The sequence below is a fragment of the Arvicanthis niloticus genome, chromosome 8 (genome assembly GCF_011762505.2).
Source record: "Arvicanthis niloticus isolate mArvNil1 chromosome 8, mArvNil1.pat.X, whole genome shotgun sequence".
NCBI lineage: Eukaryota > Metazoa > Chordata > Mammalia > Rodentia > Muridae > Arvicanthis > Arvicanthis niloticus.
In genome coordinates, this window is record NC_047665.1 from 39,780,514 (window position 1) to 39,851,305 (window position 70,792).

Genomic DNA, 70,792 nt, shown 5'->3' on the forward strand with positions numbered 1-70,792 from the left:
TGAAGTGGAAATGTCTGGTTTCTTTGGAGACTCAGTTGTGTCATGTGATGTTTTCCTGGAAGCTGTCTTATAAGACGTTTTGCTGAGGCAAACATGTGAGAGTGTGTTTTACTGAGGCAGACACTTGAGAGGATAAATGATGTTTGAAAAGAGTGTAAGTAGAACCCAACAGACAATAAATTTGCATTGGTTCACCTTGTTAACACTTCGCTGGTCTTCACTGTTTGCATTGCTTTGTCTTGCAATGCTGCTTCTTCACTAATCTTTGCTTGTCATGATATTGTAGAGAGAAAAGCAGCAACTCATGGCATTCTGGTTACTTCTTGAAGCTTTTGTGACTCGTGCCAGTTAGGAAGAGCCTTGCAGTTTCTTCTTGATTAAGCTGCTGCTACTGATTTATTTGATGTTTGACAGTTGGACTGGACTAATGCTCTGACTTATGTTTGATGTTTTGGACTGGATTGCTGATATCCTGATAATGAAGATTGGAATTTCCCCAAAGTACTACTTCTAAACAGGTCCACATCCCCTTTGTCCTATTAACCATCTTTCTCCCCTACCTTTGGTCAGTGGGCTAGAAGGGAGACTCAAGCATTTAAGAAACTTTATTAAAGTAAGTTTTGAAAAATCTAATTCCTACATGTTAGGTCCTATTTGGGATGTGTCTTCCCAAGTTTTCCCTGGCCTATTGCAAATTCACAGGAGTTTTCCAAGGAGCTAGCCATTTCAATATTAGCTCTTTTGGTACCTGTCTAGTGATAAAGGAACATGGCTGGATAACCTTTCATGTCCTATCTAGAAACCAGTAAATGCATCACGAGAAATAATGTGGCAAAACGGAAACAAAACAAAGAAAACCTACCATGGAGGCCTGGTGTTACCTCTGTGTCTGATATTTAAAGAAGTGTGGTGATCCCCCTGGGGGATCAGTTGTACTGGAAAGTTTTATGGCTGCTGGCATTTTTGGTTCATATCGTAGAGTTGTCTTAATCAATGTGTCAACGAAGTCTCATGACCTTCGGCGTCTTCATGATGTCACTAAACAAGATGGTACCATGTCATGTGACTGTCTCAATACTGATGGCAAGAGGGTGGCCCAATCATATGGTTCCCTTCATCTTGACAAGGTAGCCAGCCAAGATGACCAAAGGAAACACATGGTTCCTTTTTTCTTATGGAGAGCTCAGCTCCAAGATAAAATGAGCCCATCCCCTTAAGGTTCCAAGTCCCTGTGGGATTCATGGATCTCACAGATTAAATGTCGACAATCATTTTTGTCTTAAAAAAACACAAGTTATCTTGTAGGCTTGAAAGAGCAAAGACACATGATGAAACTTAATAGTCTCAACATAAGAAAGATGAGTACGCATGTCTTGCCACACATGTTAACTGCAGTCACCAAAGAGATGTCACCTGGAGCTTGATGTGACTTCCCCCAGCTCTTAGGCACAAGCTGCTGTTGAGAAAGGAATCATGTCATTTCCTCCCACTTGAGCATGGCCTACGCTTTTTTCTCAATACATAGTTAATAAACTCATTCATTCAAAACCCAAAGTGCTCTTTCCATGGTTCATTCCTGGCTCTGTACGAAAAGCAGTCCACTATTTTAATGGGTAACTTATACTCCAGGGGTGGAAGGTTACTCCAGCTCTCCTCTCTCATCAATGGTAGGTGCTGAATGAATGAAGCCAAACAACAAAAACAGACTTTTAAAAGTAAAATCAGTGCTATATTACTCAGTGGCATTTGCGATGAACTCATTGGTAAAATGTGTACTAAACAACAGATGAGTGGACACAACCATACATCCTTCAGCAAAATATCACACAAGCCACTATGTGCCATGAGCCATAATGTCAAATGGTGTGACGATACATTAAAGAAGAAAAGCAAACAAACTTTAATAAACTTTAATATTTAATGATATTCATTCTTTAATTCAACATATCTTTAAAAAATTATCATTTCAACATTAAGTAGTCATATTTCCTGGGCTCAACAGTCACTACAATTGATGGATACACTGATGGTGTAGGTCTAAAATGTTCTAGAGCTACTTCCTGCTGCTGCATCCACATGCCCTAAAACAGTAGATTTCATAGTCTGCTCCGTTCGTTGCACACCAGGTTCAGTTTCCAAAAACATCTGTGTGTAGCAATTGTGTTACAAGTATCCTTCTCGCACTCATTATAAAAGAACAAAATTCCCTTTGAATGCTTCTATATTAAATGAGCCTTTTAACTTGTAGCTAGATTCTTACAAAAGAAAGGAAAGAGCTAAAATATAGTATTTTTGTCCTTTTGTTTGTTTTTATTTTTAAAATGTTTTTTCCTATGTAGCCTTGGATATCCTGGAACTCTCTATGAAGACCAGGTTAGCCTTAAACTCACAGAGCTCCACCTGCTCCTGCCCACAGAGTGCTAAGATTAAAGGTATATATTACCATGCCCAGCTTTAAAAATATGAAATTTAATGAACATTTAAAGAGTAAAAAAAGTTATAAAGCACTTATCACTCATAAGTTTTTAATTCAATGCTTAACAACACATAAAAAGAGAGAGAGAGAGAGTTTAATTCCTGTTTGTTTCTTCATATTTGTGTATTTGTAAATGGATATCATTTACCCTGAATATGCTGATTTCCCAACTAAAAGTCTTAACTACCCTCCCTACCCCATTAATGTCCCAGAAATAGCCTGACTCTTTTTATTCACCATCCAAGGATTCCTAGATTCTGGTAGTATCAGACTTGTCCACCTACTCAAGATAACACATGAAAGGAAGTTGAATAGATAATAGAAAAGCATGTATCTTCTCGGAGTCACTGCAGAGAGTCACAGAAGAGACTTGTCCCCACTCAAGACATCTTTCTTGGCCTCTGAGGTCCAGCTCCATCTTCCAAACAGACACTTTTCCCTAAATATCAAATGGATTAAGACCTCAGTTAAACAAGAACATTCCTTAGTTTTCTGAAGCTCAATTAATTTCTACTTTTAGAAATTGGGAAAAATCAAACCACGTACTCTTCACAGATGATGTTAGTGATCAAGAAACTGAACTTTACACTATAGGACTGCAAGGATTGCTTAATACTTGTCTTTCTCTGAAGACACTGAAGTGATACAAAATTTCTCATGGGCTGGCTCAGGTCCTTTGCACCCTAATTTCTGTCTTAGAGACTTGCTGATTCCTTGGGATCCATCTCCTTTTCTTTTTTCTTTTTAAATTTTATTGTATTTAATCATTTTGTATGTAGTACTGTGGGCATATATTGGACAATTATTGCTCTCTCTCTCCCTCTCCCTCTCCACCTCTTCCTCCTCTACCTCCACCTCCTCTACCTCCATCTCCACACCTCTACACCTCCACACCTCCACATGACCACCTCCACATGACCACCTCCACATGACCACCTCCACCTCCACCTCCACCTCCACCTCCACCTCCACCTCCACCTCCACCTCCACCTCCACCTCCACCTCCACCTCCCCCTCTAACTCTCTAACAAGGTCTCATTATGTAGCTGTCCTAGAACTCATTCTGTAGATCAGCCTGCCTCTCTGTGTGCTGGGCTTCTGACACTATAACTCAATAGTTTTCTCCTTTTAACAAGTGGGTCTTGGGGATCGAATTACAGTTGTCAGGCTTAGCAGTCAGTGCCTTTACCCACTGAGACATCCTGCCAGCCCCTGACCACTTTTAATTGCTTGCTCCTCCAGAATCTTTTTCATTTCCTGGATATCTCACTGTCTCCAAACTTTATGCTTTTCTGCAACTCAATTTAAGCCTTTGGGAAATCAAATCCAGAAAATTCAAGAGCCAATTCTTTTTACCTTATTGTGTTTTCTTAAGGTAACCCAGGATACCCCAGCTGTCTTCTGGCTACAGGCACTGTCATGTAAGAGGGTTGGTTGAACCCTGAGAGGTGAGGATGAGCTTTGCAATTCTAATTGCATCTAATACAATTCAAGCATTAGAAAGGAAACAGCCTATACTCTAGGGACCAACTGAGGAAATCCCAGTCAGAGCCTTTTCCCAAATTTGGCTGCATAACCTATCCTCACTTTGGATTTTCTCTTCCTTCTTTTCTTTCTTTCTATTTCTTCCTTTCTTTCTTCCTTCCTTCCTTCCTTTCTTCCTTTCAACAAAGTTCTGAATATCGCAACCCTAGGGGAATGAATGGCCTTGAACTTCTGCTCTCCTCTGCAGTGCTGGGGTTATAGATGTATGCTACTGCAAGTAGTTCTTCAGTGCTGGGGATAAAATCCATGGCTTCATGCATTCTAGGAAGACATTCTACTACCACTCCCCACCCCTCCCCATCTTACAGTTTTTAGTGTTTCTGCTACCCCAAAAGTCTCTTACAAACACCCTTAAGTACCCAGTCTTTTCCTATTTTATTTTCTCCTCACAGAACAGCCAGAGTAATTTAAAATTCAAGTATAGACCTGCTTCTATGCTGCTCAGTCTATTTTCACAGCTACCTATTGTATTCAGGATGCTGTCTGCATTATATATCGTACGGGTTACAGTCATGTCCACTTTTTTCTGCTCACCATGGCTATCTAAACATGACTGTTTTGGAAGATATCTAAATACATCTTAATGACCTTCCTTTCCTGTCTGAGCACATGGTTTGTGGTTAGCCTGCAATAAGATTATCCATCTTGTTACAATGCAGACAGGCAGAGTTCAAGTTTAGTGTCAGCCATGGTCAAGATAATCCTCTGTCCACTCTCATTTCTAGGCCCTTGTCCCTTGTGTTAGAATCATCAGCTGTTTAGCAATTCTATACTAAATTCCTATTGCCCTAAATAGGAATTGTTCTTGACCACTGAATGACCAGGACCAAGAACTATGCAAGTCATACACTATCTCTATACAATGTAAAGAGCAGAGGGTAGTGTCTAGTTTTCTTTCTGTCCTCTTTCAGCAAGATATCAACCATGGGAGTGTCTTTAAAAGTTGAAACTGGACTCCATGGGTTAAGGCACTTGCCACACAAGTCTGGTGATAGGAGCTCAGTCCCTAAAACCTGGACCCCACATGGGAGAGGGAGAGAAGCTCATCAAGGCAATCCCCTGACCTTGATCGTGTGACACCGACACATGTGGCAGTGCACACATTATGCAGCCATAATATGGAAACCCCTTAAAGTTGAAACAGGACTAAGAATGTAACTAAATGGTCAAGTACTTGCGTTTGTGAGGTCCTAGATTCAAGCTCCAATAGCTCACATAGACACAAATAAACAAACAGACAGATGAATGCCAACTACCATAGATATTTGGAGTCAGGCAGTTCTAACTTTGGTGATTAGAGAGTGAGAAATAGTCACATCTGCAATCACTAGAGTTCAAATCTAGTCTTTTCTAAGTGGCTTCAGGCATATTTGTTAATATTTTTTTTCTGCTCTGTTACCTATATGAGCTTGACAGTAATTCCTGTATCATAGACTTTTTTTTCCAACAATATATTTTTATTTCATCATTCAATTTAAGGCCGATTACTTTTTCAATTAGATTTTCTTCAAGGTACCCATAAAATAAAATAAAATAAAATAAAAAAATATGTAATAAATGTACCCAAAGAAGCATGTATGCCTTCGTGTGTGGAGGTGCTAAGAAGTGCCAAGGAAGATATCCAGCTTACACATGCACTTCCTACTGGCCTGAGAGCTGGAGTCAGCTTAGATGCCTGGTGTTTTCACCTTTCCATGCTTTGTTGCTTGGCCTAAGGGTTTCATGCCCTGCTGATCCTCTAGGAGAAAGATGTGAATATTGAAAGGGTTGATTTGATGAAGCACCAATAAAAAGAAAGTAAAAATGAAATGTAAGTTTTGTTTTCTCAACTTGGGCATTTGCAGTTCCTAGTATGGTTTATGGTGTAGAAAACAAGAAAGAAGGTTTCAGCATCCTGGCCATCTTTCTCCCCTGCCTTTCGGCTCCCTGATAATCCATCCTTTAAGGTCACACTGCAGCTGTGCACCTAGAGTGAGTCAGCCTTGCAACCTGAAGCAGTGCTAGTCAGTCCCATCAGTCAAGCTGCAGGTGGACTTTTATGCAATTGAAGTTTTGCTTTGCCAACTTCACACCACTCCTACAGATCATTCTTCCTCCAAACCCAACAACCACATACACCAGAAACCAAGAGTGAGAAGATGAAGTCTCCCGTGAAGGCCAAGTGGAGGGCAGCAAGTGGAGAAACTAGTGGATAGAAAAGAGGGATGGGCCTGCTTTGATCCTGGAGGGAACTCGCCAAGAGCCTTCCCTTCCTGTACTGAGGGATGACCTTTCTTTCAGATCTGACAGGCTGAATCTTCATTAGTTAGTCTTGTACATTAAATTGACCTAAAGAAGGATGGGACTAAGCCACTACCTTTTTGGGAAAAGATTGGAGCAACTTTATAGAGAAGGTGGAGCAAAGAGGGAAATCCTCAGAGATAGCCTTGATCCTCAAGAATAGAATGGAGACAGATCAGATCACACCCAAACACTCCCAGGAAGCCCCGGAGGAACAAGCACTGAGAACTGAGAACTTGGTGTCTCTGTAAGGTTAAAGGTAGGCAAGCACTTCTTAGAGCCCAATACAGAGAGGCTAAGATGTAGAATCAACCTATCTATCCCCCCCCCCCCCAAAAAAAAAAGATGCTTGTTATCTTTCTGCCATGGCCATTATTCAAATGGGAGGCTGAGCCCCTGTGGAGCTCACAGAGAGGAGTGGGTGGAAAGGAAGTCAAAGTTTCTACTCTGCTCCTGTGGTTTTAGTCTTGTGCAGCCCCATTCTCTGCCAGCGCTTGATGACACATTGGTGGTCTGCCTTCTTGGAAGACTTAGATTATGACACACAGAGGGAACACCTACAGCTTTCACTTTGGGTCTTGGACATGTTTGTTACAGAGAGAGAGTTGGAAGAGAGCGAGGCTCTTTGTTGCAGTGTGACAGAGAGAGTGGCTACTTCTTGTAAGTGTGATGCTTTCGGGAGCGCCCTGGCTCCCGGTTCCTAAGGGTCTTTGATTTTGTACCAATACAGAAGGAAGGTTCCAGTGATCTGAACAGATCTCTCCCCACAGAACCCTGCACAGTTGGAGAGGACATCCCAGAGCCAAGACTGCTACCTGCCTTAATTGCTCCAGGTACAGGGGTACTCTGAGCAAAGGGGACAAGGGAGGGAGCCCCAGCCATGGTCTTTCTTGCAGGAATGCCAGCCAAAGGTGTGATCTGGTTAGGGGGGCCCTGCATGCTCTGGTTCCAGCATTGCACAAAGGGAGCTAGGGTGCTTGGGGTCACATTCTGTCTTGCTCCAGAAATGTTCCTTTGTGGGGCAGCTACAATGACCTCAGGCTCCCCACAATCCATAGGGGTCACTAATCCTCCAAATGCAAAAGGTCTCGGGGCTGTGCTGCCAAATGCTGAACTATAGGTCCCACTCTGATGGTTCTGCCTGACAACCCTAAGGGCAGTAGAACTAGCTTTGCTGAATGGAAACCCAGCCAGAGTGTTGCCACAGCCTGGCTGGCTGGTGGCAGGAGTGTGGATGATGGGAGCTGAAGATGTTAGCCCCCCACAAGCTGGCTGTGTGGTCTTGCTAAAGACCAGTTGAGCAGGTGGTAACATCTGGGCTGGGGACACACCTGAGTTCTCTGAAAGGAAAGAGGTACTGAAGCTTTGGGCAGGGGCTAGTTGGAGAGAAGATTGCTTTAGCCCATCTATGGCCCCTGGTGAAGGTTGAGAAGTATTTCTTTGGGATGGTGGAAAAAGTCGCTTTGGGCTTGACCCCAAAGATGCTGTGAGTGCTGAAGTCACATTGGAGACGCTTGAGGTCACTGGAGGCTGGTTTGTGGATGATAAGCCCAAAGTTGCCAGAGGGCTGCTCACCCCCTTCCGTTTATCAGTGCTTCTAAGAGGGGATATCTTGATGGCACTAGTAAGAACCTGGCTAAAGATAGTGACCGTGTGTACAGAGGGAATCGTGGGCTCTTGGGAAGGGAAAATCAAATCAGTGGCTGAAGGAAAGTCCTGGGAAGCTCCAAGCAGGAAAGTCTCGCAAGAAGGGACAGAGCGAGAGGTGCCCATGGTGCTGGTCACTATGTTCAAATCCACACCAGGGTCTTTGGATGTGCTGGCTGGAATGGCAGATGTCACCACACAGGGGGCTGTGCTAACTAGGCTGTGGAAAAGATGGGTAGAATCAGAACTCAGTGAAGGTGAGGGCTGACTGGCAGACACAGGAACTGTCTCGGACATAGATTTAAGCGGTTCTATACTGCCAAAGATGGGCTTGAAGGTGGGCCTTAAGATACCTGGAGTTGTGGAGAGAGAAGAGCTTGAAGATGCCTTAGCCATGACAGAAATTCTGGAGTATGAGGAGGCAGTTCTAACCTCAGTACTGTGCACAGGCCCCCAAACAGGTCTTAATGCCAAGTGAGGAGAAGTCTCCATAGGAAGGGCAGATGCAGGAAGATGGAGAATTGGGTTACTCACCACCCCAACCAAAGCGCTTTGTGTGGTAGGTGCTGAGGGGATAATGACAGATGAGTGTGGGGGCACAGCAGACCTGTGAGCCTGAGGGATTGAAGATGGCCAGGTAGAATCAGTGACTGGTGTGGTGGGAGAGCTTGGAGACGCCTGGATGGAAGCAACTGAGGGCTTTGAGTCTGAAGAGATGCCTTGAATGTGCTCTAACTGTGAGCACCCACGTGAGTCAGGCATATTCTTTAAGTTTTCCAGCTGAGGGTTCTCGTGGGTACTAAGTACTGTTTCAGAAGAAGACCGACTGAGAGACAAGGAAGGCTGAATACCAGCCCTGATCTCTGAAACAGGGTCTATAGCTGCCCCAGTTGTAGCTTCTGTGGTTTGGTTGCTCTGCACAGCTTGCCCCTCTAATGGTGGGTCCTCTTCCGTGACAACAGGACCTTGCTGGTAAGGTAGAGTCAGCAGGTCCCTAGGACTAGATTGCAGTAGAGGAATCTTTTCATTTAGCTGTCCAGAGCTGCTGGGTGTCACTAAGAGGTGAGAATTAGGACTCTTTCCTGTCGTTTTCAATGGCCATTCTGGAGTCTGGACTGTTGTCCTGGAAAAATGTCTCTTCCAAGATTCTGAGAGATCTCTAGAAGAACTGTAAGAGCTGGTAATAGCATTTCTTTTCGTGCTGGGGGGGCCTCGGGTGTGTATGCTGGCCAAGAGGGCCACGGAGGAGCAACTGGACCTCTTACATATATGATCTGAGCTCTGGGCATGGAGGCTCCTTTTCAGAGACCCAGGCCTGGCCACAAACGAAACAGTGGCTCCACTTTTCAACAGGGGCCTAAAGGCAGACCAAACGGTGGCCGAATTCCTTTGACTGTCGGAGCTGTCAGGGAACAGTGGCTCTTCCCACCTGACTCTGCCCTTCCTGCACTCGAGGAGGGCCCTCAGCACCGGGTCCTTCCCACAGGGGCCTGGTGGCTCCTCGGAAGGTCCCGCGGAGTTCACCACTCTTGAGGCTGGGAACAAAGGCCGTGGTCTCCGCTCTGGAGGCGAGATCTTGACTGTCACCGGACTCCATGTGGCCCGAGGGTGACGAAGGGACCAAATATTACGCTTCAGGTAACTTTCCCACCAGTCTGAAGGAAGAGAGCCCATGATGGGATTCTGTGGTCTCTTCATGGGGAAGCGCCTCCAGGCCTCACTGACGAAAGCCGCAGGGTTGGCAGGATCCCAGTTGGGCGGCCTCCGAGCCGGCCTGTGTCTCCGGGCGGGCTGGGCGCGGTGGACATGCTGCACACGGTGGACCTGGTAGAGGGGCCTAGCGGGTCGGTGGGTCGCAGGCTTCTCCCGTGCGTCTGCGCGTCCCTGAGCTGGGGACCGCGGCGAGGATCCCGCTTTGCCCAGGTAGCTGCCCATGCTGAGAGGCACGGGCGGGAGGTGACTTCTCGCCCCGTTTCAACTTCTGATGTTTCAGACCTCGGCGGAGGTGGCCAAATCCAAGCATCCGCTGCTCGAGTGACGGTTGGGCCACGAGCGCCTGGAAAGCGCGAGGGAACCGGGGAGCTGGTGACACGCGGGCCTCGGCAAGCACGTCAGCCCGCTCTGGGGTCTGCGGTCTGAACGCCACACCAGCAGAGCTCAAGGGGGATCGGTGTCCAGCATCCAGGCAGGACCCGGCCTTGGACCTGGATGCTCATCGGTGTGCGTCCCAGTTCCCCAAACTCTGAGCTGGGAGCGACCCTGGGTGATTTGATTCCCTTCACCGTACTTTGGTGAGGGGACGAATGGATGTGCTCGAGAGAGCACAGAACAAGAGAGCACGACGACGGAACTGTTTAGGCCAGGCTATAGGGCATTGTATCATGTCAATGGGGAAGGCAGCAGCCTACTGAGGTAACTTCTGTGAGTTCTATCAAGGCCTCTTCGTGGCCAAACCCAGGATCGTACTTTCAGGGGGTAAAGCCAGGATTTGTAACCTGTTTGACTTGCACCATGGCAGGAAAAGGAAAAGCTTGTGGAAGGAGCAAACTAACTCCCACAAGCTGTCTGCTGAGCTCCAAACACACAATATAGCAATAGCATACACACACACACACACACACACACACACACACTGTATACATGAAATGTAATTTTTAACAAGCGGAGAACCTCTACGTGAACACACGAATGTACCCCACACATACACAAAACTACTAGAAGATATTCAGAAAATATAGAAATTATGAACATCTATGTATCAACAATAGAACATCTACAAACATTAAACAGTTCTAGAAGATCACACTGCGATTCCCCTAGCATGTAAACGGTACAAATAAAGAGAGATGTATCCAACTCTGAAGTGTCCCCAAGAGACCATTGTATAGAGGAACTGGGGATGAAGGTGAACTAAAACTTGAATGAGGGTGACTGAATGAGACATAAGATGTATTTACAATGTATGTATTGACAATGAACAACTGTAGGAGTTCTCCACACATGTAATGAAACAGAATATGCAAATCCACCAGAATGATTGCTGGTTGCTTAAGACTGGGGCAGAAGAAAGAATAAAGGAGAGAACAGAAAAGTAACAGCTAAATGGTGTGTGTGTGTGTGTGTGTGTGTGTGTGTGTGTGTGTTATTGTTATCTTTTTTTTAATAGAGTTTCTCTATGTAGCCCTGGATGTCCTGGAACTCAGTGTAGACTACACTACTGTGTAGCTCAGAGTGGTCTCAAGCTTGTAATGATCTTGCCTCAGCCTCACAAATCATGGGATAATAAGTGTGTACCACTATGTCCAGCTGCACTGAAATTTCTTTAACACCTTATAAAAGGGGTTTAGAACTACATTGTTTAACTTAAAAAGATGCAGCAATTTTATAGTATTCATTTTGTCATCAATTTCTATATCCATTCTGGCTTAAAAGAAGTAATTAAGAGACCATGAAACATGAATATATATATCAACCACACTAATCAAGCCAAGTGCACAGAAACAGAATGAAAAATTGTGGAGACAATTTTTGAAAAAAGATGGTACCAGACAACAATGAGAACCCAGGCAATCTTTCCAATAAATATTATTGTATTCTTTGAACACTTCTCAGGAGAAAAATAAATCAAGTCCTTTATTTTACATAAATAAAAATCAATGTGTAAAAGATGGAACAATAAAACTTGCAGAAATTAGCATGAAAGAATATCTTCCCATCACAATTTAGGCAAAATTTCTTAAACAGGATACTAAGTATGCTAACTATTAAGGAAAATCCTGATACTTTGAAAATATTTCTATTTTTGGTTATGTTTTAAAATAATATTCTGTTTCATAAGACATTAAAGAGAATTGCAAGTCAAACTACAGAGTGGGTTAAGTTTTAGCTGCTACAAGTTTCTTATTAAGGATCTTAACATATGGAAGTTTTTTTACAATTGGCACTAGTAGAAAAGGCACAGCAATTTGAAAGAAAACTGTCCAGACGTCGGTAAACAAGAAAAGATACTCAGTTTCATTGTTAATTAAGGATATGCATATTAAAACACACTGTACCACCACCACATATCTTGGGAAATGTCAAAATTAAAACAAGTATAGGTTAAACTTATTGGCACATCCCTGCAGTCACAGAATAGGCAGAAAAGTCAGACATTTAAGACATTCTGGGGCCTGCTGAGATAGCCCAGTTGCAAAGAGCACCAGCTTCTCTTCCAGAAGATGTAGGTTTACAATCATCTCTAACTCTAGTTTCCAGGGGGGTCTGATGTCCTCTTCTGGCTTCTGAGGGCACCAGGCTCATGTGAGATGATGCACAGATATAGATACAAAATCATTTAGGCAAGACACCCATACATCGAAAAAATAATTTATTTTTAAGATCATTCATGGTGCACTAGCCTGGGCTACATTCTACCTGTCTTAAAAGAATCAAACTGAGCAACAATGGCAAGGAAAAGGTTGAAGTCATGAGAGCCATTTTGGAAGTCTGTGTAATATCTGAACTCAGGGTCTATTTCCAGCAGAGACAGGGGCAAAAACCCAAAACAAAACAAAACAAAGCCAAGTCAACAGTTCCCTTTCAGAGACCTCCATCCAGGTAAGGCTGGATCTTTGACTTCACCACAGAAAAGAATTTCCGGCCAGGCCAGTATGAAGCAAAGTTAGAGTTGAAAGGTCTTGGGTATAGGATTCAAGGGGACACTGAGGTAGATTGTTGGGGCTAAGAAGTTTAGCTGAGGAGCTATTAATTCTACAGGTAGAGAAGAACATAGCAGGGACAATCCCACCAGGCAGAACCAGGATCCCTTCTTATAATAAAAAGGCTCGGTAGCAGATACTATGAAGGAAGAGCTAAAGTGGGCAAGTGAGCTCCCCAGAGACTGCCCGTCACCCACGGTCCTGCTCGGCTGTGATGCGGCATGAACCCAGAGACTTTGTCCCAGGACTGCTTCTTCCTTCTGCTGTGCCTGCTCGGGTTTGTTATTGTTCCTTTATTTGGCTTGGTGTGAGTGGACACTGGGAGACCCTCACTGCTTATAACTTGGTATGATTACTTCCTGGGTGACAGCCCACTCTGTTGGGCAAGTTTCCTGCAGATCAATATAAAGATGAAAGTTCTTGAGATAAAGCTGTCTAGATGAATTAATGATTGTGTGGAATTCCTGAATTGATTTAAGTTGTATTAGGAAGTTAGCTTGATTAAATAATTTTGGGAAGCTAGGATAATTGATAGGAAGTCAAAGTTTGAAAGTTAAGGCAGTTGATAGAAAGTTTTCAGTTAGAATCAAGAATAAAGTGTGCCCTTTCCTGACAGTTGCTGAGTTAGAGAAACGACTACAGTGAGCATTCATGCATTCCAAGTACTTAATTGTAGAGGAGGGAAGAATAGGCTTGGGTCGAGCTAACAAACAAAGTAAGCATATACGCGAACAGGCCTGAGTTCCTTCATCTTTGATCTAGAGACGAGGTAACAGGTTTTCGGTGTGCGCCAGGAAATAATGTTATAATAAAGAGCAATAATTCTATTATGAATATAAGAACAGAAAACAGATAATTAGCCAGCCTAGCTGATCCAACTTCAAAAATAAGATGTAAGATAGATGCTGATAAATATGTGTCATACAAGAAATACATAATAACCTGTTCTAATTTCCTCGTGTAATGATTTTAACTTGTTTTTGAAGAATATGGTTTTGTGGGAACTGTCTCTAGAAAATGTGTAACTTGTGGCTATGAGGTAATGTTCTTTCTAAAAGGAAAACTTTGTCTTAAGAGGTATAAAAGAGGGTTAAGAGAAAAAAATAAAGCACTGGAGCTTGTTTTCTGCTTCAACCATTGTGTGTGTGTGTGTGTGTGTGTGTGTGTGTGTGTGTGTGTGTGTGATTTCCCTCCTTTATCTTCTTGCTGGCTGCATAGGCAGCAGCCCCTGCCCCCACTTCCACCCCCATTACTGTCTAGTCTGGCCCCCAGCTAGCTGCTCTGAGAACTGACCACCCTCCCACTCCCCACCCCCCACCCCCACCAACACAACTCCTTGCTATCTGCCTTGATTTAACCCTATGGAGTCAAAGCTGGTCTTTGGCAGCTAGGAATGTGACATTAGATCAGAATGCTGCTCAGCCACAATATCTGTATGAGTTCTCTCACGGAGACCAACAGACACACCATCCTCAGGTGATCCCTGGTCTGATAGTGAGTTCTAGCCATTAACTATCTCTGAGACTTTGTCTATCAATCTCTAGCTAATAGAAGGGATGTTAGTGGCAACACATTCTCACTCCCCTTCTCCTTCCCTGTCTCCTACTAGGGAATCCTAGAACCTGAATGCACAGTGTTAATAGCTCTTAAATTTCTTACACCCAATCATCCATTTCAGTGTGTCTTTGAGCCACATATATGAGACCTGTCAGGAGCCTGTTGAAAGACATTTTCAGCACAGAGGTTTTTTGTTTGTTTTTAAACTTTGACAGGTTTTTATTCTTATTGGCTCCAAATGCTGTGAATATGAAACAGTGTTTGGAGATTCTTAGTGGCCTAATATATGTGAACCTCCCTCCCTGAGAACCTGGCTAAGGAACAGAAGTTTAGCAACTTTGTCTCAGCTTTTTGGGAATACCTACAATATTCCCTCCACCGTATAAGTGTGTATGTGTTGGGGGTGGGGAGGGCAGGTGCATGTGCATATTGGCATTCAGGTCAAATATAGGGTGGTTCATTTATTTGAGGTTTATTGCTAACTCTTCTTTTATCTTTTTTTTCTCCGTTTATTTATTCACTCACTTTTCATCCCAACTGCTCCCAGCCCACACCCCACCTTGTACGGCCCCTTCACGTCCCCCTTCTTCTCTGAGAAGAGGGAGGCCTCCCTGGTACCAACCCACTCTGGCACATCAAGACACTACAGAACTTTAAACAAAGTGATTAAGATAATGAGAGACTTTGTATGTGGGTCAGGGGCGGGGGGGAGAGGCTAGCAAGGCAGATGAGAGCTATGAGCTTCTCTGAATTGCACCTCCTTGTCCTTTATGGGCATTCATAAATATGATTCAGATGAGTTATAAAGTTATCTTTAAAAAGTTACTAAGGAATTTAAATAAAATCATGAGGCGGTTCCTGGGAGGCAACTAACAAGATTGCCATTGATAAGGAACAATAGGCGACAGGAATCCATGATATTAGGTTACTGACTCTGTGAACTTAGTGGTTTTATTTGTGAAATTCCTGGAAAACGTCAGGAGATGGCGGAGCCACTCCTCAAGTCATATATATTCAAGCCTTCAGTCTGGCCTATTGCTATCTAAGTTTCTTTCGTTTTTCAGAAGTGTCATTATGCAGCCCTTGCTGGCCTCCAACTTCCTGTGGAGACCAGTCTGTCCTCAAGTCAGAGATCCACCTGCCTCTGTCTCTTAATAGAATTAATGGCGTACAGCAGCCACCATGCCTGTTTACTTCCACATTTTATTTGAAAATATTTCTACATAAAATTAATTTTGTCTCTGTGTTGGCAACCATCAAAACAAATGTCAATTGTGCTGGAAAGCATGATTCTAAGCTGTCTGATGCTTCAAACAGACTCCAGAATGAGGGGTTCTCTTGCCACGCTACTGTTCATTCCCACATTAAGTAGAAAAGTGAGCAGGGGCAGGAGCACCAGCAGGTACAGATCGGCCATTGCGCACAGTCTTAGAGACCATCTTCCAGATCTAGCCCCTGGCCACCAGTGTTCCACATCTCTTCCACAAGCAAAACACCATCTTCCAGGAGGACTCTAGATTTCAGAAACAACCTTTTAAGTCACATTCAAGAGTTCATGGGACATTTAATGTATAGTTTCTTGAATATTTATTGTCAGGTATATAAACGTGACAGACAACTTATAAGGAAATTCAGTACATCTGGGTGTGAGTTTGAACCTCTGAATCCCAAATTCAGTTTAGAACGCTACCAAGCAAACCATAAAGTCCCTATAAGAGACCCAGAAATGTGTGTAACAAATACCACGATTGCCATGTAATAATACTACAAATGCACTCATTTTGGATTCTGGAAAAATAGCTAAAGAGGTGCCTAAAATTCCAAAGGATTTGGTGCTCATTTTTGTGGGATGTCATTCTGTTTTCAGGAAGTCTGAAAGTTTGTAAGACATTTACAATAACTGTAAATGTCAACACAAAGTTTTTTATTTACCTACAGTTTTGTATCATGTTTATGAGGAGGAGGCAAGTGACTGTCCTCAGTAAATACCTAAAAATCCTCAATATGTGCCTGTCCACTTAGCACCTACAAAGAACTGTGTGTGTGTGTGTGTGTGTGTGTGTGTGTGTGAGAGAGAGAGAGAGAGAGAGAGAGAGAGAGAGAGAGAGAGAGAGAGAGAGAGAGAACAAACGGATGGGAAGTGGAAAGCAACTAGTTGAGAACAGTAAAGTTGTGTTTTTTATTTTCAGATAAAATTTAAGAAAAAGCAAACCATTAATAAGAGTTGTATCAAAAATACACAGAATGTGTTATCTCCTGGGTGAACATGGTTGAGTGAATGTTTGGGATCTAGTTTGCTGGGCAGTAGAAAGGAAAGAAACTACATACACGGTATACAAGAGCAGATCAGAAGACTTCTGAAAGTATCTACCGTAGGTGAATGTTGCTAGGAAACTGAGAGGAGAGCCTATAAAATCGGAAGAGTTCAATGTTATTTAATATAGCTTTGTTTAAATAAAATCTAGTCTGACTTCCCAGTGTCGCCAGTTATGACTGGTACTTCGCAAAATATCTGATAGCAGAGGATGGTTTCGATCCATCGACCTCTGGGTTATGGGCCCAGCACGCTTCCGCTGCGCCACTCTGCTAACACATTTGGTCTGTTGCTCTTTTATTCTCTAATGGTGAACATTATCCTTTTTGCGTTCCTATTCTTTTTTTTTTTTTTTTTTTTTTTTTTTTATATTTGTGATGGTTTTTTGTTTGGTTTAGTTTGGTTTTCCCCGACTCTCTCCACTATACAAATTGGAGTTTCACTACTAACTTACTCCCAGCCTCCTCCCTGTCTGCGCGCCAGGGTACAGAACCATACAGCCTCCTCACTAGTTTCTGCTCAAGTCTCGTAGGCGAATGCTATGCTTAAAAAAGTTTTCATTTGGTCTCACGGGCACAGAGTTTACAAACAAACAAACCCAAAAAACCAAAAATCAAATTCCCGATTCAAATGGGTGCATAGCTAGGGCAATTTCGATCGGATTGCCTGTGGAATAGTTTCGACAAAGACAAAGAAATAGAAGATAAGCTAACAGATAGGTCCTTCCTCTTGCTTTGGCTTCTGTTTGGGGCCAGGGCTTTCAGGAAGTCTGTGGATAACAGTCCCTGCCTGCCCGCCACGCGCCTCTAGAAGCGTGAGAGCCTCGATCTCTAGCGGTGGGAGACGGGAGGTCACTTTTAAGCTACTATTTTATTTCATCTTATTTTTATTTGTTGTTTTAGTTTATTTTACTCACCATTGCTTTTCCACGCACCCAATAAAATCGGATTCTGCTTCACGGGTAATGGAAAACAGGACAAAATCCTCCGACTCCGCCCTGCGAGGCCTCCCCACTGCGGGGAACGAGCGCCCCCTGGTGGAACCAAGTAAACACCCTGGTCTTTTTGAAGCCACTTTGAGGTTCTCCTTTAGTAGACAGTCTCTGCTGGAAACCTCCGGGCCTTGAGGTTTTCTGTCTGGGAAGATTTCCTCAAGCCAGCACTAGATATCATGTGCTTGACTTCTGCTATGTCTGTCAAAAATGGGAAGGAGAAGCCAGAGACAGAATCAGACAGGCAAACAGGTAAGCAGTCTGTGTCTCTAGAGTTGTTCTGAACCCAAAGATAGCAAAATTTGGTTGTCACATCTGTCCTATCCCCTCAGGTCTCTGACATCTCAAGAGAATTCTTCAGATTTATTTACTCAAAGGCAAATCTTGGGACTGAAAAGATGGCTGAGCCGTTAATAGCACTAGTTCTTAGTTTAATTGCCAGTAACCACATGGTAGTTTACAAACATTTATAATGGATCTGATGCCCTCTTTAGGTGTGCAGGCATACATGCAGGCAAAGTACTCATACATAACCGAACCTACTTTCAAGTTTTTCTGACTGCAACAGTCACAAAGACATTAAATCACAATACACAAATATTTATCTGCATGTATATGAAAGTCAGAGATGCCAAGCCCATCAAGTAATATTTTCTTCTAAATGTTTTTGATTTCTTTATGTATGTATGTATGTGAATCATATTCATGCCTGGTGCTGGTCAGAAGAGGTTTTTGACCACAGGAAGTTGTGAGACACCGTGTGGTTGGTGAAATCCAAAAGCCGTTATAGCCAACAAGCCTTCTCCCAGCGCCTTCAACAAGTAATATTTTACAAATGGAGTTTACTCTCTTCCCTATTAGTATTTTTAATTTGTTTTTGTTTCGTTTGTTGGTTTTTCGAGACAAGGTTTCCATGTGCAGCCCTGGCTGTCCTGGAAATCTGAGAGGCAGTTCCTGTGAGGACTGAAGGCTTGCACCACCACCAACACCGGGCATCCTATTACTAGTATATTCCATTTCTTTTATTAACATATCAGTTGTGAAGGTTAAAGAGAAAGCACCACAGTAACAGCCCTTGTGGCCCTTGCAAAAGACCCTGATTGAGTTTCTAGCACCTATATCCTCAGGCTCACAACCGCCTTACAACTCCAGCTTCAGAAGATAATATACTACAGTTCGAATTTCAAGGACACTGGGACATGTGTAGACACAAACACACACACACATAATTTTAAATTATTTTTCAAATAATTTATTTGAAATAGGACCTCATGTAATCTCAGGTGGTGTAGTACTCACTCTGTACACCAAGCTCATCTCCAATTCCCAGAGCTCTACATGTCTCTGCCTCCTTAGTGCTGGGATTAAAGGCGTGCACCATCACTGCTCTGCAAAGATTTTTAAAAAGTTTTTTTAATATAAATATATCCGTTATGACCATTACAATATTATTTTATGTCATTTACTTTGGAGGTACAAGATGGTTCGAAAGATACTGTCACATATAGAATGATAATTGAAACAGAAGGTCTTCCTAGAGTCAGATGATGCATGAAACATACTAACCTTCCCAAAACAGAGGACCGGTGGTCATTATGGATGGGCTGTGTTCATACCACCAGGCATTGTTAATTCCCTCAGAGACTCCTAATCTGTTTTTAAATCTGTTTTGTTTTGAGATATTTTTATTACTTTCAATTTTCTATGTGCAGGTATGTTGCCTGCATGCATATGTGTGATCATGCGCATGCCTGGTGCCTCCATACTCAGCATCAGATCTAAAACTAGACTTGCCTATGATTATGAGCCATGGTATGGGTAGCTCCAGTTCCATGAGAATTGAAGTCCTTTTAAGGTCTTTTTGATAACACACACAGAGAGAGAGAGAGAGAGAGAGAGAGAGAGAGAGAGAGAGAGAGAGAGAGAGAGAGAGAGAGAGAGAAAGCATAGCATTCAGGCAAACTTTTTATTTTTTTAAGATTTATTGATTTTATCTGTATGAGTGACTATCTGCATGTACACCTGCATGCCAGAAGAGGGTCTCAGATTATAGATAATTGAACTCAGGACCTCTGGAAGTGCAGCCAGTGCTCTTAACCGCTGAGTCGGCTCTCCAGCACCCCCACCCCAAGGTAAGCACTCTTAAACACAAGATTAAAATAAAAAAATTTTTTAAAAAGACACCATCAGTGTTTTTTTTTTAAATGCCTATACCATTTTACATTTTAAATGAGTACCATATAAGAGACCCAGGTCTCTGTGTTTTTACAGCCTACCATTTGTTATTTTATGGACAGTTCTCAAACTGGTGATGTTGGGCCTCTTCTGACTTCCCCCTTGTGTTTCCTAGTCAGTGAGTCTTTTGCCTGTTCTAACTGGGTTGTTGTTTTAACAGTAAGGGTTCTTTGGGTGTTCTCAGTATGAATCTGCTGTTATATAATGGCTTGTCATTCTTTCTCCAACTTGTATCCTGCCTTTTGATGTATTTAACAGTCTCTAGAGTACGTCTTTAATTTTGATGACCTACAGTTAATCATTTTTCACTTATGTTCTGCCTTTGATGCTAAGCCTGAGAACTCTTTACTTTGTAGAACTATTCTTTTTTACTTTTTTTCTTTCACTCTTTGTTTTTTCCTAAAATTTTTACAATTTTGTATTTTTACTTTAAACCTATGATCAATTTTGAATTTATTTTTAAACAGCAGTCTAAAATTTAGGTAAATAATCACTTTCATACCTATGAAGAATCAATATCTTTGGCATCACTAATTTTATTTTTATTTTTCATTTAAATTATTGTTACCCATACAATGTAATGGTTTCATTGTGATATTTCATTTTCTTCTGCATATATTTAATTTCCTATCTCTATGAAGAGACACCATGACCACGGCAACTTATAAAAGAAAGCATTTAATTGGGGGTTGCCTACAGTTTTGGAGGAAAAATTCATGAGCATCATGTAGGAACAAGGCAGCAGGCAGGCAGACATGGCACTGGGACACACCTACCAGCTTGCATCTTGATCCTCAGCTTGATGTATCAGAGAGAGACCTGGTGTGGGCTTTTTAAAACCTAAAAACCCACCCCTAGTGACACACCTCATCCAGCAAGGACCACATTTTCTAATCCTTCCCAAAGGAGTTCTACCAACTAGGAATGAAGCATATGAGCCTATGGGGGCCACTCTTACTCAAACCCCCACAATGTGTATCATATTTTTTTTCTAACTGACCCATCATCCTATTCCCCACACATTGCCTTTAAATAGTCCATGAACTACTATTGTCCATCATTATTTAAGACAGACAGACAAACAAACAAGGGGCTGGAAAGATGCATCAGTGGTTAAGAGCACTTGTTGCTCTTGCAGAGGATCCAAGCTTGGCTCCCTGTATACTCCAGTTCCAGGGGGTCCAACATCCTCTTCTGATTTCTGTAGGCACCAGGCACACATGTGGTACACGCTTGCAAAGTCTCATACATATAAATTTTAAAAACAAAGTTTGTCCTTGACCCTTGATTTGGCTGAGCATATTCATTCTAGAGGTTGTTTTGGGGTTTTTTATTTTATTTTCTCCTTAGAATTGTTTATAGAGACTTTATTATCTATAATTTATAATCTTCTGACTAGTAGGGAAAATTAACATTTTTTAAAAACAAAATCAAACAAAACCCCAATAGTCTATTCTTCTGTCAGTCACACTGTTAATACCAGTTGGCCTAAACTGCAAGGGTTGCTGGTAGCGACGTACACTATTTCTAGTAGGCTGAGTGTTTGGTCACAGCACAGAGTTTGCTAGTAAGCCCTGACGTTTGTGCTTATCATTACACTTAAGACATGGCCACAGTTTCTCAGAGAGCTCCCCATCTGCCAAAGAGCTCAGCTGTAAGATGGAAAGACAGAAAATCTAAATCTTGCACTTTAACATAGTGAATATTTCAATATTTTAAAACCAGTCTACCCTGGAACTGAAGCTTTTCTATGATCTGTAAGCTTTCCATACCAAGTTCCTCAGGAAGTGTAATTTTAAAACTGTTACCTTAACTGCTATCTGGCTGGCGCATAATAAAAGCTCACCACATCAAGTTGAACATTCAAAGTCTTAATAGTAACACCTGAACAGGGACTTGAACCCTGAACCCTCAGATTAAAAGTCTGATGCTCTACCAATTGAGCTATCCAGGCTCTCATACTATAAGTTTCTTCACATAGAGAAACAAAATAGATAGCTACCATTTTCACGGCTAGAACAGGCTAATTCTTGCACTGGAAAGGTAATGGAGACCACCTGTAACAGTGAGGCATGGTTCACTCAGCATTTGTTCACAAGTTCCGCAGCAGGAATGTGAGTAACATGAAAAAAACTAATCCTTACCTGGAAACAGTCTGTGGAAGATGGAAATAAACAGAAGAAAATATGAACTGCTTCTAGTAAATATTGCTAGTTAATCTTGCCACCATCAACCTAATTACTGAACACCAAGAAACAGACAAAAAGATACAAAGATAAGCAAGGAAAAAACTAACAGAAGCAAGAAGCAAACTAGTGGAGGACAATGGTTTCTGACAAGCTTGAAAAAGGTTCTTTTGGAAAAGAACATTTAACGTAGCCTCTCCGGGCTCTCTGCTGCCCTGGTGCTCCTCTCCTTCTAGATAACTGGGATGCATGCGGTATATTCAGTGAGCATCTGTCATCCCTTCTCATAAAGATGAATTGTGAAGGATAGAGAGACCCCCGTCACAAAAATTTAAAAGCAATAGAAGTGCTTTCCAACCTCCTTTCAAAAAAGAGAAGGTCACTGTGGCTGTAACAGTGGTAAAATGCTAGCCTAGGACTTGTAAGACTTTGTGGTTGATCCTCTAGGGATTACAAACCCCCCCCCCCACACACACACACACTTTTTTTTTAATTGTGAAAGATTGTTAACTGATCCTTCATCTATGTGCATTCAAAGTGCTGTTGTTCTCTGCTTCCAATAGCATTTTATAAAGTATGTCACTGTATTTTTTCCCTACTATACTCTGCTGTATCAAATGTATAGTCAGTTCTCACATCCACAGACAGATCCAGCAACCAAAGTCAAATAAACATAGATGGATGGATTTCTGAAAGATGAGTGTGCTGAGTATATAAAGTGTTTGTATTTAATTTCTAACAGCACAGTATCCAACTCCCTACAAAGGTTTATATAGGGTGAAATTACAAAATGTATAGGAAACTGCATGAATTCATCCCAAGAGACATGTAAAGTGTCTACTCACTCCTTATAAGGTCCTAATGACAAAGCAAATATAGTTCCCCTATTTGGGAATCCATGCGTTTACTGGGTTACTTACAGAGCAGGGGCTGCCCACAGATACATGGGCACCAAAGCAAGTGGACTGGAAAAGTCTTCACTCAGCATGCAGGATGGCTTCCCTATGATTGTATAGATGGAACCCTTTCCTCATCAGTCCACCTTCCTCAGCCTTTATACTCTAGCCATTCCCCCAGACCCTGAAAGTGAAGAGGTCAGTTCAGGGCCTTTGGAAAACTCCACCAGGCTCCCTCCTGGAAGAGTAAGGTCATGGAGCACCTAAGCACCCCTCCCTCTGGAAGGGAGAGGCTAATTACATTCCTCAGGAAGACTAGGGAGGGGGGAGGGAACCAACCATTGCCCCACCTCCCTACAACCCCCCTTCAGATAAGAGAAGCCCTTGCTACCTCATTCCCTAAGGACCAATCAGTTTAAAAGTCACATTGTTCTGCCAATCACATTGTGCCTAGTAGCTGTTGCTCTACTCTACCCCTGAAAAGTGTATAAAAACTGGCTGAACAGGCTACCTGGGGGGCGTTGCCTCTCCTTTGGATACAGAATGACCCCAGCATGCTGGAAGAATAAACTCCTCTTGCTTTCGCATCCATCCCTGGTTCCATGTGGTTCATTCAGAGGGTCCCAGGTACCTAAGGCTTGCCAGAGTCTTACAAAAGCAACAGGCAAGTTGAGTGAAATTGCATAGAAATGGCTGGGAGGAGTGGCTGGAAACATAAGAGAGAGCGAAATGATACTCTTTACCTCCTTCTTTGATGGACTGTCAACAACTTAAGCTCAATCATGATGGACTCTTGAAAGTAGTCACAACTAATGTGATGAAAATGGAGATTGTAATGCATGAATGAAAGGTCCATATATAAATGCTACAATATTTTGTAAGAGAGACTAACCCCAAATATAGTAACTGTTGCATTTCTATGACATAAAAGTAATTCTCCTGGGGTAGGCAAAATGACTCATCAGGTAAAGTTCTTGCTGTATAACCCTGATAATCAGAGCCTGCCAAGCATAATCAAGCCTTTGTAAGCATAAACAAAAAATTTAGCTGGGTGGGATCTCCTGAGATTACTGCTTCCTAAACTCTTTGTCTTCCTTAGTGTCTTTCTGACAAGTTGGTTCACAGAGCAGCTGCTTTTGTTTCTTTGTATTTGTGGAGCCCTTCATATAATTCATACTATCATTATATTTTGCATAGTTGAGAAATTATATTTTTTTGAACTCATGTTTTCAGAGTTCTTTCCCATAGCCTTAAGGGCTGTCTTGAAGATTATAGCATTTACTAGTTTGCTAAAATATTAGCCACACCTTTGCCTCTAGGACTCACGCTGTCTCTGACTACCATGGAATCACTAAAGCTAACAGAGAAGATATTCCTTGAAGGAGAAATGTGAAAATATGTGCATTAATATACAAACAAGCCTTACACCCTTAGCAGCCATTGACACTTGTGGGCATGAACCAAGTCATTCCACCCCTACTAAGGCCATGCTGGACCTGGCAGTTCTTGCTGTATAACCTTTATAACCAGTGTCTGGTTCCCAGAATTTACATAAAGAATGAAGGAGAAAATTCGGGTGTGGTGGTACATGCCTTTATTCCTAGCACTCAGGAGGTAGGGACAGGCAGATCTCTTTGAGTTTGAGAAAACTGTCAAAAAAAAAAAAAAAAAAAAAAAACAACAAAAAAAAAACCAAACCTGAAGGAGAGGTACAACTAGAGAAACAATGCCACAAAGTTGTCCAAGACCCTCTACATGTGCTTCATGTGCACCATGGCACATGTGCTTATACACACATCATGCATTCACACACTAATAACTATTTTAAAATATGCTAGTGGTACAATGCTAAACATATTCTAGATTTTAAGACCTTGAATAACAAGTATAAAGTACCTAATTAATAAATACTGATTATACATGGAAATTATATTTTCAGTATGTAGGATATGATGGTTTGTATATGCTTGGCCCAGGGAGTGACACTTATTAGGTGTATTCTGGTTGGAGTAGGTATGTCACTGTGGGCATGGGCTTAAATACCCTTGTCCTGGCTGCCTGGATGCTTGTATTCTGCTAGAGGCTTTCAGATGAAGATCTGAACTCTCAGCTCATCCTGTACCATGCCTGCCTGGATGATGCCATGCTCCCACCTTGATGACAATAGACTGAACCTCTGAATCTGTAAGCCAGCCCCAATTGAATGTTATCCTTATAAGAGCTGCCTTGGCCATAGTGTCTGTTCACAGCACTAAAACCCTAAGTAAGACATAGGAGTAAATAATTATTAAGATTCCCTCTGTTTTCATTAATTTTTAATTTTTATAACCTGTTTATTGGAAAACTGAAAGTTACAGAGGTAGTCTACTTTATATTTCTATAGCTCAGTACTGGTGTAAAAATAAAATTTGTTGAAGGCTACAGAACTGGTTTATATACAGAAGGGTTACTGATTTGAGTTAATGAAGTATTCAGGCACTTTGCTGAAAGTGTTTATCAGCTTTAGGAGTTAGATACAGCTACAAACCAAGGGATACAACCTGTCCTGGAATAGGAAAGGAATATTGTCTTACAGAACTTGCCAGCGCTTTGACTTTGGCCCAGAGAAATAAGGTATCAGACTCCTAAATTGCAGAACTATGAGAATAAATCTTGTTTTAACTTGTCATGAATGTGGGTCACTCTCTAGTTTTTTCAGGCTAAAGTGTGGTAATAGATTTCTAAAATTGCTAAGTGTTCATGCTTCACATCCATTGCTTGTGTTTTCTTCAATTAAACTGCTTGGGCTTGCTATCAGCTCCTTGCTGGGACTCTGCAGCCCTCAAAATATCTTCCTTCACCAATCATAACTGACCCTTGGGTTCCCGATTTTCTTGGTCAATCTAGGGCCATCAAATCCTCAGGAGTATAGAGTTCTAGAATTCCTTTGCCATGGACTTGTTTTCAGAGTTACATTTCTTAGAGGCTGAGGAAAGGATGAATCCTGTTTCAGAGACTCCATAGTCCAGGCCTCTGAAAGCCCATGAGACAGAGGGTGTGTCCAAGAGAGGATCCAGAAACAAGTCTGACCTGACTCTCAGATGGTTATGCTCCTCTCTCCTCCTTCCACGTCAAATTCCTATAGAAGAGAAATTTGTCTGGCCACATCCAGTTTGATTATGTTTTTCCTGCACTGGAACCTCTGGAACTGATGTTACAGATAGATGTAAGCCTCATAGACACTGGGAACCAAACTAGGGCCTTCTGGAAGAGCAACACATATTCTTAACCACAAGCCATCTCTCTAGCCCTCTAATAACAGTTTAAAAGAGGAAAATTTAATGGAATTTTCCTCAACATTAACTTGTTCTGCCATATTTTTAAAATATCTTCTAGCACTTACAGACTAGAGGACAGAAGATCAATAATTTTATGGGGTTTAATAGCATTTCTTCATCTCCAGGAGGTATCCATGTTCATTTATAGCCAGAATTCTATAGAAAAACAATCTGTACACCAGCCTGGCCTCAAGCTGAGATATCTACCTGCCTCTGCCTTCCGAGGGCTAGGATTAAAGATGTGTAACCACCACTGCCCAGCTAACAATCCTGATTTCTAATGTCTATGCGTGATGACTTCCAGTTGAAAACCCCAGCTGGGTTGGTGGATGGTCATAGCAGAGGATGTCCTCACTTCATCATCTAAAGTATGGTCCAGGGCTGGGATTCAGCACCCACTGTGGGCAGCCCACAGCTGCCTGTTCCAGGCCCTTTTCTGGCCTTCTAGAGCACCTACACACACATGCCATTCACTCACACAAATACACATACATAAAAGTAAATCTTAAAAAACTTTTCACCTTGTCAACAAATAGACTAAATTTGGAACAATACAGAGAAAACTGTCATAGCCCCTTGTATATCCTTTGGTTGCTAAAAAGTCAATTTATTCAAAGCAAAGCAAGGCTAATGTAGATCATTCTGTAGGATGTATAAAACACTGATACCCGATTCTGATACAAGGAAACTAAGTATAAGAGAAATAAGTTGGGGCTGGAGAGATGGCTCAGTGGTTAAGAGCACTGACTGCCCTTCCTGAGTTCAATCCCCAGCAACCACATGGTGGCTTGCAACTATCTATAATGGGATCTGATGCCCTCTTCTGGTGTGTCTGAAGACAGTGACAGTGTGCACATACATAAAATAAATAAATCTTTAAAAAAAAGAGAGAGAAATAAGTTGTGGCCTAGTTTTTTTCTTCATTTGGTGAAGAAGCAAATCAACCTGCCTCCCAGAGCTAGAGAGAATCTATACTAACAGGATGACCTTAAAAGCTCCATTATGTGGACTGAATAATTTGTGAACAGCCAAAGGGGAGAAACAACTAACTAAAGGAGTGGGTGCTCAATTGTTCTTTCCAGGGTACAAATTAGTGTAGTAGCACATGCTTTTAATCCCAGCACTCAAGAGATAAAGGCTAGCCTAGTCTATAAAATGAGTTCTAGGACAGCTAGGGCAACATAACAGAGATTATGCCTCAAAAAGTGAGGATTGGAGTGGGTAAAAAAATTTTTTTGAAGATAAATATAAAGCCTGGGCCAATGCTTGGGCAACTGAATGAGTCTTAAGCACAGCCTTGGCACTAGAATTTTGTTCTCAGTTGTTAGGATCGAAACATTTCCAAATTCATAAACTGAAAACTTACTCCCCAGTATGGCGCTGTTAGGAACGAGGGTCCTGAAGATTCAAGCATAGAACACTCATGAAAAGGACTTTATAAAAACATTTCTCTTTCTGTTTTCTGCCATGTAAGAGCATAACATAGCTGACTAGAGCCAGAAAGTGGACCCTCTTTAGACTATAACCTCCAGAACAATGAGAATTACAATTCTGTTGTTTAAACCATACCTAGTGTATTGGTTACTGTAACCCCAACCAAGATACTATGTATAACCAGAGTTAAAGAGTAGTACATTCTGTAGAAGCAGATTCTCTAGTTGCAACTCCCAGAAAATTTAATTTAAAGGTAGAACAGGAGATGCTGAGTTTTGAGATAAGGATGCATTGTGGTGTCCAGTCTACTTCAGAGTCCTTGGCAGTGACCTTCCCACTCAGCCTAAAAGGCTAGAAACAGGTACAGAGGAATGAGCCTGCTACCCAATTTTAACAGTCAGCAGCAAATAAATTTAATTATATTTTACAATTAGTTTTACTTAAGGACCAATTACCTGAATAATGTAAGTGCATTAGAATAGGAACAAAACAAATTCCTAGTTACTGAAGCACAAATTTTTTCTACTAGCCAAACATGCAAAAAAAAAAAAAAAAAAATCCACACATTGTAGATCCAAGACAAAAATGTGGATTTATAGTATGACTATTTATGAATATATTATAAATATACAAAATCCTTGGAGTTATACTTGGAGTATAAAACTCCAAGCTACCTTTCAAATCACCTCTGAATACTTCGTTTTCTTCACCTCATTTACAGAAGAAACTTAAAGCAGCTTGTCACAATGTTGTTTTAATAACATACTTGGATCAGCCCAATGGACTCTCCATCCCATGTGATACAGAAAATTTTAAATACTTTAAGGAATTCCCCATCCCACTCTGATTCATTACTATAAGACCAAAGTGAACAGAGCAACTACGTTAATGATGTTCCTATAGCAGCCAGAGCAGGGTGCAATCTCTGGTGTTTGGTGAGAGCAGAACGATATCGGAAGGCTTTTCCACAGTCCTCACACCCAAAAAGCTTCTCTCCTGAATGAATCTTCTGATGCTGAGTGAGGTATGTGTTTTGGCTGAAAGTCTGTGGGCACTCATTAGAGCTGTAAGGTTCCTCTCCAGTATGAGTACTCTGATGTTCAGTCAGGTACATGCTCTGGGTAAAGCATTTGTCACATTCATTGTACTTATAGGACTTCTTTCCCAGATGAATTTGCTGATGTTGAGTCAGATGTGAGCTCTGGCTGAAGGTTTTTTCACATTTGTTACACTGGTAGGGTTTTTCTTCTGTGTGAGTTTTTTGATGTTGAGCAAGAGATGAACAGTGTCGAAAGGCCTTACCACACTTGGGGCAGGCATACGGCTTTGCTCCTGTATGAATTCTCTTGTGTTGTGTAAGGTGTATTTTCTGGTTGAAGCCTCTCCCACATTCATTACACTTATAAGGTCTTTCACCAGTATGGATTTTCTTATGCTGAATAAGGGATGAGCCATAGCTGAAGGTTTTCCCACATTCATGACATTGATAAGGCTTCTCTCCAGTATGAATTCTTTCATGCTTAGCAAGAGATGAACTCCGAATAAAGGCTTTCCCACATTCCTTACATTCATAGGCTTTCTCCTGGGTATGAGTTTTCTGATGTTGATTAAGGTTTGACAGATAGCTGAAAGCCTTTCCACACTCATTGCACTCAAAGGGCTTCTCTCGGGTGTGAATTCTCCGATGCTGAGTAAGGGATGAGCAATAACTGAAGGCCTTTCCACAATCGCTGCACTTGTAGGGCTTCTCTCCTGTGTGAATTTTCAGATGCTGAGCAAGGGATGACCAGTAACTAAAGGCTTTCCCACATTCTGCACAGTCATAGGGTTTTTCCCCAGTGTGAGTTTTTTGATGCTGAGTCAGGTTGGAATGTTGGCTAAAGGCTTTGCCACATTCATTGCACTCATAAGGCTTTTCTCCCGTATGAATCATATGGTGCCGGATAAACGTTGACGGGCCGTTGAAGGCCTTCCCACATTCGTTACACTTGTAGGTTTTCTCCCCAGTGTGAATTTTTTGATGTTGAGTGAGGTGTGTGCTCCTGGTGAAGGTTTTTTCACATTCCTCACATTTGAAAGGTTTCTCTCCTGTATGAATCTTCTGGTGCTCCATAAAGTGACCTCTCTGGCTGAAGGATTTCCCACACTCATTACAAGTATATGGCTTCTCACCAGTGTGAATTCTCCGATGCTGAACAAGATGGGTCCTCTGACTAAAAGCCTTCCCACATTCATCACATTTATAGGGCTTTTCTCCAGTGTGAATTCTTTGATGTTGAGTGAGAGATGGACCCTCAATGAAACCCTTTCCACACTGGTCACATTTGTACGGTTTGTCTCCCGTATGAATTCTCTGATGGTTTATAAGGTTTTCACTTCTGCTGAAAGCTTTGTTACATGCATTACATTTATAGGGTTTCTCTCCAGTATGTGTTCTTTGATGTCGAATGAGAGCAGAGCAGTAAGTGAAAGCTTTACCACATTCGCTGCACTTACACAGCTTCTCTTTTTTAACTGGGTGGGAATTCTGGTTGGCTCTTGTTTTAGTGGAAGTCTGATCTTGAGCTACTTCCACTTGTGTTATGAGGCCTGAGCTCACACTGAGATCACTTGCACAAGTGGGTGCTGTTTTCTCAGTTACTTTGATTTTTCTTGGCAGCATCTGTTGGTTTACTTGAAGCTTCTCTAAACGCTCGTCGTCCCTTTTGCTGTTGGTGACTACTGTCTCTGAGGACAGATGCTCCTCAGAAATGACAAGTTCTAGGGGTGACATACTATTTTCAGGTCTTGTCTTCCAGTCTGAAAGAAAATAAAATGTCAGTATTTTCTGGACAGAGAAAAAGAAAACTGCCCTTGTTGGTGATTATCTAATCCTTTGAAGGTTCTCAAATATATAACTTTAACATTTGAGGAGAAAGAGGAAGATATTAAGGAGAATAAACTGAAACTGGGAAGAGAATGCTTATTTCAGTTTCATAGATGATCTTTAAGGACAAATAAGAATGCTATTTAAAGCAGTAGTTAAATTTAAGAAGTAAGCTGGATATGTTATTATACATCCTTATTCTCAGCACCTGAAGACTGATGTAGTACTACCACAATGGTGGCCTTAACCCTATTACAAGTGACACCCTTCTTTGGAGGTCTCTGTACCAGCTTTACCCCGTTGCTATAAGGTTGGCTGTAGCCACTGAAGGCTCAAAGATCTTTGTGTATGACAAACCCCATGTGAATTTGAGTACCATTGGCCACATGAAATCAGGGGAAAGACTACCCTGATCACCATCCACAAAAATTCTAGTCAAGGGAGGTGGAGCTAAGTTCAACAAGTAAGAGGTCATAGACAGTGTCCCAGAGGAGAGAGTTTAGGGTATCACCATCAATGCAGCCCATGTGGAGTTCAGACAGCATTGCTGCCTGCCACTATGCCCACACGGACTGTCCTAGTCATGCAGTTTACTTTAAGGACATAATCACAGCACTGCCCCTCTGGATGGCTGCACTCTGGTAGTGGCAGCTGATGACCATGCTCCAGACACAAGAGCACAGTGGCTAAACAGACTGGAGCAGACACTAGCCAGGACTCAGATATGGTGGCAAGTGGCAGAGCTGGAGATCCAAGAACTGCTCAGTTAGTGTGGCTATGAAGGTGAGGAGACTCCAGCCATTATATGCTCTTCTCTCTGTGCCTTTGAGCAGTGTCATCCTGATCAAGGTGTGAAGTCAGTGCAGAAGCTGCTGGATGCTGTGGATACTTACATCCCAGGGCTCAGCTGGGACCTGAAGAAGCCCTTTCCCTTTCTGCTACCTATGGTCAGGTTACTCTACTCCCAGCTGTGACACACTGGTGACGGGTACTACTCCCAGCTGTGACACACTGGTGACAGGTACACTAGAACATGACATTCTGAAGAAGGTCGATGAGTGGGAGTTGCTGGGATAAAGCAAGAACATTATTAGCTTTGTGTTGAGAGGCAGAGACCTTCCATATGCCTGAGTCCCTGGAGAGGACTGAGGCAGGAGATAACCTGGTGCTCTAGTACAGAGTTAGAAGTAGAAATTCCCAAGGCATGGTTTGGTCACGGTTAAGCCAGAGTCTATCCAACCCAACCAAAGGTGGATATCCAGTTTTACTTCCTAAGCAAGGAGGAGGGTGTCTCATTTTATGCCTGTCATGATCTCCCTGACTTGAAACTTGGCCTATCATGTTATCTTGCCTCCAGGTAAGGAACCTGCCATGCCTGGAGAGGACCCAAAGCTTAGCGTAAGCTTGTGGCAGCCCATGTTCTTAGAGAAAGGCCAGGACTTCACCTTGCAGGATGCTACACAGCCACCGGCACTGTCCTTATCACTGAAACCCTTGACATGACAAAGGGGAACAAGAACCACAAATGGAACGGGACTGAACTTCTGCTCAGGTTTTTGATCTTATGGCTCCCTGGGTCATAATTTCCTTCTGTGGACACAGCTGCAGCCAAGTAGTGTACAACAATGGACACTTCTGCTCACAAGAAGTGGCCTGCCAAGTGAGGCTGGCAAATAAACCATGATTTTTAAAAAAAAAAAAAAGTAATCGGAGACCACTAAGGATAGAAAGAAAAGGACTGACTCTGAAGGACGCAGTCTGAATTGAGAGTCCTTGTTAATAAACAGCACAGAAAAACTTTAAGAATGGTGATTTAAATTCAGGACAAATAGGAGAGGCTTAGCCTAGAACCCTGAAGTAAGAAATTCATCTTTACTAAAAATTAGGAGTTTAAATAGGAGAAGAAATGTTAACAAATTCAAGTTTATCATTTTGGAATTTGGAAAAGAAATGGAGGACTAGTTATAGGTGTGTAGGAATGGAAGATGCCAAAAGCAGCATTATAATAGGATGTTTATGTCTAAGAGATGAAATTCCAGATTACGAGGAAAGAAAATAGTTGAAGCCATAGGAATGTGTATGTGAAAAGGAGAGAGGTGAGGACCACCCTTGAGAGAGAGAGAATAGAAGACAACACTTTCCCACCAGAACAGCTAGGAAAGAAAAGACCTTTGTACTGTGAGTCTAGTCATAATCACTGAAACCATGAACAGAATGGCAGACCCCAAGCTGACCACCATCTCCTGCCCATGTCTCCACAGATAATGGAATAGCATGTGTCAGTGTAGGCAGGCTCATAGTGGCAGAAATTCTTCAGTGAGAACAAGGTCATGTGTTTCACAGGTATGTTTACACCAACAGGAATAATACCCAAGAAAATATGTTTATACAGCAAATAACCATAAGGAATATCTTCTGAGGCTGGTGAAATGGCTTAGGCAGCAAAGGTGCTTGCTACAGCTGGGCTTGATAATTTGAGTTCAATCCTTATGAGCCACACGGAATAGGAGAATTTTGACTATCGAGTTGTCTTCTGACTTCATATAAACAAATGCACTCCTGGCCAATACACAAATAAAATAAAGGGAATAACAAATATCTCCTGGATGTACCATAGAAGGAAGGGCATGAGGGCTATAAAGTCTTGTGCTGTTAAAAAAAAGAGAGAAAAAAAGTGTTTGGAAGTGACCAGTCACAAATATGAATAATATGAAGGCAAAGTGATATTAACCAATGTCCACACAATGTCATATTCTCGATTCAATGATTAAGAGAATTACCTGGGCAAAGAATAAAGGATTGAAGGATTAAAGAAGGTTCCAAAATATGTTGACTACTATCACCTCTCTCCCAAAAGCAATCTCTACTTTCCTACACACACAAAAAAAATAACATAGTCCTATACCTAATATGTGGAGAAATAATTGAGGGTGTTAAAAACCAAGCAAAAAGCAGGCAGACCAGTCATACAAAACACTCATCAGGATTACAGATCATATCTCTGAAAGAATGGCTTTCTAAGACAGCCTCAGAAAAGAGGCAACTGGGGGCTGGAAAAGTGGCTTAGTTAAGAACACTTACTGCTCTTGCAAAGGACCTGGGTTTGATTCTAGCATCCACACAGTGGCTCAAAAATCACCTGAAACTCTAGTTCCAGGGGATGTGAGGATTAGATATCCTCTTCTGACCTGTGTCAGCACCTATGTGTGGTAAAAAAATACACATGTAGGCAAAATAATATCTCTCTCTCTTTCTCTCTCTCTCTCTCACATGTAGGCAAAATAATCTCTCTCTCTCTCTCTCTCTCTCTCTCTCTCTCTCTCTCTCTGTCACTCACACACCACACATAAATGTTTTTTTTTTAAAGTACAGTGGGAAATATTATTACTAGATAAGACCAAGCAGAGTAATACATTACAGGGAGGAAAAGAAAATTAATGAGAATAATCAAATCATTCATGAACTCTATGTACTCTGGGATAAGCTTAAGAGACAAAATCTACGAATCTGGAGAAGAAGAAAGTGAGATAAAGTCTAAAGGCACCATTTAATGAAATTATAGTAAAAAATTATCCAAGCCTACGGGGGTGGGGGGGAGGACATCCATCCACGTGTAATAAGCATACAGTACTACAAATAGATGTGAATAACATGAGATAGTCACGATGTCAAAATTACAAAAAGGCAGATTAAAAATTGTATTTACGTGGGAAAAATACCAACCCACATGTATCAGAAAAATATCAGAATAACTGCTCTCTTGTCAACAACCCTAAAAGCCAGAAAAGCAAGGCTTGATATTTCAAACCCTGGAAGTAAATTAATCACTTGGAGCTGTTAGGTAGGTTAGTAGTTGTTTAAAGCACTTTTGCTCTTACAGAGGATCTAGGTTCAATTCCTAACACCCACATGGTAGTACACAACCATCTGTAACTCCAGCTGAGGCTACAGATAGCACAGTGGTTATAAGCACCGGCTGCTCCTCCACAGTGCTGGGTTAGATCTCCAGAACCTACATGGAAGCTCCCAACTATCTTCAAGTCCAGTCCCAGATGATCCAACACTTTGTCTAGACTCTAGGGTCAGTACATAAATGTAGAACACAGATATACATACAGGCAAAACACTCACACACACAAAATAATAAAATTAAAAAATTTTAAACTAGCTAGGCAATGGTGGCACACACCTTTAGTCCCAGCACTTGGAAGGCAGAGGCAGATGGATCTCTGAGTTTTAAGTCAGCCTTGTCTACAGAGAGAGTTCCAGGACAGCCAGGATTACATACATAGAGAAAACCCTGTCTTAAAATGCACCCCTGCCCAAGATTGTTATTCTCAGCAAAGTCATCTTTTCAAATATTTCAAGACAAACACAATCTAAGGCAATTATGATACTGCAGAACGTACTTAAAGGGGTATCATAGACTAGGAAAGGGAAGATGGCACAAGAGCACATAGAAAATACATTTATTTCATGAGGGCAATAGATGTGCAAATGAGAGGCAGGAACAAATTCACCATGTCTGACATGGTACACCAGAAAACTCTCAATACTAGTAGGGAACAAAGAACTACAGCAATAATACACTCAGCCTGAACAACCAACAAAAACATAAGAGACTGAAAACTCTTCAATAATAACTTCAAATACTAATGGCCTCAACTCAGCAATATATAAACACAAACTGACTGAATTAAGAAACAAGATCCAACTATTTGTTGTGTATTAGGAACAGTTTCCCTTCAAAAGCACTCATAAACTGAGGTTCCAAAAGATGGAGATTAACCTACCAAACAAAGGCAAACTTTTAACTTCATGTGTAGTTCACATCAAGTGCTTCTGCCTTCCAGTGCTGGGATTAAAAGTGTGAGCAACCACTGCCGGCTAAGAAATACAAACTAACATTAAGCTAGTATAGCTATTCTGATATTGGATAAAGTGGACCCCAAACTGAAACTTGTCAGACTACATAAAGAAGGCTACTGCACATTAACAAATGATACTTTTTTTGTTGTTGTTTTTTCGAGACAGGGTTTCTCTGTGTAGCCCTGGCTGTCCTGGAACTCACTCTGTAGTCCAGGCTGGCCTCGAACTCAGAAATTCACCTGCCTCTGCCTCCCAAGTGCCGGGATTAAAGACGTGCGCCACCACCGCCTGGCTGATGCTTTTTTTTTTTTTTTTTTTTTTTTTTTGGTTTTGTTTTGTTTTGTTTTTCGAGACAGAGTTTCTCTGTATAGCATTGGCTGTCCTGGAACTCACTTGGTAGACCAGGCTGGCCTCGAACTCAGAAATTCGCCTGCCTCCACCCGGCTGCTGATACAATTTTTAAGAAGATATAACCAATGCTTGGGTTCCCAATTTCATATAACAAACACTGAAAGGTATGAAAGGTCAATAGGTTTTCATATATTAATAGTGAAATACTTCAATAATCCATAAACCTTCAGATATGTCTTCTAAATAAAAATCACCAAAGAAATTTCAGAGCTAAATTATACCATATATCAGTTGGATTTAAATATCTGCACAGTATTCTACCCACCAGATATAGAACATACATTCTTCTCAGCAGCCCTTGAAATTATCTTAGAGGCCACAAGCAAACCTTAATAAACAAAAATGGAGCCGGGCAGTGGTGGCGCACGCCTTTAATCCCAGCACTTGGGAGGCAGAGGCAGGCAGATTTCTGAGTTTGAGGCCAGCCTGGTCTACAGAGTGAGTTTCAGGACAGCCAGGGCTACACAGAGAAACCCTGTCTCAAAAAAACCAAATAAATAAATAAAATAGAATGAATAAATAAATACAAAAGGATCAAAATTAATTGTGTCTTAGGTCATAATGGAATAAAACTAGAAACTATCAGGCTAGAGAAGCTACAGAAACAACATAAATTCTTAGAAACTGAATAATATACTTCTGAATGAACAGAGGAGTCATTGAATAAATCAAGGAGAAAATAAAAAACTTCCTAGAAGCAAAAGAAAATGATAGCACAATTTACTAGAACCTCTTGGCTAGAGCTAATGAAATTCTATGTTTACAGCTGTACGTGCATGCATTAACCACTATCTCCTAAAAAGATATACCTCAGTGTGTTTGTGTATCTTTTTTTTTTTTTTAATTTTAAAAATTATGTGTGTGGGCATATGCACATGGGTGCCTGTGATAGGAGAGCCCAGAAGTATTAGATTCCCTAGATCTGGAGCTAATATGGTTGTGAACCACCCTATGCAGCTACTAGTAGTTGAACTTGGGTACTCTGGAAAAGCATCAAGTTCTCTTAACCCCTAAGCCATTTCTCCTGCCCATATCTTCAGGGTCAGGGTTCTAGAACAAAATAAGAGAGAGAGAGACGGGGGTGGGGGGGTTGGGGGGGAGGGAAAGGGAGAAGGAAAGGGAGATGGAGAGAGAGAGAGAGAGAGAGAGAGAGAGAGAGAGAGAGAGAGAGAAATGGAGAGGGAGAGGGGGAGAGAGAGAAAGGAAGGGAAGGAGGGAGGGGGTGTCAGATGATGGTGGTACACGCCTTTAATGTCAGCATGTAGGAGGCAGAGGCAGGCAGATCTCAGTGATTTTGAGGCCAATCTGGTCTACAGATAGAGTTCAAGGACAACCAGGGACACACAGAATTCAAGGACACACAGAGAAACCCTGTCTCAAAAAAACATAACAACAAAAACAAGCTGTGGTAACAACAAAAACAAGCTGTGTGATCAGCTAGAATAATCTGGAAAGCAGGAACTTCAATGGAGGAATTGCCTGGATCAGACTGGCCTGTAAGTAAGCCTATGGGGGCAATTTCTTGATTAACACTAAATGTTAAACAAGCCCATTGTGGATGGTACAACCTTTGGGCAAGCTACTAGGCAGCATCCGTCCATGGCCTCTGCTTCAGTTCCTGCCTCCAGGTTCCTGCACTGTTTGATTTCCTGCCTTGGTTTCTCAATGATGGATTATGACCAGGAAGTGTAAGCCAAAAAACCCTTTCCTTCCCAACTTGCTTTTGGCCATGATGTTTATCATAGTAATAGCAAACTAGGACATAAGCCAAACCCAAAAGCACATCACTAGAAATAATGATCAAGGCTGAAATTAATGAAACAATGACTTAAAAACTCAATGTGTAAGGTCAAAGAGTTACTTCTTTAAAGATTTAATAGATTGACAAATCTCAAGCCAAACTAAGAGGAATACAAGAAACACCTTTGCAAAATCAGAGATTAAAAAGGAACTTTTTATAACAGACACCAATGAAACCTAACGGGAATACATTAAAAATACAAAAAAGGTGAAAATCTTGGAGAAAGGATGAATTCCTAAAACATGTGAGTTAGTAAAATTAAATCAAGATATAAGCAACATTTACAGAGCCATAATACTAATAATACTGAAACAGTAATCAAAAGTCTCCCCACATGAGATGCCCAGGACCAAATGAATTTATTGCTGAATTCTACCAAATGTTTAAGGAAGACCTAACACCTTCCCGCCTCAAACTGTTCCAAAAGCAGAAAAGGAGGGAAATACCACCAAGCTCATTTTACAAGCTAGTATTACTCTAAATATCAAAGCCAGATACGAACAACAACAAAGTATAGACTAACTTCCCTGATGTAGGTATAAAACTTGCAACAAAATACCTGCAGGCCAAATTCAAGAACATATTAAGATCATACAGAACAACCACATTTTTTTTAAACCTCAGGAATGCAAGGCTGATTTAAGATCTACAATCCATATAATAAAAAAGACATATAAATAGACTAAGAACAAAAATCACATGGTCATCTCAATCTATGTAGCAAACGCATTTAACAAAGCTCAATACCCTTTACCATGACAGTCCCAAAGAAACTAGGACAGAAGGAATAGAATGGTCCTGCAAACTTTAAAAGTGCTTTAAAACAAACAACAACAACAACAAAACAACAACAACAACAAAACCAGACAAAAAAACAAAACCAAGGCTGCAGGTGTGGAACTCATGTTTTATTGTTGGAACTAGCATGTGTTTCTGTTTGATGCTAACAGAGATGGAACCCAACACAGAAAATGAGAGGATAATCCTGGGTCAAAACAGAGTGGGAAGAGAGAGAATGCAGAATGCAGGTACAGACGTCTGCTTTAGAAGAATCAGGAAGGCTGCAACCTCTAAAGGGAATAACACAGACTCTATGTTGAGCTGGTACTCATCTCTCCCCAGGTGATGCTGGCAGCTGGGGACAGCGGTCCTCTGCTGTTACACACTACGTACCTTCCAAGGAACCAACAGGAATGCACGACTCCTCAATCCATGGCTCTGTTCCTTGCTCTAGCTGGGAAATCATATCAGGTTTGGAAACCTGGAGCCCTGATCAGAGGGGGGAAAAAAAGGAATCTGTCTGCAATAAGGAAAAAGTACCATATCAGAATGCAGTCTCACCATTCTGTCTCTAAGATACTCTACATGGGAACAATCTGGTATGATGAACAGCATGTCAGATGTCTTAACAATGGGGCAGCTGAGAAGCTCATCTGAGAGAGGCAAATACTCTACTTAATAATGAGGAAAAACTTCTAAAATCTAAAATTGCCGGTTCCTAGATTAAGATGCCAGTCACATCTATGCACAACAATGTGCCTCTCGTATCCATCTAAACTCGGGGCTCCCCCCACCTAAAAAGACAAGGTGTGTGTTTGCTTCCCCAAACCATATAAACTTAAGGGCACCCTTAGCTACAGAGACCAGGTGTGTACCCTCTCCCCACATCACACTCACCTATAGAGACCAGATGTGTATAATTTTCCAGTGTCACATCTCTGAACAAATCTCTCTGTGTAGGATCCAGGTGTTTCCATTCTTCCTGAGTGAAGTTCACGACCACATCCTTGAAGGTCACTGATTCCTAAAATATCAAGTATTCTACAGCTTAGCCTTAGAAAACAGGTAAAATTAATTGTACCCACAGAAGCAAAGCAGGTGATTAAAAGCAGTACTAGTATATCCACCTTTTGAAAAAAAAAATTCAAATAGAGCTTACCCATAGGATTGGTATTAAGAATAAAATAAATATTCCTTGTGGTGGGTGGTAATGTAGCTCATTGGCATAGCATGAGAAAGGTCCTAGGTTCAATTCTCAGCAACAAAACAAGAGCCAAAAAGCAAAATAAAACAAACAAACAAACCTTTTCCCCCTTAAAGTGCTCAATTAGGGCATCTAAGTAAGTGCTCAGTCTATTGGCCAATGCTGTCCTTGTTCTTTCTCCTCACCTCTGAGTTCTAAGATACAGCAAGTACTACATTATACCTGCTACAATCAATAACATTTTAATATCTCTAATGTGCAGACTATCCAACAACTTTATGGCAGACTTGCTCTATTACATTTCTTTCTGAGAGGATGGGAGGGGGGAGGAGACAGGGTTTCTCTGAGTAGCACTGGCTGTCCTGGAACTCACTTTGTAGATAGGCTATGGCAGCCTCAAACTTAGTGATCTTGATCCGCCTGCCTCTGCCCCTCTGCCCCTCTCTGCCCCTCTGCCCCTCTGCCCCTCTGCCCCTCTCTGCCCCTCTGCCCCCCTCTGGCCCTCTGCCCCTCTCTGCCCCTCTGCCCCTCTGCCCCTCTGCCCCTCTGCCCCTCTGCCCCTCTGCCCCTCTGCCTCTTTCTCTGCTCCCCTGTGCCTCTGCACCACTGCCTCTGCTGGGATTAAACCCATGGGCCAACACCATCCAACTGCCCTGTTACATTTCAAAAGACATCAAAGTATAAAGGAACCAGAACAGCACCTTGGTGTGGAATAAAACTCAGTAAGAAGAAAAGAACTAAAATAGGCCCATGCATTTAAGAGCTGGATAGGATTAAGCAGTTTTCAAATTAATTAATATAACCAGTAAACCATATCATACTTTACTAGCAAATAAATAAATAAAATTGAGGTCATTATACCTTTACATTAACAAATATTCTTGTTGGCTTAAAGATGACATTGTGGAGTTGTTTGTTTGAGACAGTCTTGCTATATAGTCCTGGCTGGTCTCTGCCTCCCAAGAGCAAGGATTAATGGCCTATGTTTCTCCCAGCTTCATTTTGAATTTTTGGTCTCTATGTTTTTGCGCAAACTAAGCTTAAAATAATTACTTACAATAACAATAGGAAACGAACATATATATATTGAGCACTTCACCCAATGCGAGCAAATTTACATTCCTTTACAGTACACTCTGATCACTAATAAGGTGGATTATATTCTGAATAAAAGAAAAGTCAAAATGGATCTTAATTTAAAGATTCAAGTCAGAAGTATGTTCTCTGACTATATGTTCGCTCACTACCTGGAACATGATTGTTTAATGAACCTTCATGTATATTGAAACTTATCCAATTAGAGTTGGCTCTCTCCATCTGTGGATTCAGCCAACTGTAGATAAAATACATTCAAAGAACATGCACAGATACTGCTTTTGTCACTATTCCTGAAACAATACAGTAGAACAAATGCAAAGAATTTATAGTGTATTTGAATAGTATTTACAATGTATTAGACATGTAAGTATCTAGAGATGAATAAAGTACACAGGAGACAGTGGATAGGTTATATGCAAACATTGTGCCATTGTGTAAGGGAGTTGAGGATCTACATGTTTTGGCATCTGTTAGGGGTCCTAAAACCAAGTCCTCTAACATACAGAGGAGTGACAACATAGTTTAAATGCATGCAGTTTATTGTTACAATATTCCTCAATAAAAGAACAAAATGATGCTAGAAACACTTAAGCTGAAATTGGGAAGTACTGATAAAGGGACGCCTTGAGGTTAAGGCTCATGGAAAATTTTTCCTACATTAGAATTTATTATGGTTCCCAGATGACCCACAAAATAAAGCCCTCATACTTCTCATTAGATATTTGAGTGCTTTCATATTCTGACCCCAATTTTATTTTTTAATTTTCCAAAATAGGCCATCTCCTCCAAATCTTTCTGAATCTGTGACTATTACCAGTGCTCACCTGCACACCTAGACTCTGATCCTCACACCTGTCTTACTCCAATATTCAAACGTCACTTGTGCTTGAGAGAATACAATTCAGCATACTCCATGCAACCCTCTGTCCTCAGCAAACCACACATTTCTCTCCATTCCCGAGAATTTGCAGTGCTCATTTCACCTTTTGTACACCTGCTTACTTTGTCTTTTATTGGCCATTTTACTCTGTCAAGTAAAGACTTATATTGTGTTTCTTCTTCTTCTCCCACCCCAGGGAGGTACCTAGTGTTACAAGGTACTGGGTGGTAAGAGGTAAACGGTGAATGATTGCTGAAGCTGTAGAGGCAGCCAGAGTAGGATCCTGATGACATCACCAGACAAATGGGAGCCCAGAGAAGGCTCACCAGCAGTGATTCGGGAGTCAACACACTTGACAATTAAAACACATTATTCTGAGAAGGGACATGGCACTTGGGAAACTCTCAACTTACCTGAAAACTAGATGGTGGGAGTAGGGGACATCCCTCGTAGAGACTGGTGGAGTCTGCAAAGGACAGACCTGAGGAGGAAGAGGTCATGCTTAGGATGACCGGATCTGCTGCTGCCAGCAATCCAGAAAAAGGTTCTACTTTTCTTCCTGGAAATAACAACTATGTCTCCCCTTCCTTTATATATGTCAGAATCCCCCAACCCCTCAAAAGGTTCAACGGAGGCCTCTGTACCATCCTAAGAAGGCTCAGGAGAAACAAACAACAAAAACCAAACTCTGCCCTAATATTCAGCTTTGGCTCTCAACATGTAACTATTCACAAGGTTCATACAGAGAAATCTGAGTTCCACATTAATGAAGGAAGACATTCCTGCTGACTCTTCTCTGCTACACATAAAAATATGAGTAAAGAGCAGGGTATGATAGTGCATGCCTTTTATCCCAGCACTAAGGAAGCAAAACCTCATGGGTCTCGGTGAATTTATTTAGTGACATTCTCATATACCTAATGAGAGTAAAGACATGTAGGCAAACACTTATACACATAAAATAAAATCCAACAAAAAATGTGATAAGGGAAAAATAGTAATAGATCATACCCAGGTATTTTTAAAAGGATATTTAAAGAACTATGTTTAGTTTTAGGCACACCAATGTAACAAATATGCTAACTAGGAAAAGACTACTCAAAGAAGTCTAGCAATCCTATATGGACCTATCATAGGAACCGAGGCTAGGCTAGCTACTTGACAGGGAACTTAGGAGTTCTAACAGCTGAATTCACAGTTAAGGGCATCACTGTGAAAGTACTGACAGTCTTTGGTGCTTTCAAGATCTACACACACGTTGGAGGAACAGACATTTTTAGTAAAAGGAACTAAAAAACAAGGAAACATTTGCACTCAAAATGGTGAGTTTAAGGCCACACACACTTGCACCGGCACAGGCTTGAAAAATTGCTATCTGCAAGATATTTCAAAACTAATCTCTGCATTAAAAAGTTAGAACACTTTTTTTTCTGATTGCAGTTTTTTATTCGAAAATGTAATAAGAGAAATATCAAGAAGATCAGATATTCTGAACTGTTGTTCCTTTTCAAATTCTCATGTCCAGAACTCAGAATTAATTCTTTCAAGTCTCTTTCAAATATGTAATTAGGTTTCTTTACCCCTAGCCACATTACTTCCTCCTCTTACTTCTCAGTTCGCCCTACACCAGCCCTCTCTGCTCTAGCACTTCCCATTACCTGCCATCCCAAGAGCTCTACGTGTTCCGCTAGAACTTGGACACGTGGATATCCGGGCAGCTTCAGTTTGGGGCTTCGATGCCCCGCTATCCTTCCAGAGTCTTATACTCTCCGAGATTGGCCTACCAGACACAGGATGCACTCTGCAGCACGCGTTTTACAGTTGCACCTCAGACTCGTACAGAGTAGCCAGGAGGTTCTGTCCAAGAGCGGAGAGCACAGGGGCGGTTTGGAAGAAACAAAAAGTGAACAGGGAGCGAGCAGCTCTGCCTTGCTGCAGCAGAGACTCTGGGCGTCCATCTAGAGTCTGGCCACCCGCCCTCCACAAGGTCTGCGATCTCCTACTTCCCCAGGCGGCCAGACACACTTGTTGCGGGACACACCAGAAAGGCGAACTGCACCGCATTCAGCTGGCCCAGCCTAGAACAAAGGAACAAAGCCTTGGGGAACCCGCGGTCCCTTGCAACGCCGAGGGGAGGCGCGCCCCCTTCCCTGACTCCCCGGCTTCCTCCCGCGCAGGCCGCATTACGAAGGCCCGCAAGGTGACGTCACATTCCCAAGGAGCTGGCGGTTGCCATGGTGATACCTGGACTCCAGTCTAGTGACGCACTCCCAAGGATCCTGGATCCAGAAGCGTGGGATAGTCACCAAAACTCTGGCTACGAGTTTATGCAGTGGGACTAGCCAGACACCCACCCCCTTCCACGCCCACAGTCGGTTTAGCGGTCACTTCCGGCCGGGTAGACCCTTTCCCTTCTACACCACCCCCCCAACACACACGAGCCTCACCGGGGACCACAAAGGACTACAATTCCCAGAATGCAGTGTTTCTGAATTACTTTTCCCAGATTTCCACTGATGCCACAGTACCTGCTTGTGGCTCGGGAAGTTACACCTGCCTATCGTTTGTGTTTGGTGGTTTGGATTGTGAGCAGAGGTGGTCATATACAGCGTTTGTAACCAATATTCACACAAACGCAGGATTTTGGGCGGAAATGATGGGGCAGTCTCATACTCCTGAGTCTGGTCTCGAACTTGGTATGTAAATGTGGCTGGCCTGTGAAATACTGACCCACCTACCAAAGATCTGGCCTCCCACACTGAGAATTTCAAAACGCAAGCGTACGTTTCTCCATTCAATCCTATTTTTAATACCTGGTCTGCATCCTCATTTATATGATATTTGTCTTTTTGAAAATTTTTGTCATTTTCATGTCTTCGAAAAACAACTCACATTTTTTTAAATGGTAAAGAAACCGGGAGGAGGCGTTGGTACAGTATTTTATGAATTAGCAGTGCTTTCTGCAGGTTTCTTTGCCTAGCACTTAAAAGTGAATCCATTAGTGCCGTTGTCGTACACAAAAGATTGCAACAAATAGGTTTTTTGCTTCAAAGGTATGGCCCACTCAACTAAGGGCTTCTGTTCCTCTCCAGTTATTTGACAGAAGGGCTAAAGTAGCTCCCCTCTTTAGCTGAGAGCACCAGACCTGGAAATAATAATGCTAGACATGAAAAAAATTAAGGAAAAGGTATATTTAGAGAATTGGTTGCAACAAGACATTAGATAAAAAGAGAACGCAAACAGCAATCATGTGCCATTTTTTTTAAAAAGATTTGTTTTTGTGTCTGTGCTTGTGCACATATGTGAAGGGGCATGCTTTTGTGTCCAGAAAAGGATGTGGGAGTCCTTGGAACTAGTTATAGAGAAGATTGCGTGCTTAGGACCAGACTTCTAACACTAGTTTTCCTATTTGCTGGTTAGGAACACCTCACAGGTTTTAGTTCTGGGAATGGGGTTCTGCTGAAATACATGCCTAGAAATATGAAAGTAACTTTGAAATTTGATTATGTGTAGAAGCTAGAAGAATTACTGAGTTACAGCATTTAAACTAAATTATTTTGAAAAGATGGATGCTATATAGACATTAGGTTCCAGTGATGACTCAGATGGAAGTGAGGGGCAACGGAGAGAGCTACAGTCATCTTTCATATATTCTCATGTTTAGAATAACAGTCAACGGCATGTCTGTGAAAAATCCAGACTGGGAGACATTTGAAAATCGTAATGGCAATTTTGGAATTTTGGTTGTTTTTTTTTTTAAAGAAACATTGTAAGAATGTGGTTTTGTTTTAATCCCAGGTGTGGGAATATGAGGCTGCTTCAGACTGAAGTAGTTGACTATGATTTGCCTCATGCTCTAGCAGAGGCATGGTTTTGCCAGCTGCAGATAGTTTCTGCAACTGTGGGACATTTAGAATTTTAGCAACTTTTCAAAGGCTATAAAACGCTAGGGCACAGAGTGGCGGGGTTGGTGGTGTTGGTCATTCAGGTTGGTTGTGACTTGTTAGTCATGCTCAAGAAGAAATAAAAAGAAAAAATAGATTCAGATCTCTCCCTCTCTCTCTCCTTTCTCACCTATCTAGTGACAGGAGATGAAACCAGGGGGATAAAGGGTGGAAAAAAGAACCCACAAGTAGCAAGAACCAGCTACAGAAAAACATTTGCCTATTAAAGTATTTGTACCAAAAATATAAAAAGAGCTCTTAGGAGTAGAGGGACAGTAGTTCAGTGGTAGTTTTTGCTTAGTCTTGGTTTTAAACTACAGCACCAAAATAAACTGTTTATTCTTAACAATGCTCAATATAACCATCCAATTTAGAAAATAGGCCAAACCCCAAAACTTTAAACAACTCACCAAAGATGATATTTAGAGAAGAGAGAGAAACGTACTCTACATCTTAGTTTCAGGGAAACGTGTGTTAAAACAACGGTATACTAGCATGCTCCTTACCAATGCTCTAAATCTAGGACATTGACACCAAACACTGACAAGAATGTAGAACAGAAGCAACTCTCCTGCACCTATAGCAGGGATGCAAAGGATACACCCATTTTGGAGGACAGTATGGCCATTCTTATAAAACTATTCATGCTCTTAGCTTTGATTCAATAATTCTGACCTTTAGTATTTCTTCAAAGGAATAAAAAACTTACATCCAAAGAACATTTGTGTATATGTCTATAGTAACAGTACAAGCATGAACAAAGTGTTGGATACCTGTTTAGTGGAATATTATCCAGCAATTAACAGAAATGAATTACCACGCTACAAGAAAAAAAAATACAGGGAAGGGCATTAAATGTATATTACTGAGTAAAAATGAGTCAATCTGAAAAAGGCTGCATACTGTATGATTCCATCTATATAACACTGGGAGAGGGAAGCAAAGAACAAGTAAATAATCACCTACTGCCAGGGATTTTGGGGATACTTTGAGCAAAGGGGACTTGGGGGGGCAGTCAAACATATACAGATTTGTCAAATCCTAAAGAATATACAACACTGAGCAAGCCCTAGTATGAACTATGGTATTGATGACTTACCATTACTGGCTTATGATAACAAATTGCTATAGGAATACAAGATGTTAACAATAGAGAAATTGGGGGGACAGGAGAGATGAAGTATACTGAAACTATTTTTCACTGATTTTTTTCCCGATAAACCTAAAATTGTCCTCTTCTCCCCAAGTCTTTTAATATAGAAATACATGAATGTTAAAGGTGGTTTCTTAAGGTCGGAAATACAGAACAGATAATTAGGAGAGAGGGAATGATGAACCTTTTGATAAAGTAGCAGGCATTTGGCTATGTTATACTGTTGGGTAGAAAATAGAATTTATTTAATGAGCTTAAATATTTAGCTGAGAATCCCAAGTGAGACAGTTGAGAGACCCAGTTCTCCCTCAGGTCACTGTTTATCATTCTTTAATGCAGTTGATATTGTTAGTTTTGTGTTGGGCTTGTCTTTGCTGAAAACACACTTTTAATGTTTTCTGTAAATAAATTAAAATCTAAAAGTAAAATAAAATAAATAATAAAAATTGATGTTTGATCAATGAGTCACAACAAAAGCAGTGTCGAGGACTGGGGTAACAAAGGTACACTTTTTGTTAAGACAAAATATGTTATATACACCATGTAGCCATGTTAGCCCCAAAATGACAATTGTCTTGCCTCAGTTATCAGTGCCGAGGCACAGAAATGAGTCACCACCTTCTGCCTGACAGTACTTCATTGCGAGGTCATTTGGGTTCTGGTGAGGGAATTGAAGCCTCCAGTCGCCTGAAGGCACTGTTAGGACTCTTCTGCTCTCCATTCTGAGGCTGTACAAAGAATCCAGCCTTCCTGTGACCCGCACAATCGTCTCACCAACAAGAACGCACTCGGACACACCAGGATCCTTCTGCAGCAAGCTTTATTGCGATAGAGAGAGGAAGACCCCGAGCCCTGAAAAGTCACTGCCTATATACACCCTAGAGCGGTGTGTTCACTTCTAATTGGCTGCTTGCTCATTACCTCGTATTAAGCCCGGGTTGGGCAGTGACTTGGCTCGCTTTCACCACTTGCACATGCGCAGTCCACTTATTACTTGCGGGAGCATTGGATGCCAGTGCCATCTTGTAATGGCGAATGCTCACCGCGGCTCTCTACATCTCCCCCTATTTGTTTTATAAAGATGGAACAGCCTTTGGCCTATCTAGCGTGGCACCAATCAAGATTCGAACTCAAGCCCGATCAAGCAAACTCCATCTTGGGGGAATAAGCGATCAAGAGCTTACAGCCCGAAGATTCTCCCTTACCCTACCAGGTGCAATGGAAACAAGTCCTCTGGGTGCAAGGGCTAAGGGGATGTAAAGAGGAATTGACACCCGTCCCTGTGCAATGGAATATAGTTCCCAGGAGTGCAAGGGCTGTCAACCTACTATTCAGGTACCACGGCTATTCAGGCAAGGGCTGACTAGACTTAGACCTCTCATCGACCCAGTGCAGTGGGCTGAACCCTTGGGGTGCATCGACTGAGGGTCTCAGTCATCAGTCACTCTCTTAGCATAGATAGCCAAATTTCAGGGGATGATCCTTGTTCCAAGGCTGCGAGTGCTTGGGTAATAACGACCTTGTCACGTTTTTGTTGGGCTCTGAGTTTGCAGACCAACCATAGCATAAGCACTAATCCACAACATAGGGCTGCACCAAACAGGCCTACCCCCACCCACTCTTTAAAGAAAGAAAAGGCTGAAGAAATCCAGGAGGAGAGTCCTTCCGTCAGCGACAGGTCCACCCTTGTCGAGTTGATGGCTATCACTGCCATTCTTAACTTGTCAAGGGTCTCATCAAAGCCTTCAGACCAGTTACCTGCAAGATACAAAGCTAATTGTCTGGACAAATTAGCTGCTCGGGTATAATTTTCATATTGTACACTGGTAATGCAAAGCGCTCCTAATTTCCTTTCACATCCTAATTGGGCCAGCTGGAAAAGAATATCCAACCTTTCCTCCACCAAGTCCAGGTGTTGATTGACAATCATCAGCCCACCCTTCAATTGGGCACTAGCCGTAGTTTGAAGATTGATGGCCTCTGCCACAGTGGCAGATAACTGGTTAAGGGCCGTGCCAGTTTGGACTGTGGTATACATGGAAATTCCAGCAGCAGTCACTCCAAACTCCCTTTTTTGTCTAAATAAGGACAGGGTAGATGGAGTCTCTATGGGGACAGGAATCCATTGTGGTACTCTAGCTACCAATGCACGGGAAAACCGTTTTGAATCCCAGCATTGTGACATCCAACAAGTTTCATTAGTACAATTTTGAAAAGATCCATTAGTCAAAATAAACATAAAGGGAGGATAAACACAGACGGGGTGGGCAAATTGTTCTGATTAATTATGGCTTTATTGAGCCCAACAACTCTCGTGGAATTTACAACTTCATAATAACTTAGAGAGGTGTTCTCCTTTTGTGTAAAATTAGATATCAAAGTAAACCGTGACTTCCCGGCAAAACCACCTTGGAGAAAACTCAGGGGGTTAAGATCAGTGCAACTACCATTAATCCCACAAAGTAGCCATTTATCAAAGGGATTCATCCTTAGGCTTTGTAAAAAGAGTCCCTGTTTCATGATATGCTCCTCCCTTGGGTCAACCAACATATTGGGATAAAAGGTGAAGGTTTGAGCCTGATCCGCCCAGCAAGTGACAGGGGATTGACAATCTGTCCAGGGTGGAATAATACCTTCATCTTTCCCGATACAAAAGGGAGCTAGTTTTGGCTGGCAAGGGCGATTTCTGTCAGTAAGATTGGAAGACAAGAACGTGCCATTGATCCAAGTGACTTCATACCAAAAACGGGTTTGATAATACCAAATCTCATAGGGTTCATCATTTTTGGAGGTCAAATTTATCTTGTTTGAGTTAACCATGCCCTGCTGCTTAAGATCAAACAACCCCAAGGCTCGGTTTGTGAGGCTCATACACTCACCTGTATCATTTTTAATTGAAAACACAGGGAGCCTTGTTCCTGAAAGGAACAATTCTCACCTAGTGGTACCAAAAATTTATCATATGGAAGATATGGCAAATCCAATGTCTTATTAGTTGTAAAAAATTTTGGGAAAACCATCGCGTCATGCCTAACAGGCATGGACTTTGGAAAGGCAGACAATATTGCACATCTTTGTTCACTCTCTATACTAGGAACCCAATTTAGGAGAGTCCAAATGAGAATTGAGAGCGTCTGCAGATGAATCCTTCAGGGGGTCATCTTCAGGTACCGCGAGTCGCCGTGTCAGTCACTCTGGCAGCCAAAATGGGTTGTCTTCTTCCTGTGGAAAAACACAAACAGCTCCCCTGGATCTTATTAAAATAGGATCCGGGCCTTTCCATTGACCAGTCAAGACATCTTTCCATTTGACCATCTCCTTTGGCCTGTCAGGCTCTAAACAGTGACAGTCAGCCGCTGTATGGCCCTGACTGTCCAGATTTAAAAAATTAAGAGTAAAGAGTGCTATAGAGATGGTTACTCGTGGCACTGAGGGTAGAGCCTCCTCGACTCCCCCTTTTTGTCTTATTAAATAAGACTTGAGAGTGCGATGAGCCCATTCTATAATGCCTTGTCCTTGAGGGTTATAAGGGAGACCCGTCAGATGGGTCACCCCCATTTGTCGACAGAATTGTCCAAACTTTTGAGAAGCGTAAGCTGGTCCATTATCAGTTTTAAGGATTTTAGGCTTTCCCCAGGCACTCCATGCCTCGAGACAATGCTGAATAACATGGGCCGCTTTTTCTCCGGCTAATGGAGAAGCAAATATAATTCCAGAACAAGTATCAGTGGAAACATGTAAATATTGCAATTTGCCAAAGGATGGGATGTGAGTAACATCCATTTGCCAAATCTGTAGTGGCTGGATACCTCGAGGGTTAATTCCAACATGAGGCACAGGTAAGAATTGACAGCAATTCTGACATTGAGTCACTATATCTCTAGCCTCTTTTCTAGTTATGTCAAATCGACAACATAACGTCTCAGCTGTCACATGAAATCTTTTATGAAAATCTTTAGCCAAATCCAATTTTGGCGAGAGGGTAATTGCAATCAACTTTGTGGCTCGATCTGCCAGATCATTTCCGCAGGACATGGGTCCCGGTAGGCCGGAGTGAGCCCTAATATGTGTAATAAAAATAGGGAATCTTCTATTAACCAAGGTAAACTGAATCTTTTGAAAAACTTCTACAAGTCTACTGGATGTCCTAATTGGTCCAGCCACTTCTAAAACTTTAACTGCGTTTACTACATAAAAGGAATCTGAAACAATATTTAAGGGACCTGGAAAAATTTCCAGAACCTCTAACACCACTAAACATTCCACAATTTGAGGTGAGGTTTCATGGTATTGTTTGGATGTGACTTTGTTATTAACTACATAGGCACCCACTCCTGTTTTTGACCCGTCTGTATAAACTACCACTCCATCTAGGAGTGGTTCCTGAGATACAATGCGTGGAAATACAATAGCTTGAGTTAAGGCAAATTGTAAAATGGGATGTTTGGGATAGTGATTATCTATCTGACCATTAAAGGAAGTGACCAACACCGCCCAAACATCAGAGGTAGCAGTTAATATTTGGACTTGATGGGCAGTATAAGGCACTATTAAAACTTTAGGTTCCCTTCCAAAATGGGTAATAGCTGCTTTTAGCCCACGAAGGGCGAGTTGAGCAGCTGCATCTGGATACCATTCAGTGATCTTTGCAGAAGCATTGGGATGAATCCATAACAAGGGCCCATCCTGCCACAACACAGCAGTTGGTAAGTGTCTAGTTTTTAAAACACATAGTCAAAGGCTTTGGTTTCATCTATGCGTTTTAGCTGGGCATCTTGTAAGGCATTTTCTACCACTTGTAGGGTGCGGTTTGCAGCCGGTGTTAAGGCTCTTGGTGAGGAAATATGAGCATCCCCTTCCAAAATATCAAACAAAGGTTTTAATTCAGCAGAGGGAATTTTCAGGAATGGTCTCAACCAATTTATATCACCCAATAATTTTTGGAAATCATTCAAAGTGTGCAAATGGTCTCTGCGAATCTCTAATTTCTGAGGAACTATTTTTTCTGGGTAAGTAACTGTTCCTAGAAAGGAGCCTATTTCTGAAATGTGAACTTTCTCAGTAGCAATATGCAGGCCCCACTGTCCCAGGGTTTTTAGTAATAAAGGGTATGAGGTCTGCAAAATAACTAATTCCTTATGGCACATAAGAATGTCATCCATATAATGGATCAGTAACAAGGAGGGAAATTGTTTCCTAACTGGCTCAAGGGCCATTTGTACATACAGCTGACACATGGTGGGGCTATTGGCCATGCCTTGAGGCAAAACTTTCCACTGATATCTTTTGTCTGGTTCAAGGTGATTAACAGTAGGTAAGGTAAATGCAAATCTTTGCCTGTCTTGCGTGCATAAAGGAATGGAGAAAAAACAATCTTTAATGTCTATAATTATAATCCTCCATTGCTTAGGTAAAGCATAGAGTAGAGGTAGGCCTCATTGCACAGAGCCAAATAGCCGCATCTGCGCATTAATGGCCCTCAGATCATGGAGAAGTCTCCATTTTCCTGACTTCTTTTTTATGACAAAAATGGTGTATTCCAAGGAGAGGTGGAAGGCTCTAAATGACCAAGCTGTACCTGTTCTTTAATCAGCCTTGTAGCAGCTTCCAATTTCTCAGAGGATAGGCGCCATTGAGGAACCCACACGGCCTCCTCCATAAGCCAGGGTATGGGCATAGAACCCTCAATGGCAACTAGGGAAAACCCAAACCTTGTCTTCCTGTATTACACTCTTGTGAGATTGGGCTTAATCTTCCTTGTTCTTTTCTGCCAAGGCCTTTTCCTTCCTTATATCCCATCCTTTTCATAATATCAATAGCTTGTTGAGAGTACTCACTAGTTAATGTTAATCCTAAGTCTTGTAAGATGTCTCTTCCCCAGAGATTAACAGGGAGAGGAAGCACATAAGGTATAAAGCTTCCTGTTTGACCTTCTGGTGCCTGCCAAGTCAATGAGTGTGAACTGACTGCAGGGCTGGCTTCATATCCCAACCCTTGTAAGGAATGGGACGATTGTGTAACAGGCCACGCCTTAGGCCACCAATTGGAGGAAATAATACTTTTATCAGCTCCTGTGTCTTCTCCTCTATCATTAATTGCAAGGTGGGTCTAGTTTTAAGGTCAACTACCAAGTGAGCGAAGTCAGTTCCTGAAGAACCAAGCCCATTGGCGCCTCTAGGCACCCCAGTGCAATCATGCAAAACTTGGAAGGACAACCAATTGAGCAATCCTATCCCCAGGAGAGATAGAAAATATGCCTTGTGGACAAGAGCAGAGAACTTGAAGTTCCCCGGTATAGTCTTGGTCTATCACATCAGGATGAACCACAAGCCCCTTCAAGGTAAGAGAGGAGTGACCTAGAATAAGGCCGACACTTCCCTCAGGCAGGGGACCTTTAAAATCAACCGGGACAGGCTGCACGCCCACATGTGGCATTAGTAAGAATTGGGAGGTGGAACGGAGGTCCAATCCTGCAGAGCCTCTTGTAGCTCTGCTGCTAGAGGTGTCCTCCGGTTGCCGACTTGTGTCCCATATTTTTGGGGGCCCTGGGATCTGGGGCCCGGAAACCCGTTTTTTTGGAATACCTTCATCTCTTCCCACTGGTGGGGAATCATGTTGAATAAGCTTTCCTTGAATATCTCTAACTGAGCGACACTCATTAGCCCAATGATAACCTTTTCTGCATTTGGTACAAAGCCCTGGAGTTCTTTTTTGCGTGGAAGCACGACATTCTCGTTTCAAATGACCGGGTTTGCCACAGTTATAGCAGACTTTACGGCCGCCAGGACTTGGGCGGTTTTGGCTTTGTAAGATAGCTGCTGCAAGGCCAGCATTAGTAAGCGGGCCTCCAACTCCTCGGCAAACCTTTATCCAGTCTGTCAACCCTTTGCTTCTTCTAGGGGTAATGACTGCCTTGCACTCTGGTGAGGCATTTTCATACACCAGTTGTTCTATCAGTGGTTTAACTCGCTCCGGGTCTCCAAAAATCCTGCCTGCTGCTTCTGTCATCCTAGCCACAAAGTCTGAGAATGGCTCTTGGGGGCCTTGTAATATTTTCGTTAGGTGTCCCTGGGCCTCACCTTTCTTTGAGAGGGCTTTCCATGCTTTAATAGCGGCAGCAGAGATCTGGCTGTATGCTCCCCAGTCGTAGTCTGTCTGATTATTAACAAACTGTCCTTGCCCTGTTAATAATTCAAATGTCCACTGTCTTTGATTGCCTTCCGAATTGGCGTTGGCTCTTGCCTGTGCTTGAGAAGCATCATGCCATAAGGCTTTCCATTCCATGTAGTGTCCCATATTAGGGAGAGCAGCTTTTACTGTATTTTGCCAATCATTCGGAGTCATTGCCCTAGTGGCAAGTCTCTCAAGCTGCATAACTGTAAAATTAGCATTAACTCCATACCTATTAACTGATTCAGCAAGTTCCTTAATATGGGTATACTCCACCGGTGCGTAGATGTGACCTCCCTCCACATCCTCGAACACCGGGAAGGCTTGTGATAACTTTCTCTTGTCTCCCTTTGAAAGGAAGGAGTCTGAGCCGCACTTCTTCGTGCGGTTCCTATCTCCTGTTTTCTTTTGCTTTCGATTTTGCAGCGGTGGCCGCTCATCTGGATGGTACCTTTCCTCCTCATAGCGGGCTGCCTCTTCATCTAAGTCTTCCTCCTCAGAGGGGTCTAGTTCCTCTGACTCAGAGCTATCAAGCCCCAAGGCCTCCAGTTCCTTCACCAGATAAAGGGGTTTCCTTTCTGGAGCCTTTTCTCCCTCCTTACGACTCTCTCCCAGGGCGTCCTTTCCCTTATCTTTCACTTCCGCAGACTGGGCATCTTTGGAAGGGCCTGTTTTCTTAGATAGGCCTTTTCTTTTTCCTTTGTGAGCGCTCAACCTTTTACCCTGCTCTGTTTCTGACATGCTGTCTTGTAACTCCTCTAACACCCCCTGGCCAGCTGCAACAGTCGAGCAGCATTTCTCATCCTGTAAGCACGATCTCACTAGCTTCCACAGTGGTCTAGTTCCAGGCTTTAATTTCCCATTCTGTTGTTCTTTAATCAGATCACCCTCCAATTTGTCCCAGGAAGCGAGAGTCAACGACCCTGAACATATATACCAGGGTGCCACGCGGTCGACCTCCTTCACAAACCCTTCCAACGTTTTTGTAGAAACTTCTAATTCATGCTGTCGCAAGAGCAATTGAAGCGCTGTGATCACCGAATGTGAAGCCCCCATGTTGCTCTCTTATCTACGAGAGAAGCTGACACACAGAGAGGGGCACCGCGGCTTATCTACGCCTGTCTAACCGTGCCCAACGGCGGCAAGCCTTTTAACAGTATCCTTTATGGCCGGGCGGTGGTGGCACACGCCTTTAATCCCAGCACTTGGGAGGCCAGCCTGGTCTACAGAGTGAGTTATCCGGACAGCCAGGACTACACAGAGAAACCCTGTCTCGAAAAAACAAAACAAAAAACAAAAAACAGTATCCTTTATGGAAGCATAACGAAACCAAAAGGAAGAGAATGAGCACTACTAAAACCAGAGGGAAGGCTACAACCGCTCCGCTCCTGCCAATGAGGAGAGAGATGGGACAGATAACCCTCAAGACCAAACATGCCTCTCAGAGCTTACCTTAGTCCTGCAGGTCTGAATCCTCCCCGAGAACGGGGGTCTCCTCGGCGCCGGCGATGTTGGGTGCCCGGGCACCAGCTGTGACGCGCGCAATCGTCTTGCCAGCAAGAACGCACGCGGACACACCAGGATGCTTCTGCAACAAGCTTTATTGCGATAGAGAGAGGAAGACTCTGAAGAGGCTGCCTATATACACCATAGAGCTTGGTAATTGGCTGCTTGCTCATTACCTCGTATTACGCCCTGGGTTGGGCAGTGACTTGGCGCGCTTTCACCACTTGCACATGCGCAGTCCTCTTATTACTTACGGGAGCATCGGATGCCAGTGCCATCTTGTAATGGTTAATGTTGGTTAACGTTGTCACCGCTCACCGTGGCTCTCTACACCTTCCGTATTTTCCCTTACACATCCCAAGATTCCATTCCTTTTGGGGCTTTTAGATCTTTGCAAATCTGGCAACCGGTTACTTTTTCTTTCAAGCATTCAGCTACTACAAATAAAATACCTTTATGGATTTTAAGAAGGATGTCTACTCATGTAGTCGTGGCCGAGTGGTTAAGGCGATGGACTAGAAATCCATTGGGGTCTCCCCGCGCAGGTTCGAATCCTGCCGACTACGGGCTATTTTAAATCTTGATTTAAGCTTCTACACTGGTTTCTATCAAGAGGATTTTCAAGTCTAGGGTTTCCATAACAGCGAGGATATTTAGCAGTAACAAGGTTCACTTTACTGGCAGAAGTTCTCCGATATTTTCTTTTTTCTTGTGGCACCTTCGACACAGTCTGTTCCTCTTCCGGGAAGCGCAGATTCGGGTCCAGTCTTTATTTCTTTTCTTACAACCTCCTTGGTTAGAAGCCTCAGGGACTACACGGTTTATAATTTCATTTAGGATAGGAACTAGTGCACAACAAACGCTACAAGACAAGGACTTTTTTTTTTCCTTTTCCCTTTCCTATTTCTAGTGAATGTTCTCAGAGCCAGCAGTCCCATCACGCAAGCGCAACTCTTGTTGCCTGAGCAGCAAACGAAGCTATACTAGTCTTGGGCGCCGGTCACGTGGTGTATAGTAAATACCGGAAACGCTGCTGTACCCAGAAGCTAAGGGAACTTCAGAACTTCCTGTACGGTTTCTGAACAACATTTGCCACCTCGTCCTCGTTAGTATAGTGGTGAGTATCCCCGCCTGTCACGCGGGAGACCGGGGTTCGATTCCCCGACGGGGAGAGTGCTTATCCTTTTAATAAGTAGGTCTCCTCCTAAAAGTTTAACATCAGGGTTAGGTCTCCTCCTAAAAGTTTAACATCCTTGTAGTTAACTCCATCTCTTTCTTTAATAGAATCATTAAAAACTTAAGAAATACAACAAAAACGGTAAGCTGTATAAATCACAAGGATTAACCACACACACAAGTACCAATTCTACCAAGACATGTATACATTGAGCAGCAAAATACAGTAACCAAGAAATCAGTATTGCACCAGTAAATTTCATGTACTTTGTGAGCTTTTGTATTAACAAAGCCCAATGCCACAGTTTTGATGTCCCTGGCAAAATATGTAGTCTAATCAGAGGAAACATCAGACAAACCAAGAAGCTTTCGGCTGAGTCGTACTCTTTTAACAATAGCGATATTACAAAGCACAAAGAATGACTGAATGTTTCATAGTTGAAAACTGAACATGATCTGTACCTTTTTCTCTTGCTATACAGGTCATTTTTGCAATAATTGGTAAAAGTTGAATAAAGTCTGTTGATTAAATGCATCATTGTTAATTCCACCGTCTGTTAATTTTTCAGTGGCTATATAACAATGTTTTAAGGCAATACATACATATGAAATGTGTATGTACTAAAGGGTATCTTCAAACTACCTTAAATAATTCAGAAAAATATATACATGTCTATCAGAGCATGAGAGAGAAAAGAAACTATAGTAATATGCTACGTTTTGTTAACAGAAGGAATGTTGTGAACGGTACTCAGGAGTTCTGCATTGAAACACTTCTGTCTGAATTTTTATAACTAATTTGTTACAACAAATCTAATGAGTTGCAACAAACCTTTATTAATTTTTAAAATGTACTCTATGTTACAGTATGCACGTGGAGGCCAGAGGACAACTTGCAAGGGTGTGTTGTCATCTGGGACTCAAACTCAGCCATTAGGCTTCCTGGTAGGTGTCTACCCTCTGAGTTATGGTGCCAGCCCTTAAGAGCTTTAAGCTCTGGGGAAGGATGCTGGGGGAGGGGTTGTTGCACACATTTAATGCCTTCAATCTCAGGCAGAGACAAGAGTATATCTGTGAGTTCCAGATCAGCCTGACCTACACTGCACAAACTGCAAGCCAGCCAAGACTGTATTGTGAAAAAGAAACCAAGTATATACTTATACCAAGTATAAGTCTAGGTAGAAAGGCTCTTTTACTTTGGCAATGTTGGTTAATGTAGACTTAGATTTTTTCAAAACCTACTTTAATAAGGGACCTTAAACACTTTAACCTCCCTTATAGCCCACCACCCACCAGAGAGTAGAAAGGAAAGGTTGACAGGGCACAGGAGGATGTGGACCTGTTTAGAAATAGTTCTTTGGGGCAATTCCAATTTTCCTTGTCAGGATATCAGCAGTTCAGTTCGCACAAATCAGCAGCAGTAGTTCAATCCATTCACAAACGCCATTCATGAATCAGCAATGGCAGTTCCATCCAGAAGAAACTTTGAGGCTCTGTCAATCGTCCTGAGTCTGCAGAATTGGCAAGAAGCCACCAGAATATCATGAGGAGTTCTTTGGTGCATTTCTCTTTATGAAGTTATGGCAAACAATGATCAGTGAAGAAGGCAAGGTGAGCCAATGCCACAACATTGTCACTGAAGACCAGCATCAGCAAAGCCCAATGAAGACCAACAGAGTAGCAAGGCAAACCAGTGCCAAAGGGTCGTCCACTGTCTGTTGGGTTGTACTTATACCCTTTCCAAACATCACATGTCCTCTCAAGTATCTGCTCCAGCTAAACATTACATGCTCCTTTTCCAGGCACCTTCCAGAAAAACAACATTCAGCAAAACATTTTCTCATAAGACAGTCTCCAGAAAAACATCACATGACACAACTGAATCTCCAAGGAAACCAGAAATTCCCACTTTCCCTTTCTGTTTAAAAAAAAAGTCTTTTTAAAATCATTAACAATCTACACACAAAAGAAACAATTATAAGAACCATAAAACTAGAGCTTTACATCATACCTTAAACAAATAGCTTATGGATAAGATAGTCAGACAATGGTCTAAGAAAACAACTTTATATTTCTATCAATATACAATAATTAAACAAAACAACCTTAATTTCTATCAATATACAATAATTAAGCAAACAATCTTAAATTTCTATCAATTAAACAAAACAACCTACTACCCTAGATGATAGCAACCATAACTAACATCAAACAACCAAAACCATCCATCCCAGTTTAAGGAATCTGGATGATGGTTTTCTTATAATTGCTTCCTGCTAAATTGGGGCAAAGAATTACTGTTTGGGGCCAAAGTGGGGAAACTAGTTAATTTGAAAAAAGCTAGCGGTAGCACTTATTGACTCATATCTGAGTTTATTCAGTCTCTCTGTTGTCTGTCCAATCTATGTATTGTCCAGTCTTTGTATGACTTGTCACATCCAGTAGCCCTTTTGAAGTTGATTTGCATGTTGTTGTTTTTTGTTTTTGTTTTTTGTTTTTGTTTTGGAGAAATCAGTAACTGAGACAGTCTGTGAGAGTTAATTACCTGGGCTATTTGCTTTGTGAAGACTTTCATGACTCAGCTAATAAGAGATTTCCCCTGGTCAGATTTAATTTTTATAAGTTTTGTTGGTAACCATATTTTTTCATTTCCTGTAGATACATAAGCATATCTATGTTTCTATCTTAAAAATTATCGCAGGTTTCCATTCTAATGTCAATACATTTTTATAGTATATGGGTGGCCTAGTTCCTCAGTTTTTTCGATAACCCAGTGTCCCTCGGATGCTGTTGTTCCTTTTTCACCAACATCAAGAAAGTTTAGAGTTAACAAAGCATTATTTAGTCTGTCCCTGAGGGATTTTTATTATCTGTTTTTGTTTAATAAGCATCTCTCTTAAGGTAGGATTGGCTCTTTCTATGATTTCTTGTCCTGTGGGGTTGTGTGGTATGCCAGTAACATGCTTTATATTGTAGTAGGCAAAGAATTGCTTCAACTTATTGGAGACATATGTGGGAGCATGGTCAATTTTAAAAACAGTTACCCACTGAAACCCTGAGTACATGTCAATGGTATAGTGTATATACCTTTGTTTTCCAAATTCTGCAAAATGGAAAACATCTATCTGCCAGATGTCATTCCTTTTGGAACCCGTAGGGTTACTACCAACAGGTAAGGGAGTTTGGTTGTATAGAGAACGAGTAGGACATTTTTTCATTATTTCTTTGGCTTGTTGGCAAATGATAGAAATTTTTTTCTTTAAAACTTTCCCATTGATATGATGTTTTTCACAAAATTTTGAGGCCTCTAACACATTTCCTATTAGTAATTGGTCAATTTCCTCATTTCCTTGAGTTAATGGGCATAGCAAACCTGTATGAGATTGAATATGAGTAATATATAATTTCTGCTTTTGATAACCTGTTGTAATTGTATAAATAACAAAGCTAATTCTGAGTTATCAGGTACAAATTCAGCAGTCTCTATATGCAAAATAATGCTTTCTGCATATAAAGAATCAGTAATTATGTTAAGAGATTCAGAATAATCTAATAATACCATAAGGACTGCATGCAATTCTGATTTCTGAACTCATGTATTTGATCACCTTGCTTTTTTTTTTTAATGTTAATAAAAGGCTTTAAAGTTTGGTAATGCTCAGTTACAAGATGCCCATACAATCAGAAGTGTAACCCAATACCCAACCTAGATATATCAACTATCTTTGACTAGCAGAGACACTCGAACATCCGACTCCATGTCCCCCCCTTGTCACTTAGCTCCTCCTCTCCTTACTCCTCCTCTTCTTCTCCTTACTCCTCCCACCTTAGTTCCTCCTACATACCACCCTTCCTGTTAAAATAAAACTTTTCTCTTAAAATACAATTAGAGCATAACTATACCAATTTGTGTCAGTAAGGTACAAGATAGACCTAATACCCAGTCCATCATTTTGTTGACTAACCAGAACCTCTGTCATCCCTCCTAACTAAAAGACTTAGTTCTGAACCTGGCTTTTTTTCTTGGCTTTAGAATGAATGTCAGCTGAAAACCATCCTCCCAAATCTTTTCTCTCAAAGTAAATAGCCAGGATTGGCTATGAGACTATAAGTCTTCAACCCCATCAGAAATCCAGAATGACTGAGTTAAATGAAATTATGGAAAGCACAAATCATAGTTTCTAAAACTTAGCCAATTTATAGAGACCGCTGAACACCTGAACAATTCCTATACTACAAAACATTGGAGCATCTGATCTTCAGCCTTCTGGCCCAGGATCATCTGACAGACCTAGTGATGCAGAATTATTAAGGGCTGATTACTCTGTCTTGGCAGCTATAATCAGTTGACTATTCTGCAAGTGTGTCCTTTTCTGGACAGTGATTTGTCTGTAAATGACAAGAGGCAATTCTTGCCTAGTGGCTGTCTCAACACAACTGAAGTAACTCCAAAGATGCTCAATTTCTTCTTAGAATCCAAGACAGAAAGCTGTCAGGAGCAGACAGGTCTCTAATCAGAATGAACATTAATAAAGAAATGTTTGTAACATCAATTTTGTGGACTTCTGACATTTTGAAAACCAACTATCCATGTAAGGCATTCTGGACTATTGTCTGTCAACTCCTCTCAGCTATTTCTAAATAAAATATAGAAACCACCCTAACAATAAACTCAGAGCCATGAATTTGCTATAGGCCCTTAACTCACAGGCTAACCATCTAAAATCAGTTAGAAAAGTTAAAGAAGGACTGGATCTAAGCCTTGTATTCCTAAATGGGCTATATATGCACAATGCCTATGACAGTAACAATATTCATCTCACTTTTATATCGATAAGGAACTCATACCAATAGAAACCTTAAATTTGAAATCAAAGTAAGTTTTGTGCCATTTAAGAAATTATAACTTCATCTTAATAACAATTATACTTATTTCTACCAATAGGTTATGGCTATGCAATAAATCCTAGCTAATCCTCCCTGTTCCAACAAAACCATTAATTTTCCCTAGAAAGACCTCAGTCCACGTCAGTCCTCAAGCCCAGGGAATAGAGGTGCCAACTCTTTATTAACTTCTTCAAGCTGAAGGGTGTTGAGATATTAGAGGAGGGGCAGGGGGAAGAGTAAATTGATAAGCCTCTGACACTGTGTCATCACTGCATCCAACTGGAATTCCAGGACATCAGAGGTTTGAGCAGGTCTGCTCAGCTTGATGAGTAGATACACCAATGCTGTGTATTCTGCAATATACAATTCTCAAAACAAATTTTAGTATCAAGATAATTTTTTGTTTGAATTCTGGAAGGTAGTTTTCTGGCGGCCTGCCTCTGTCATGTCTAATCCACATAATTCTGGGAGTTTTTATGAGGGTGTGCTCCCACCATCCTCCCATTCCTGCCTCCCTGCTCTTGAAATTCCCCAACACTAGGGAATCCAAACTTTCAGGCACCAAGGCTGTCCCCTTCCACTGATGACTGGCAAGACTACCCTCAACTACCTACACAGGTGGAGCCATGAGTCCCTCCCTTTGTGTTCTCGGGCTGGAGATTTTAGAATGGCTACTCCAGCTTCTTTCTTAGGACCATTTGCTTGAAAAATTGTTTTCCAGGCTTTTACTCTAAGTTAAAGTCTGTCTTTGTCACTGAGGTGGGTTTCCTGTATGCAGCAAAATGCTGGGTCCTGTTTACGTATCCAGTCAATTAGCCTATGTCTTTTAATTGAGGAATTGAGTCCATTAATTTCAGAGATATTAAGGAACAGTGATTGTTCATTCCTGGTTTTTTTGTTATTAGAGGTGGAATTACCTTTGTGTGGCTATCTTCTTTTGGATTTGTTGGAAGAGGATTACTTTCTTGCTCTTTCTAGGGTATAATTTCCCTCCTTGTATTAGAGCTTTCCTGCTATTATCCTTTGTAATGCTGGGTTTGTGGAAAGATATTGTGTAAATTTGGTTTTGTTGTGGAGTATCTTGGTTTCTCCATCTTTGGTAATTGAGAGTTTTGCTGGGTATAGTAGCCTGGACTGGCATTTGTGTTCTCTTAGGGTCTGTATGACATCTGTTCAGCATCTTCTAGCTTTTATAGTATCTGGTGAGAAGTCTGGTGTAATTCTGATAGGTCTGCCTTTATATGTTACTTGGCCTTTTTTTCTTACTGCATTTAATATTCTTTCTTTGTTTTGTGCACTTGGTGTTTTGATTATTATGTGACGGGAGGTATTTCTTTTCTGGTCTAGTCTATTTGGCGTTCTATAGGCTTCTTGTATGTTTATAGGCATCTCATTCTTTAGATTAGGGAAGTTTTCTTCTATAATTTTGTTGAAGATATTTACTGGCCCTTTAAGTTGGGAATCTTCACTCTCTTCTATACCTATTATCCTTAGGTTTGGTCTTCTCATTATGTCCTGGATTTCCTGGATGTTTTGTGTTAAGATGGATGTTTTGCATTTTGCATTTTCTTTGACAGCTGTGTCAATATTTTCTATGGTATCTTCTGCACCTGAGAGTCTCTCTTCTATCTCTTGTATTCTGTTGGTGATGCTTGTGTCTATGACTCCTGATTTCTTTCCTAGGTTTTCTATCTCCAGGGTAGTCTCCCTTTGTGATTTCTTGATAGTTTCTACTTCCATTTTTCTGTCCTGGATGGTTTCGTTCAATTCCTTCACCTGTTTGGTTGTGTTCTCTTGTAATTCTTTAATGGATTTTTGTGTTTCCTCTTTAATGGCTGCTACCTGTTTACCTGTGTTCTTCTCAAATTCTTTGAGAGTGTTATTTATGTCCTTCTTAAAGTCCTCTATCATCATCATTAGAAGTAATTTTAAATCTAAATCTTGCTTTCCTAGTGATATGGGGAATTCAGGACTTTCTTGTGTGGGAGAACTAGGTTCTAATGATGCCAAGTACCCTGGGTTGCTGATGCTTATGTTCTTGTGCTTGCCTTTCACCATTTGGATCTCCTTATGTCTCTGACTGGAGCCTGCCTGTCCTATTATTTTGGTTGTATCAGAACTGTGTGGGGTGGGTGTTGCTACTGGGGTTAGAGCTGGGGCCCAAGATCTGCTCAGTGCTCAGGCCCAGACCAGAAGGAACCAGTGCTCTGGGCCAGGAGTGACTTCCTGGGTCCTAGTGGGTTCCAACTACTCCCTGTTTGGGGCCGGTGTTGCTTTCTCCTTACCTAAGATACTGCCCGGGTTAGAGCTCCTATGAGGCCTGTTTCTTTTGGGTTCTGTGAGATTGGGGACAGACCTGCCACCCGGGATCTGCTCGGTGCTCAGGCCCAGACCGGAAGGCATCACCTTGCTTATTTAATCTGAGTTATAACCTACCTTCCCCATCTTGTTTGCATCAGTATAAAATGTTGGTGCCTCTGGAATTGGTGTTCTCTTTGAGTAAGTGGAAGAATCCAATTAGTTTTTTTAAAATAAACTTTATATATTTGCTTTTCAGATATTTGTTATTAATTTCACCCAAGTAGTTGTTATAAGCTCTTTGCCAGTCTTCATTGATCACCCAAAATGTCATAATCTTAGCATCTGTAAGAGGTACTACAATTTTGGCTGGGTGTTCCTGACAATTGACATAATCTTATTTTACTTTTTATAGTTAATTCAGAAATCTATTCTAGATATGTTTTCAATTTTTTACTTTGTTTATGAGCTAAGAAAACACATTTCAAAATATTAACTTCCCTTTGCATAGTAAGCCCAGTAGGAGAACGAGTTGAAGGTAAATGAACAGAATACAATCAAGTTTAAGATCAATTCGATTCACATATGCCTCTTGCAGTCTTTGTTCTACAAGAGTTAACTTTTTTTCTGCTTCAGCTGTTAGACATCTTGGAGTATTTAAATTAGAATCTCCCTGTATTGTTTGAAACAAATTACTTAATTCATATATACTTAATCCAATTGTAGACTTCAGCGAGTTAATATAGCCCATTAATTTTTGAAAATTGTTAAGTGTTTGCAATTGGTCCCTGTGGATCTGTACCATTTGTTGTCAAATTTTTGTTGACTGATTTTATAATCCAAGTAACTAAGTGAATCTCCTCTTTGTATTTTTTTCTGGAGCAATCTGTAGCCCCCAGCATGGCAGAATCCTTTGTGTTACCTTAAATATATTCTCTAAAACATCGTTGTTAGAATCAGCCAGCAGAATGTCGTCACACATATAATGATAAATGATAGATAGAGGTGATTGCTTATGAATTATTTCTAATGGTTGTTGTGCAAAATGCTGACATAAAGTTGGACTATTTATTTAACATTCCCTGTGGAAGTACGTTCCAGTGGTATCTCTTTATTAGATGACTATTATTCAAAGTAGGTACAGAGAAAGCAAAACTTTCCTTATCCTGTTCATGCAAGGGTATTGTGAAAAAGCAATCTTTCAAATCAATTATTATTATAGGCCATGATCTCAGTAACAAAGATGGTAAAGGAAGTCTATGCTGTAAAGGAACCATTGGTTGAATTATCTTATTAACTGCTCTTAGATCCATTGTCATCTCCCATTTTTCTGATTTCTTTTTTTACAATAAACACAGAAATTCTATGGGCTAGACTACTTTTCTATGTGTTGAGCTTCCAGTTGCTCTTATACAAGTTGTGCAAGTGCCTGCAATTTTTCCTTTGTTACGTGCCACTGCTCTTGGTATACAGGTCAGTTTGATAAACATTTTAGGGGCAAGGCTATTGGTATGTCAGCAGTGACCCCTTTTATAAATTTGGAAACTCAATCCTTGTGATATCCTGTGTTTGGATAACAAGCACAGCTTGTGGTTGTTCTTGATCACCAGTATCGATAGCTTCCCCACAACCTTCCATATCACCCCTATTTTCTTCATTTGCTGTCCCTGGAATTGCAGGAATATTAACTTGAGTACTCCATTATTGTAAAATATTCCTTCTCCATAAGTATGTCAGCCACATAAGGTCTCAACTTCCCTGTTTGCCCTTCTGGTTCCACACAGATATTCCATTGGACACTTTGTCTTATTCGTGATAATTTACCCATTTCTATAAATGTCTGTAAATCTTCTGAAGTGGCCAATCTGGATTCCAAGACGTTTGGGAAAGTATACTAACATCAGCTCCTGTATCCACCAAAACTTCTATGTCAACCCCATTTCATTTGTACAATTATTTTGGGTCTCCGATCATTAGCCACTGTTTGGCAGAACAGGTTAAACTAGGAGTTCGGGATGGAGGGGGCGGATACACAGAGGAGCGAGAAGAGGGCTGAGGGAAACATGCCTACATTAAAAAAAAAAAAAAAAAAAAAAAAAAAAAGTAAAAGAGGCTTCCATGTGTGTCTCGCCCTTAGTTTGGAACACAAATCTACGGAAGTTCCTCTCACGCCGTGCGTGACTGGTAGCAGAAGACCCGGCGACGCCCTCTGGGTGTCTGTTGGTGAGGCAGAGGTTCTTGCTTTAGTGTTCTCTTGATTCGGACCTGCGCGGCTCCTCCCCTCGGCTCTGTAACCTGCAGCGTGCCCCACCGACAAGGTGTTTGTACCAATTACCTGCCACGAAGCTCCATCAATTAACTATCTGTCATAGTTTGTAGTCGTGGCCGAGTGGTTAAGGCGATGGACTAGAAATCCATTGGGGTCTCCCCGCGCAGGTTCGAATCCTGCCGACTACGGCTGTTTTCTTTGGCACCTTTAATTTGAGTTTATAAGGGTCGAGGGTGTATCCCAAACGAGTTTCCTTACGCGTTTCTAACTATGCAAGGTACAGGACTAGTTGAGGTATAGTTCTTGGCCATGTTTTATCCGATTTGTTCTTGATGTTCGTCTTTACTTCAGTTTACCTAAACCAGACTATCTTTTCTCTGAGGGAAATGTCTCCGTTTACCTCTAATGTTCTATTTTGAGAAGACACGAAGATAATCCACAAAACTACAGTCCTTCCGATTCCTTTCTCAAAGCTATGCTTGCAATAACTCTACCCTAAGACGCCCTGCTTAAAAGTCTTGTCTAAGCACCACCGCATTAACAAGGAAACCACAGGGATCTAACCAAGTCAGCCAGCCAATACCCAGGCAGAGATAAGAGAGAATGTACAGTGATGGAATGTATCCAATACCTTACCTGGGACCCTTCCTTCCAAGGTTCGGGGAAGATATAATAATATATTAAAAACAAAGTGCCCCTTGAGGGAAAACTTAGATGGCCAAAATACTATGTAGACCAGATTGGTCTTGTGGTCACAGAGATCAGCCCCCCACCCTTTGTCTCCCAAGTGTTGGGGTTAAAGGTGTGTGCTACCATGCTCCGGACTTTTTGTTTGTGTTTTGTTTTTAAAGAAGATATTCTGGGCTGGAAAGATGACCTGAATTCAGTTTCCAGAATCTTCACTGGACAGCTTGCAACAGTCTCTAACTCCAATTCCAGGGGACTCCAGTGTTGGGTTCTGAACATTGTGGGCAACTGCGCTGATGTCACAACTCCTCCGTGGTACATACATGCATACAAATAATTAAAAATAAAAAAGACAATCTTTAAAAGCAGACATTCAAGCGTAACTCTAGCACATAAGAGGCCGGGGGGTGGGGGTGGGGGTGGGGAACTGATCCATTGAGCCATTTCTCCAGCCCCTATTACAGTATTTTGAGACAAAAGCTTACTGTTCAGCCTAGCTGGTCTTGAACTCGAGATACTCCTTTGGATTCAGGTTCAGAAGTGCTGGGGTACACGTGTGCTCACCGTACCAGGCTTATTTCACTGTTTTGGGTTGTTCCGGTGGCTTAGAGGACATTGAGGAGGGGAGGGAGGGAGGGAGGGAGGGAGGGAGAGAGAGAGAGAGAGAGAGAGAGAGAGAGAGAGAGAGAGAGAGAGAGAGAATGAGAATGGAGGAGAGAGAAGGGAGAGGGGGAGAGAGGAAGAGCGGGGAGGGAGGAGGGTGGAGAGGGGGAGAGGGGGAGGGGAAAGGGGGAGAGAGGGGAGAGGGGGGAGAGAGAGTGAAGAGGGAGGGAGGGAGAGAGATGGGGTCTGGGTGTTTTTATAATCAGATCATCTTTTATCCTAAAATAAAATAAAATCCTGAATCTGACCTTGTAGTTTAGAGAACAGTTGAAAATAATTTGTGCTCCTTCGTCTCTATCATGTAACAATAAAAGTGTCTGAAGTTTTCTGTTTGTGGCCAGGTGATTAAAGTGATAAACTCTGGGTTATTTACTGGGGTCTTTCAACAGCAGATTCGATTTCTGCACATTTAACAGTTACATTTTTACTGATTCAGGATAATTCTAATATTTGGAATTACAGGAGGGCAAAAAAAAGTAAATAATTTGTGTGAAATTTTTGGCCAAACTCAGTCTTTCGCCCAGGCTAGAATTTTACATCATAGGGATATTTAGAAATATATTTTTAACGTTGGTATATTCTTTTCAATAGCATAGAATACTGGCAGGATAGATCATATTTAACTTCTTTAGGCAAACACAAGAAACAGTAGTAACCTTCTTCCTCGTTAGTATAGTGGTGAGTATCCCCGCCTGTCACGCGGGAGACCGGGGTTCGATTCCCCGACGGGGAGAGTACGGTTAAGTTTTTAATGGTGAATCCTGTACAACCACAGCGTCTCTAAACCAAAGCAAAAAGGAATCTTGGTTTAAATGGAAAACGCCTAGCAAGAACCAGGATTTGATACTTGTCTCGCGCTTACAAACGGTGAGAGCCGATAGTGTAAAAATAGGCAGGCATTTTAGGCACCAAACCTGAAGTGAAGGCAACCTTGTGACCCAAGTGTGCTTGATGCAGCGGCATTAATGACCTGAGCAAGTTCTCTAATACCTGAAGTCTCCAGCAAAATACTTGTAAGTGTATGTCTCAAAAAAAAAAAAAAATTAATAATAATCAAGAGCTTTCGGAGCGGAAAACAACTACCATAAAACCATAGTGATCAATACTGCGTGGCTTCTACTCAGGGAAATCCACAAATGAGAGGAAAATAAACGCGTTCTAAGTGGAACTACTCATTCAGTCCCTTGATTTAAAACAAATGTGGGTCTACCTTGCACTAGGAATTCCAATAGGTGAAATTCGTGCATGATTGTTTCAACTGGCTATCAGGGTAGAAATATATTAATCACAGCAAAGTCAAATCCAGATGGGCTGCACATGAGATGATGAAAAGTAACACAGTTATGCCTCTGAAAGGTAACCTGGATACTACTCTACAGCGACTTTATCTATACAATTTCCAAAACACAAAGAAGAATCACTATTTCCATGCAAATATGATGTCAATGTTTCACCGGCATCAGTAGGTTTTCTCACTGTTAGACACCATTAAGAGAGCGCAGATGGGCTGAAGAATTGATTGCACCACATATGCTGAGCAAAACTTAGGTCCAGAATATAGGTCCAGAGATACACATGCAGGCACAGAAATATATATATATATATATATATATATATATATATATATATATATATATATATAATTATATATATATATTTAATAAGAAGATATAATTACCATGGAAAATGAAAAAAGACAAAATATTTCAGTGGATTTTCCAAAAGAGGATATCCAAACAAACATGATAGGATGCTCCCTTGATTCTTGTAGAAAGTGAAAATAAAAATATACATAGTTAAATGTCAGAAAAGTGAGCCCAAGCTTTATCAGAGAGATCTAGATATACAAACTTAGTCAAACTTTCTCTAGACCTCGCTGATCCTGAACTAGGCTCCTGCATGCAGGAAGGATTACAGATGTATGCCACCATACTTGCATATCGGAACTTTCTATTGTGTTTTACTCTTAGCTTGCCAAGAGGAGGAACCTTCTAGGGACTTCTCCGCTCCCTAAGAAATCGTGTACTAATCGTACGTAATGAAAGTACATTTCCACAATTGTCCCTTAAATTGGGGACTGGACAAAGATTCCGGAGCTCGCAAAGGCCACCACGCAGTCGCAGATACCGAGACGAAGCCGTCTGTGCCCTGCTGGGTCCGTAGAGCAGTGGGCCCGAGGCGGTGGAGACTAAGGACACAGGTCAGCGTTTCTTGTCTAGAGCAATTCGCACTTCCACTTTGCAGGAAGAGCCCAGAGCATGACTGGAAAGGAAGGTATGCAGCAGCAACAGACAGCAAAATCTAAAATGGAAGTTTGGGAATCTTGGGAAGTAGAAATTGAATTCTGCAATGGAACTATATACCTCATCAGTCAGCAGCTGAGAACTTGAAACTGTAGGGTTCCATGGTGTAATGGTTAGCACTCTGGACTCTGAATCCAGCGATCCGAGTTCAAATCTCGGTGGGACCTAGTTTATTTTCCCTTTATATATATTTAAAAATTACCAAATATTCCGGGTTATAAACTCTAGCCCTTATAATATTCACAGCAACAGGCTGTTTCATCCTTCTGGTTCCCACTTTCACCTCCCACACACATACACAACTTGAGGGTCTTGATTTAGTGTTTAAAGTTAGTGTATAAAATAATCAGTTTCATTAAATCATTTTCATATATTATAATTTCATTCATTATACATTGTTCCGCATCTCTTCTTTCCTCCACATACCCACCCCAACCCCTGCCTCTTTCATGTCATGTATTATGTTACCCACTCTCCAAGATCTCTACTTTTTCCCATGGTCCCTTCTCTATTTTGATGACATAAAACACACACACACACAAGCATACATAGAAACCTGTATACAGTTAAAACTAGATTGTGTTTTTGTTTTGTCATTCTGAGTATGGGTTATTTCTCTTAAAATTTCTGCAGTTTTATTTGTGTTCTGCAATAATCAAGATTCCATGTTTATTATATAAATTAAACTTCATTGTGTTTCTGCACCATATTTCCTTTATCCATTCATCTTGTAATGAACATATTGGCTGATTCCATCCTAAGAGACAGTCTGAGACTTGTAGTAATTCTGGAGTGAGCTGAGCATGTCCTTTGATTTGTTGGATGGTGGAATGTATGTATGTATTTAAACATTTATTTGTTTCTTTTTTTTTTTTTTTTTTTTTTTTTTTTTTTTTTTGCATAACGGTCTTACTCTGTAGACTATCCCGGCTTGAGACTCAAGGCAATCCTACCCCAGCCTCTGAGTGCATAGATTATCTGTCGAAACCAGCCAACTCAGCTGAAGCGCCTGTATATACATGTAGTAAATCTATCCAATTGATGGGAATGGGCCCCCGGAGGACCTAGGGGAATGGTGTCTGCAGGAGGAGGCGGCAGTCCAGAGGAGGCGGCTTTGGTGGAAAGGACGCGACTGTTTAAAATTTGAAAGACTTTGCAGGACTCTTCTCCTGAAGAGCCGACATTCCTGAGGGGGAAAAAAAAAAAGGTGTGCTGATAACCTGTGGAAAGTATAAATCCAGGGAAGTAA

General features: G+C 41.6%; 3 protein-coding genes, 7 non-coding genes and 1 pseudogene across 13 annotated transcripts; 6 read left to right on the plus strand and 5 right to left on the minus strand.

Moving 5' to 3' along the window:
* Nucleotides 1–1,902: 1,902 nt before the first annotated feature.
* On the minus strand, nucleotides 1,903–10,015 carry Pom121l2 (POM121 transmembrane nucleoporin like 2). 2 transcript variants are annotated; one of them, XM_034510908.2, is made up of 2 exons: nucleotides 8,556–10,015; nucleotides 1,903–2,915 (listed from the first exon to the last, which is right to left on the minus strand). In XM_034510908.2, the coding sequence occupies exons 1-2, from the start codon at nucleotides 9,881–9,883 to the stop codon at nucleotides 2,834–2,836; spliced, it is 1,410 nt and encodes a 469-aa protein (XP_034366799.1). In that variant the 5' UTR covers nucleotides 9,884–10,015; the 3' UTR covers nucleotides 1,903–2,833. The 2 variants fall into 2 exon arrangements, with proteins under 2 accessions (XP_034366799.1, XP_034366798.1); XM_034510907.2 differs by lacking the exon at nucleotides 1,903–2,915 and having other exon boundaries at nucleotides 5,471–9,992.
* A 6,706-nt stretch (nucleotides 10,016–16,721) lies between these two features.
* Nucleotides 16,722–16,793, minus strand: Trnam-cau (transfer RNA methionine (anticodon CAU)). Its single transcript has one exon. It is a non-coding gene; the product is annotated as a tRNA-Met (tRNA).
* A 4,833-nt stretch (nucleotides 16,794–21,626) lies between these two features.
* Trnak-uuu (transfer RNA lysine (anticodon UUU)) lies at nucleotides 21,627–21,699 on the minus strand. The gene has a single exon. It is a non-coding gene; the product is annotated as a tRNA-Lys (tRNA).
* Nucleotides 21,700–28,316: 6,617 nt separating this feature from the next.
* Znf184 (zinc finger protein 184) lies at nucleotides 28,317–44,654 on the minus strand. Of its 3 annotated transcripts, none has more exons than XM_076939276.1 (6): nucleotides 43,732–44,654; nucleotides 43,146–43,344; nucleotides 41,901–41,968; nucleotides 39,203–39,329; nucleotides 38,699–38,794; nucleotides 28,317–30,377 (listed from the first exon to the last, which is right to left on the minus strand). In XM_076939276.1, the coding sequence occupies exons 2-6, from the start codon at nucleotides 43,150–43,152 to the stop codon at nucleotides 28,459–28,461; spliced, it is 2,217 nt and encodes a 738-aa protein (XP_076795391.1). In that variant the 5' UTR covers nucleotides 43,153–43,344; nucleotides 43,732–44,654; the 3' UTR covers nucleotides 28,317–28,458. The 3 variants fall into 3 exon arrangements, with proteins under 3 accessions (XP_076795391.1, XP_034366246.1, XP_076795392.1); XM_034510355.2 differs by having other exon boundaries at nucleotides 43,146–43,565; XM_076939277.1 differs by lacking the exons at nucleotides 41,901–41,968; nucleotides 43,146–43,344; nucleotides 43,732–44,654 and having other exon boundaries at nucleotides 38,699–38,825.
* On the plus strand, nucleotides 30,679–32,027 carry LOC117713507 (elongation factor Tu, mitochondrial pseudogene; annotated as a pseudogene).
* Nucleotides 44,655–52,870: 8,216 nt separating the features above from the next.
* On the minus strand, nucleotides 52,871–56,255 carry LOC117713483 (igE-binding protein-like). The gene is given in 2 exon segments (XM_076939278.1): nucleotides 52,871–53,159; nucleotides 53,161–56,255. Coding segments are annotated over 2 exon segments (1,791 nt in total). The 5' UTR covers nucleotides 54,811–56,255; the 3' UTR covers nucleotides 52,871–53,018.
* On the plus strand, nucleotides 55,745–55,826 carry Trnas-aga (transfer RNA serine (anticodon AGA)). Its single transcript has one exon. It is a non-coding gene; the product is annotated as a tRNA-Ser (tRNA).
* Nucleotides 56,256–56,360: 105 nt separating the features above from the next.
* Trnad-guc (transfer RNA aspartic acid (anticodon GUC)) lies at nucleotides 56,361–56,432 on the plus strand. Its single transcript has one exon. It is a non-coding gene; the product is annotated as a tRNA-Asp (tRNA).
* A 9,564-nt stretch (nucleotides 56,433–65,996) lies between these two features.
* Trnas-aga (transfer RNA serine (anticodon AGA)) lies at nucleotides 65,997–66,078 on the plus strand. The gene has a single exon. It is a non-coding gene; the product is annotated as a tRNA-Ser (tRNA).
* Nucleotides 66,079–67,901: 1,823 nt separating this feature from the next.
* Trnad-guc (transfer RNA aspartic acid (anticodon GUC)) lies at nucleotides 67,902–67,973 on the plus strand. Its single transcript has one exon. It is a non-coding gene; the product is annotated as a tRNA-Asp (tRNA).
* Nucleotides 67,974–69,638: 1,665 nt separating this feature from the next.
* On the plus strand, nucleotides 69,639–69,710 carry Trnaq-cug (transfer RNA glutamine (anticodon CUG)). The gene has a single exon. It is a non-coding gene; the product is annotated as a tRNA-Gln (tRNA).
* The last annotated feature ends 1,082 nt before the right edge of the window (nucleotides 69,711–70,792 follow it).

Excerpts from the sequence above, each read along its gene's own strand:
- Pom121l2 (XM_034510907.2), bottom strand. The coding sequence starts at position 9,883 with ATGGGCAGCTACCTGGGCAAAGCGGGATCCTCGCCGCGGTCCCCAGCT.
- Znf184 (XM_076939276.1), bottom strand. Across the intron at positions 38,795-39,202 it reads TACACATCTGGTCTCTATAG|GGCTCCAGGTTTCCAAACCT; the intron begins GTGAGTGTGATG and ends CCCTCTGATCAG. Across the intron at positions 30,378-38,698 it reads TCCTGTTGGTTCCTTGGAAG|ACTGGAAGACAAGACCTGAA; the intron begins GTACGTAGTGTG and ends ATTTTCTTTCAG.